A 71,091-nucleotide genomic window follows, 5' to 3' on the forward strand; every position below is an offset into this window, starting at 1 on the left:
ACTCAAGAATACAACTTATTTTGCAATCATTTGTGTTCTTTTCTTTTCTTTATTTCAAGCAACTCAAGAACATAGTGATACAGTTTTGCCTTCTCGGTTTTGTTTGGTAAAAAATCCCAGCTAGACCGTCATATTGTGAGAGCCCAATTGATAATGGGTAATTTCGTTTGGGCTTCTTCTTCTTTAAAATTAAATTTAACGGGTTTATTATGTCGTCACCAATGTTATGATGTCATCCATACTTTCTAATTAAGGAGGTTTTTATATATGAGCTAGTCATAATACTCGTGCGCAATACAATGTCGCCTCATAACTGTTTATATTTATATTTCATATCTATAATAATTATATATATTAATTGATCCATAAAGTTAGAAACATTCATAAACGATAAATGGATTACATGAAAAAAGACTTACTTTCAATAACTCCATGTGGTCTATTTCCAAACAAAGAAGGTCTTTCGGAAGACATATTTGTAGAACTTGTTGATTGATTAAATTGAGATATCGTTGTTTCTAATGTTTTTCTTTTTTTAGGGGCATGTTTTCAGAATCTATGTTTATTAACGAGTATGGTATCTGTGCAATGCGGGAGCCGTGACGGGGAAGACGTTTAGTGGTGTCGGTAATGATACTATTGGTGGTGGTGGTGTCAAATGTTGTAGGTTGATAAAATTTTTTAGAAGATAAGAGCTTAAAGTGTTAATTATTAAAATAAAAGTTTAAAGTGTAATTAATTCATTAAGGGCAAATTTGGTTTTTTAAAAAAACTATTTCTATAGTGGGTGTTTATTAAGGGTATATTAGTAATTACATATGTAGCTATTATGTAACTATTTTTAAAAATGAGGCGTGTGATAATTTTTATAAAGAAAGATAGATACTTGGGTTTGAGTTTATATTGACGATCATAGAAGTATATTAATTCCCTATCTCTACTCCCTTTTAAAGCAAAAGGCCTTTTTTATTTTTAGTAATTTCTGTCTTTAAATTACTAGAATTGCCCCTGATATTTATTTTAATAATTAACACTTTAAGCCCTTATCTTTTTAAAGATTCCACTATCACATTTATATCAACCTACACCATTTGAGACTCGACACCGCCATCACCAGAAATAATACCGTCACCGACAATACTAAACCGCCGTGCCCACTACCGACGCCACATTGTGCGGTTACCATGCTCTTTTATATATATGTAAACATAAACATATTGGATTGCAATAAGGATAAGAAAGTAGTTGTATACTTGTTGTATTAGTAAACTCTCATAAAAAACTAATGAAGAATAATAATGTAATTATGTAAAGGTTTTTTAGTTTTGAACAAAAACATCGGGTTGACTTTTATAATGCATGCTGATATAAACTTTGACTTCATCATCCAATTCTATGAGAAATTTAATATAATTAGTTATGTTGTCAAATACTAACAACGTCGGATTAATTAGTTTTTTTCTAATTATTTTGACTAAAACAATACTTGTCGTCTCAAGACGATATCACGTGTCGTTAAATAGGGGTTATAATCCTGTTTTAGTTTATTGGTAAATATATATGTAGTTTTTTAAAGGTGGTGAAAGAAGTCCATAGCTTTGAGCCTTTGATATACATACACCACTGAGAAAAATTGGATGTGTTTGACTAAAGCTTCACACATATGTATAGAAAGAGAGCGGGATTAAGCTTCATACTAAACACTACAAGTTTAGGGGCTTTACGAGAGCCTTAAAAAGGCTTGTAATATAACCCGGTCCGTAGTCAATGAAATCATGACCCGACCCGTACGTAGAGGTGGCTCAACAGTACTATGAAACTAGACGGTCGCTTTAGGCCCCTAAATTTTTGAGGCCTCAATATTTTGTATATTCGACTTAATGTTTGGATTTTGAACTAACTACGATATATAATTTGCATTATAGTAATGCCCTTATTGGTTTTGGTATCAAAATCCATATCGTTTTTATTACTAGTAGTTTATAATAAAAATCGAGTTATTTTTTTTTTTTTTGCTTTTCTCTTTTACTCTAATTTATATGGTAATGAACTAGGCCTCAAAAATTGATATTGTTTGAGGCCTCAAAAAACCTTAAGCCGCCACTGCCCCGTATGTAGTTGTTGAGCTTTGAAAGACAATTTTTGTCCCACTTTTCTGTCCATATATATGAAGAACATTAATGATTTGTATTTTTTAAACACAATGCCTGCAACATATTATAGTTGCAATTATTTTGTTGCCATTCTAGCCAATTGAGCTTATTTTTATACAAGAAGAGGTTATGTTTCTTTCAGTTAGATTAAGCACAATCAGGGAGTATGAATGTCCCACCGGTTATATCCAAAGGTAACACGAATGGTGGTGGTAGAGGACATCGGACATGCCAGCTAGCAGTCCGCGTCCTCCAAGGGCGTTGGTTCTCCCTTTTCGCCTCATTTATAGTCATGGCTGGTGCCGGTGCAACTTATCTCTTTGGGATATACTCCAAAGACATCAAAACCACCCTTCACTATGACCAAACCACCCTCAACCTTATTGGCTTTTTCAAAGACTTAGGTGCCAATATTGGTGTCATTTCAGGCCTCATTGCAGAAATAGCCCCAACATGGTGTCTCCTTCTCATCGGTGCAACGGTAAACTTCACGGGTTACTTCATGATATGGCTTGCTATCACCCATCGTATCCATGAACCACGAGTATGGCACATCTGTATGTATATGTGTATCGCGGCCAATGCTCAAAACTTTGAAAACACAGGTGTTCTTGTGACAACCATTAGAAATTTCCCGAAAAATAGAGGGGCTTTATTGGGCTTGTTGAAAGGGTTCACTGGGTTAAGTGGTGCCATTATGGCCCAAATATATTTTGCCGTGTATGGTGATGATTCAAAGGCTCTTATTCTTCTTATAGCTTGGCTTCCAGCGGCTATTTCGGTTGTTTTTGTATATACTATCAGGGAGATAGATGGTGTGAAAGAAAAGGAAACTAATGAGCTAAAGGTTTTTTATCATTTCTTGTTTGTGTCCATTGTTCTAGCTTTGTTCATCATGGCTATGACCATAGCTCAAAAGATGGTACCTTTTTCACGGGCTGGTTACGCGGCTAGCTCTTCGGTCGTGTGTGTTCTCCTCCTTGCACCTCTCTTTATATCAATCAAACAAGAACTAACCATTTTGAAGAAAACTAACCAAGAAGAGATTGAAGTTTGTGAAGTCAAAGTAGAGAACTTGGAACTTGCTCAAGAACCATCAATGAATACTTTCACAGCACAACCAAAACAAAAACCAAAATCTTCTTGTTTTAGAAACATTTTCTTGAATAAACCCGAAAGAGGTGAAAACTATTCAATTCTACAAGCGTTGTTAAGTACGGATATGTTGATTCTCTACATAACAACATTTTGTGGGCTTGGAACGAGCTTCACAGCGGTCGACAACCTAGGACAAATCGGGGAATCGCTAGGGTACCCTAGAAAATCAGTAAGTACATTCGTGTCACTTCTAAGTATTTGGAACTTTTTCGGAAGGATCTCTTCAGGGTTTGTCTCGGAACATCTATTAGCTAAATTTAAATTCCCTAGACCTCTTATGATGACACTAGTACTATTTCTTTCATGCATCGGTCACATGTTGATTGCATTTCCATTTCCGGGGTCTATTTATATCGCGTCTATAATCATTGGGTTCTCATTTGGTGCACAATTGCCGTTACTCTTTGCTATAGTTTCTGAGCTATTCGGGCTCAAGCATTTTACCACATTGTTCAATTGTGCACAATTGGGAATCCCACTTGGCTCGTACATTTTAAATGTGAAAATTACTGGCCCGATGTACGATAAGGAAGCCTTAAAAGTATTGAAACGTAGTGGTTTGGATCGATTGGTCGCAACGGAGTTGGTGTGTATCGGTAAACAATGTTATAGGCGATCATTTATGGTGTTGGCTGGTGTTTGTTGCTTTGGAGCTTTGGCTACACTTGTGTTGGTGGCTAGAACAAGAGAGTTTTACAAAGGTGATATTTATAGCAAGTTCAAAGAGCAAAGAGAGTTGGAAAAGTCTTAAGATTCGAACCTCGGTTAAAACTGTAATTCTATATTTAGTTTTTGGTGAAAACAGTGAAATAACATCCTCACTGTATAGATACTTTTCTTTGTGAATTCATATTCGAAAATACTGAAACAGAACAAAAGTAGATTATTTGTTCCAATTAGCCCACATTAATTTAGTCATAAGCCCATTATCAAAATTAAATGGACCTAAAAAGGAAGGTGACATATTACTTTTAACTTTTGCGTTTTGCTCATATCGCGAAATAATAAGCTATTCCGTTTAAGATGTTCTTTATATAGTTACTTTTTAAAAAATCAACTAAAACTATTCACATAATTTCTTCAATTTTCACATACATACGATATGAAATGTCATCAACGAGACTAGAACCTACAAACTATAGTTTGATAGGTTACCATTCATATTTAAGTATTCTTTATTAACAAAAAAAAAAACACCAACAAGAAAATGGCTTTAAACTTTTAATCAACAAGGTTTCTTCCTGTCATTGGGCATTTGCTCAATGGTTGAAAGATTATCTCCATACATGAGGTCTTGTGTTCAAACTTTGGGGAGGATATAAGGAAGTCCCTTTATGAGGGTTTGGCTTGTGTTTTCCTAGATTTACGTCTGAAGGGACAGGGTATACTCCTATTAATCGCCGTGCCTTCGGGAGGATTAAAACGTATGCTAGACATCTCGCAGTCGAATTGCAACACGAAATTTAAAAAAAAAAAAAGTTTTCTTCCTATCTATCTTAATGGGTATCTAAATAATTAGTTCTTAAAAGACTAAATATTAAATGATTTAGAGTTGCTCTATACATGTCTGTAAAGTATAGTTTTATGTTCTACTCTAAGACATGTAAAGTATTGTTTTATGTTCTACTCTAAGACTTTAACAAGTAATTTAATTATAACAAAAAAACATATATCATATTATATCTTTGTAGTAGTTGTGTATTTCAATATGTTGAATAAGGGGGAAAAAGTTACATATCCTTAAGAACGAATTGCATTTTTTGTCCCTGTGTTATCACACATTTTACAAGTTTGATACAAAAGTGTGAAAAATCGCGAAACTCATCCCTGTCATATCACACCTGTTGCAATTTTGGTCCAAAACTAACGTGCCGTTAGAATTCAGCCGTTAATACCCCTATGTGGTTTGTCACATGGGGGTAGTTTCGTCCATTTACACTTCAATCGGGAATTCTTCCAAGAATTTCCAACATCATCATCATTATCATCCAGAAAAAATCAAAAAAAATCCTTCCTCCTCTTCTTTCTTGTTTCTTTTTTCAGCCACCACCATTGCTATTCATTCTTCCTTCCAGATCCAACAACAAACCACCTGTAATTTCATACACATATACATATATTTCCTACACACAAAAATACAACACAAAGTTTCACCATTGACGAAAAAACACATAATGTAAATCGGGTCAAAAAAACCTATCACTAATATATCATATATGTATAGTATAATAACTAGTATAATAAAAATGCCAAGTGTTTAGTCCCATCAGACAAAAACATGAAATTTCCCATAAAGCAATTCATCACAAATGAATACTCATTTTGAATATCCCATCGGACAAAAACCCTTTACAACCACCACATCCTCTCCACTTCCGAAACTCGTCTTCTTCATCATTATCATCACCAATTTCATATTTAGAATCAACAGTACATCGGGTAAAAAGATCAACATTTTGGGGTTTCGGGTTTTTGGATCTAAGTGCTTAAAATCGACGACCAAGATCTGTGTCAATATTTGATGATGATGAAGATGATGATAAATCGGGTATGAAATTGGAACTGGGTTTTTATTTCCGTCGCCATACTTGAAATCATCTCTCTTCGATGCAATGATGACCACCATCAACCAATAAACACTGGTGAACCCTCCCCTCCACCCTTCTTGCTCTGGCGACCCTCTCACCTCTCTTTCTCTTCGCTTCGCCATCCACCGCCACCATCCATCCATCTACTTCTTCAGGCCTCAGCGGCCGCCGCAACAGCCATGGACACCGTAGCCGCATTCCATCTATTGATTTATTTCATAATTTTTTGATGATCGAATATCCACCACGTAGTGGCCAGAGAAATAGGTAATTTTTTTTTAACATACTTGTAGATCTATTTTCTTTCTTTATTTCCTAATGTATATTGATAAAATGTTGTTGTGTTTGTGTATGAACATATTTTTGATTCAAACTAATGGTGTTGGCTAATTTTGATTCAAAGGTAATATATGTATGTGTATTTATATGTGAAAATAGATCTGGAAATGAATTAAAATAAGGATTTGAGGAATTACAAATAATTTTGTGTGTTTAGTTGTTAAACTAGATTTTAAACCCGTGTCCAATACTGGACACGAGGTTTACGATATTATCAATATTAGATCTTCTTATATTTAGTTCATAAAAGCTTATAATTTTGAACGTATACACTTCTAAGTGTTATACTTTGCAAGTTGTAGTACAATAATCATATGTTCGTCATTGTCATTGTTAGCTGAGACATATTGATGAAATTTTTTGTCGTAGTCATTCCACAAGGCACATGCTACAATAATTTTTCTATTATAGAATTTTTTAAACCAGTTGTACTCATAATTTGATATTATTATTAAAGATAATTAGGAATTAAAATATAAACATATTTGTAATCTTGTACTTGACATTCAAATATATGTATTTGATCATGATGCAGAGTTATAACACGAATAGGTTTACTTTCAATCACATGTCCTATGATAATTAAATAACAATTAGGATTGTTTTCATACTCTTTGATAACAATTAGGATTCATGATTTGAGTGACAATTGAAACTTAAAAAAAATAAATATTACAAATAATTTTGTGTGTTTAGTTGTTAAATTTAATTAGATACGGATATATAAAAAATTAGTTTTTTTTATCGCATAAATGGTCCTATGAGCAATAAATAGACGAAACTACCCTCGTGTGACAAGCACATGGGGGCATTAACGGCTGAATTATAACGGCACGTTAGTTTTGGACCAAAATTGCAACATGTGTGATATGACAGGGATGAGTTTCGCAACTTTTCATACTTTTGTATCAAAATTGCAAAACGTGTGATAACACAATGAACAAAAATGCAATTCGTTCTATCGCTAACCTGATGTTCAACTGTAGAACATTTTAAAGGTTAAAAAAAAGATATATATGGTGAATCTTGTTTAAAATTTAAATCTCATCTTGAATGAGTTTCGTTGAACAGGTCCAGAAACGGTCAAAATGCAAACCAATATTATTTCTCATCAGAGACTTGTCAGTTTGTCCCTTTCCAAAATAGACGAGTCCGAAAGTTCGGCCCAAACCTTTTTTTTCCTTTTCAGATTGAAAAAGTGATACTCCAATACTACATATTCACATAGATGAAATAAAAAAAATATTTTTATATATATAAATGGACATGGTATTATTAGACTATTATAGGCGGTACATATTGTAAATGTCTATTTGATCATGACCTCAAGTAGCAGCCCATTGGTTAGAAGGTGGGGGTTGGGGAGTGGCCATCTCCGGTGGAGACATAAATTTAGAAATTTAACTTCTAGTACTTCATTTGGTCAAAAAGAGGTTGTTTTGAGAACATGATTATGTTTTTTAAGTCGGGATTTTTTAAATGGGGAGCGATATTCGTATCATAAATTCTAATAAACCTATTACACATGTACTTTGATAACTTGTACATAGTTATACTATATGGTAGATTTATTAACATTGGTAGTACGAATATCATTTCCCTTTTTAAATGGGAGAGGATTTTTAATTTATCTTTTTATATATTTTTTTTACATATATAATAGAGTAAATTACACGGATGATTATTAAAGTATACTCAAAGTTACTATTTTGATACAAATTTTTGAATTTTCACTCGGATCATACCTAAACTTGCACTCTTCCAATCTGATCATACCCAAAGTTTCACTTTTCCACTCGGACCATACATATCACTAACGTTCGTCTATTTGGCCGTTAAGTCAAGTCACGTGTCGTGCAGGTGAGGTATCAAACACATAATTTCATGTATACTTCATGTATCATCCATGTAATTTACCATAAAAATAATTATTTAGAATTTGAGAGTTTTCTTTATATTAAGTTTTATTTTATTTTTGTTTATTAACTTAGGTAGATATATTTATTATGAAGAAATATATTTTTTTTCGTTTTTTAGTGAAAGTTTTTTTTGTCTTGATTAGAACGACATTCTATCATATGTGTACTCTTAAATTCCACGCATGTTTGAGATGAAACTTAATACTCTCGAAAAAATCACTACAGTTTTCATTTTTATTTTTATTGTTGTTATTATTATTATTATTATTATACGTCTACTCTTAAATTACATGCATGTTTGAGATGAAACTTAATACTTTCAGAAAAACCCATACACTTTTCATTATTATTATTATTATTATTATTATTATTATTATTATTATTATTTTGATAAAAGCATGCGTCTAAAGTTTATTATTATTATTACTATTATTATTTATATTGATGAAACAAGGGTGACAACAATGAGGATGTATTAGTTTTTTTTATATCTTTTTTATTTTTACAACTTATTTGTATTATTTTTTACAATAATAAAAAACTACCTTTGTAATGATAACAATATATAGGTTGTGCTTAATATATTTGGATGTCACTGTTAAGATTTAAATCACTAATTAATTAATACGTCGTTTAAAAGGAAAAATACATGTCGTTTAAAAGGAAAAATACATGTGAGTTATTTGGTAAATCGTAAGTAAGTTTTACAAATTTAGAATTGACAATTAGTTAACATTAAAAAAGTAAAATAAAGAAATTGAGTCAGCAAATCTGTTCATGACTATCAACTAGTACACGTATTAGTTTTGTAATATGTGATATGTAACGACAATTTATTTTGACCTATATATTATTACTAATGGAATTATATATTTTTTTCTTCAAGTATCAAACAAGAAAAGACTATTAACCTACTTCTACTCCTAGTCTCTTTAATGGACCCCATTACCCTCTTATTTGGCCTTTCTCACTAGTCACTACCTTTCCCTCTCTAGTATTTTCAAACGATTTACAAAAGCTTATTCCTCTATAAAAATTCACATTCATCTTTCTAGTTAGAAATTTCCTAAAAATATTATTTACTCAAAAGTTTTATAATAAAAATACATTTAACTATTTAATATCAAGTATTATAATATATAATACACTATAATGATTACATTTTAGACTAAGTAACTACTTATTAATTAAAAACAATAATTTTACAGCACAATATGTACAAGCTTTAGCTTAATGGATAACTAAGTGTATGCAAAGCGCGATACATATATAATGTCATATTACCTTACTCGAATTGTTTTTTAGTTATTAGAATGAGTAGCTAGAATGTGAACTATTTGTTTTTATAAATTTGTTTAACAAAGTAGAAGATTATAAATATGAAATGACATAAAGAAACAAACAAATGAAATTATTAATGTTAAATATAAATAATAAAACAATTTATAGAATATAAGTATTTTTTCAAAAGGTTCGGTTATAGTTTCTCATAAAATCGATAAGATCAAAAACTAGTATGCCAATTGCCAAACATACCATAGAATCATGAGCACCACATGAAAAGTATATCACAAACTCAAGTGCACACAAAACATGTAGATATGGTATATCATATGGACAAATGATCGGAACAGAAAAATATCGTAGTACTCCTCTTACATTTCTTATTTATTTTTCTTTATGTGATCAATTATTAAAAATCCTCCCTAAATTTAATGGATTCAGTATATATTATATCCCCATATCATATTATGTAAAATATTTATTGATCACATTCTTGAAGTCAAGCAAATAACACTCACACTTTAATATTTTAAACATAAAAAAAAATCAAATAAAAAGTTTTATAAAGAAATGTCATTATCTTTTCCATTGGAAAAACAACTTCAACCGAAAATATAATATAAAAGTATACGTACAAACTGTAGATACACAGTAGACACAAAAAGGACTACCGCCAAAAATCAGTCTTTATAACCCCTAGTCCACCCACTTCTCTTTTCTTTACTTATCTCTCTATCTACCTTTACTATTTGCATTACAGAGGCAGCCATGGAAGATCAAACAACTTGTCTTCTTGATTGGTCATATATCTGCTATGGGAAGGTAATACATATATATATATGTATGCACATTTCATGTTTCATTACTCAAAATTCTGCAGCATTTTTTCATTGTTACCTTTTAAATCATGCTTATTGCATTTACTCGTACTATGTTTTGATACAACATTTTGAGTGTCAGAGTATAAAAAAACTTTCTTATGATTCTCATTTAAGGTCTTAAGGGTGCTTAATCCAAACTTGTAATTTGATTTTACTATTTTGCCTTTTTAAAAGTAGAAAATGGTATGAAGAATTTTGTTGCATCAAAAAGGTGTTCACATCAAAATTCTCTACAAAAGGACTTTACTCTTTAACCTTCAACGTAACTATAATTGTCAAACACTCAAATAATTCCCTATCTAATTTGTTACATTGTCACAAATTCAAACACTACATGCATGTTTGCATCCAATTTTTGAGGTTGTTTTTTCAACTAAAAAGAAAAGGCTATATTTTGAGGATCCTCTAAAGTTATAAGCAACTTTATTAGTAAAGTTGTAAAGATTATTGGATTAAAATCAATGATCAAGATCAAAATTTCATATTTGGATCTTGATATTTGATTTTAATCCAAATGTCAAAATCACTCTAACTTTCCTACTAAAGTTGATTTTAACTTGAGAGGATCATCCTCCTATATTTGATCAAAGATAAGCATACATCAAAAGAGTACAATCCATATTTCAATTCATTATCAATGTGGCTTAGTTGTAAACCTTTTAGAAATTTCATGTTGGTAGGGCGAGCACCGGATATGCGGTTAGTCGTATACATCTGAGTCTAGTCAAAGACTGGATTACATTTACCAATTGATTTTTCCTTTAGTTACTATCATATAATATAATCTTTATATATATATATATATATCATTTGTTGTTGATATTGAATGTTGATTGCATTGGATATATACTACAGAGCAGAGAAGAATTGACAGAATCACTTTTACTCACAACAATGGAACTTGAAGCAACAAGAATTAAAGCACAAGAAGAACTAAAACAAAAAGATGACCAATTAACACAACTCAAACACCTTCTAAATACCATAATAACCAAAAAAACCGAAACTCGAACCTGTTATCAAGCACTCCTACTTGACCACCACCGTCCAACAACCGTACCTCCGCCACACTCCGCCGTCTCAAGCATAGAAGATGATCCTATTACCAACAATGCATTTTCATCCTCAGATTGCGAAGAAAGTATTGTTTCATCTCCGGTGCCGGAAAACCCAGGTGGGTTTATACCTCCGGCACCGGCTGTTTTGCCAGAACTGGATTTTCCGGTGAAGGCATTGCCGGAAAAAGGGAAGCTTTTGGAAGCAGTTATGAAAGCAGGGCCTTTGTTACAGAACCTTCTTTTGGCGGGACCTTTGCCACATTGGCGACACCCTCCCCCGCTGATGGATGGTTACCAGATTCCGCCGTCACCGGTGATGCTGCCGTCGCTGCCGCCGGTGCTATTTTTGTCTGGGTCGTTTAACAAGAAAAGGGCTTTTTCTGAAGGGTCTGATTCTTCAACAGAGACCAAGTATCAAAGAATAGTATAAATTCTAAAATTTATAAACTGGATCAAATAAAAAGATTGCTTAACTTAGAAAGTGTAATGCACGATTTTTTAAAATCGATAAGTGAAAAATTCTAATTTGACGAACAAAGCAAAAATAAAGATACGAGTCTTTATAATCTTGTGCGCTTTGTTCATCAGTTTGAATTTTTTTGTTTATTGGGTTTAAAAGAATGTGTTTTTACATTTAATACGTTAAGGATGTATTTTATTTGATCATGATCGTTTTATGTTGTTACCACTAGCTATGATTATAGTTAAGTTAGCTTAATTAGATTAGTTAATTTAAAGTATTAGGTTATTGGGATTATGAAGTGGAGGGGTGATCTACCCAATCTGTATAGCAAAAATCTCCCTAATTTTCGGTAATCTTAATTTGAAATATTGTTACAGATTTATTATTATGTAACGTGAACTATATGACACAACTTTGAACTTATTTGGTCGATTTTAAAAGTGTTCTATGTATGATAAATGAACTGTAAAGTGACAATAGAAAAGTTAGCGAAGAGCTTAAAGTTTAAACAGGTTCAAAAAGATGCAAGATATTGCAAGATTTTGATTTAATTTATTTTTTAGGAATTGTAATTTGATATGATGCATTATTTTGGTTAATAATACAGGTTTATAATCAAGCTATTAGTCAGTTTATATTAATAATCATGTAGAACAAATAAGCTTGCTTCATTTAGATTAACTAAAAGATTAACTAAATTGGATCCCGCACAATGCAACGGTGGTAATGGCGAAGGTGATAATGTGGTTTTTAACGTAAAAGTAATTTCATTGCGGTTGGAAATGTGATTAATTGTTGTGTGAGATATGAAAAGAGGGAGGAGGGAGACGAATTTTGAGTTAGAGTTTTTAGAATGTGTATCTACGTGAGGAAGAAATAGAGGTTGGATTTTTTTAAGGGCATTTTAGTCACAGTCTATAATATAGAAATAAGGATGTATTAAAATGGAGGGTAAATGTGTCATTTTAAGTTTTTAAAATTAAGGGGAGAGAGAGGGGGGAGTTTATTTTATAAATTAGTATAGATATAGATAGATATAGATATATAACCATTCTCTTTGTATAGCTTCAATCGAAAAACGTTTTCAAAATGAAAGTTAGAAAAAATTTATGAATGATCTATACTCCGCAAAATATTCAACAGATTGAAAACGGTATCATTTGAAAATGAATTATTATTTCAAACTGATTAAGAAATTTTTATCAAGAACTATGCATATAACAAAACTAGACTATTAAACTTCATATATATTATTGGTAGATTTACTAACATGTTAGAGTTTATGTGTCTACTAAACACCTAAATTTGGGTGTAGAATTTCTCACATTTTAATTTTTTAATCCATAAAAAATATAAGGGTCAAACATATATATATATATATATATATATATATTAATAAATTAATACGTGAAGGTTTCTACACCAAATTATGTTTTCTCATTTACCAATCAAAACCCTATTAGAGCACTCACAATGCCCTCGTACTTGACGCATCCTTCACTTGTCCTTCTGCTGTACACCACTAAGTGTGACTCGTCCTTGAATTTGTTATTATTATTATTTTTTGTTTTATTCGGTTAGATAGAAGTGTAAAGTGAAATAAATGGTGAGTTGTAAACTAGTCTTGACATTATAGGTGTTTTGAAAAATGAGTCCTTCGTTAGTCTTTGGGCTGATATGAAGTTCACATGGACTAATTCTTAGAGGATAAGTCTAAGGATAGTGCTCTTATAAGCTTTCATGTTAGGCTTCTAAATGACTTGAGCTACCATTCTATATAATACTCATAAAATATAAGTTTGACTAGATAGCTTTATTTAACCAAAAAAAGCAAGAAATATTTCTTACACGACTTAGATTTAATTGCCAACAAACAACCCAACACGTATAAAGTCTTTCTATTTGGAAAAGACATCATCACTAAAGTCTAAAGCATATATGTTATATATATGTAGACCTATGTCCCTAACAACCGCAATGGTTTTTTTTTTTTTTTTAAGTTTGTTTTATTTATTGCGGACGTAAATCATAGATCAACTGGTACTGTCATTTTATGATCATATGGATTCGCAAGCTGAAAACTGCAAGGTCACATGTTTAAACATTGCTAAAGGCAAATGAAGAAATATATATCTTGTGCTTCATGTGCAAGGATGGTGTTTCATCGGACATGAGTTCTATGCGGTGTGCAGATTGAATACCAAGATGGTACATTGGACCAAGGGGTTTCCACCTATTTACCTTTTTTTACCAACATAATCACAAATTGATGTTTTCGATATATGATAATTACTGCTAGCTCAACCGGCCCGTCTTGTTTGAAGCGTATAAAACTTATTACGCTTGAAATGACGAGTAGTGTAACAATCAAGCATTTCGACTTGTTACACTGTAGTGTGGCATGACAATTTTACAGCCTCTAATCGAAATGTATCCATCAATAACTATGTATGATGCACGCGACGTCTAATGAAAATAATAGTTAATTTTTTTAATTAAGCTTTGGATGCTAATGGTTGAATTGACAACATGTTTAATATGGGCCAACCACCGGAAGGTAAGAGATGTTTGGACCCACGAATCAGAATCAAAATCTAATATAAAGTCATTTGCTTGCTTCCATTAAGTTATAGTAGTATTTTACTTCTTACAAGCAATAGCATTGTGCATTATCTTTCCTTTTAAAAATATCAACGGTTTTGCTAACCATTTTTTAATGTTTCAACTATAGATGAAAAATCTATAGTTGAACTACTTTTCATATAACTACTCGTTAACCATGACATCTTAATAAGAAACAAACAAAAGGTGGTATAAGAAACCAAGTCAACCAAAAAAATGGCTAGTGAGCATCACGATTCACTAACATGTCTTATGATTATAAGATAGTTTTGATGTTAGTGGGTGAAAAAGAATTAAAATGCAAATTAAGGAAAAAGTTGAATTTTCCGGAGAATGAGAACAAATTGGTGAAAGACTTTGTCACAAGGCCACTATTAGTAAAAACTGAAGCAGTGAAGCTTAAATCAAATTCTTTATCAGAAAATGATGAAAACCTTTGATCTTGTTGATCTAAACACGAAAGGTACAAAGCTATTCCGAAAATTGCTATAAAAGTTGAATAGCTTTGGGTGAAAAAACATCTTACTAAAGTATAGGTGGATTCACAACCTTTTGGTGCTTTTTAGGTATTCTTGGTATGTCGGCGTTTTGGCATTGACTTTAATTGAGTTAAGACAGTCATTAGAAAGTGGTGTTTATAAACTTTTAGTATCTGAGCTCGCGAGTTTAGTATAACCACAATTGCTGGTGTAATCTAGGAGACACTCTATCCTCAAGTAGATAATTATCCTCGAATAGTGGTATAAGTATTTACATCCCATCGTTGTATGCAACTACTATCTATAAATATGGGCTTCTGTTGAGGGGGATTTAACTAATATTGTTGCATAATTGTTGGTATAAAAAAGGGTATATGGCATAAAGTCATAAACCAAGTCATTACTAAATCTGCTAGTATTCAATAGTAGAAAAAGATGTAGATAGATAATAATAATTTGGTATGCGAACTAAAGTTTAAAGTGATGGTGGTAGTTTTCATTATAAAGGTCTAATCAGTAATGGTGGTAAAGCACCAACCTACCTACATACCTACCAACTAAAAAGTTGTGATTGCATATTTCAAACCAGTGGTTATGTTCCCTGTTTAGGGAAACCTAGATTCTAAAACTTGATTAGTTTGACAAACTTCTAGTAAAAAAAAACAGCTCCTATAGAACAAACACACGTTAGTGTTTATGACACATTTTATATATTTATTTAAAACAAGAGTCAAAACTACTTCTACTACTACTGCTAAGCTCATACATTACACAACAAATCTTCACCTTCATGATGAGACTTGAGCCCACGACAAACAGGTCTTGGGGAACGATGCTAGTGGGTCAAAAGCCACTTGGCGCAGATGGTAATCCGTCAACCACCCAGTAACTGCATACACAAAAGGAATGGCTAGACATTTCATGCAACAATTTATGAACCAACAATGCACACAAGGTGAGATGAAAATATACAGGTGGTAGTTTTTCCTTCGAGAATGATTTTCTTGGACAGGATCATGAAATCAGAGACAACACACTTAGTTACATAACCTAGAATTTAAGGATATGTATTAATCAAAATCCTCAGTTTCATCCGAGGAGTATAACCCAGGACGCATACAAGATTGCTTTTTTTCCCAAGTATTTACACAAACTACATGAAACAAGAAGTAAAGAGTCACAGTCACCAACCTATAAATTTGCATAACACATGCTTGAATGTATTCTCATTCATCATCATTATTTTTATTGCTACTTTGAGTATGTTTCTGAGCATTATACATGTCAGCAACCTGAAACAATGGCACCAACCAAGCATAAATTAACCATCAATTAAATTCAACCCATTATTGCAAATGCAATTCGCTTCTAATTTCAAAATTTTAATAATATTGATGTAGAATTTGAGAACGCTAAATAATGAAGATGGATGGTTCCTCACCATCTCCGCAGATGTAGCTTCGTCTGGGCCTTTGTCATCTCGAACACGAAGTAATCGTGGAAATCGTAGTGATATACCCTGTTTTGAACGAAAGAAAGAAGTATCTAAGTTGGTGTCTGAATGAGTGAAGTCATATAATAAATCTTAAACATACAAATTAGAATTTAATAGGTAACCTTATTGGGATCAACCGCACCAATTGCAGCACAATAAACAGGGCTGATGGTCAAGTCTGCAGCTTTAACCTCCCAAACCTAAACCGATAACCACCAATCCATGAATGTTTTGTGAGAAATCTTTAATACTTCTAATGTTTTGAACAGAAAGACATATGTGAGATAACTTATAAAAAGCTGATGATTACCTCAGATGCCTCAAACCACACATCGGGATTTATGCTACCGCATCGGTAGTATGACTGCCACACATGACCATTTAAATCAACACATGTAAATTAGTTCCAGAAATGCCAAATTCAAAAAGAAGCAACAAACCTTTGGACTCGGGATCACTTTAGCACGAAGACTATCAGACCTCTCCTCGAGCACTTGGTCAGAAAATCCAGTGCCTATAAAAGGCAGATACTACATTAACTTCACCAAAAATGTACTCTAAACAAAATAAATAAACAAAATCTCATACACTATTTAGGAGATCTTTAGATTTTATATTTAACCCTACTTATGTAACTATTGCAGCTTAAATTTATTTATTTGTGCTTGGGTGATTACTAGTTGCAACAAAGATAAACGTAACAATTAACATTACCCGATTACCCATTATTTATCCTTATAAGGGATACTTGTTTTCTCCAAGTCACGTCTCCTTACCTCACAAGATGGCTAATTTAAAAATTTTACTTATTATTTTCATAGATAGTCAAAAATTGCTTAACACTCAAGGAAGTTATTCATCTAATTATACAACTTCAAGAAACAGAATCATTTCCAAACATCATCTCAAGCAGCCCATTTTATTACATATAAGTATCTGATCACAATTTAAAAAGGTAAAAGACACATTCACACCCCACCAAAAAAGAGAATAACCTACCTGTCTTGCAAATGGTTTGATATTCATCCTTATCATAGTCATAACAAGCAAGCAGGAAGGCACCATATCCACCTACACGTTTTCCTTTTCCGTGGAAGGCACCAATTGGTACTAAATCTAACGAGTCACCAATACTGCAAAATATAATGGCCAGCATTTTAAGTCAGGTCAGAGATTATTAAAGAGAATCAATACTGCATACCTGTCCATATAGTCTTTCTTTAGCTTGAGCCAGTTATTTGATCGCTTTGCAGGCTCATATGTAGCATCCCGGGTTAAAGTTTTGATAATTAGTCCCTCACAACTACAAAATCAATGAGGATTTTATTAGCCATATTTACAATAGTTAGACGTGGATCTCCTTTATATGAAGCAAATTATCCGTCAACAGATAAAAAAAAGAAAGATGATTGGTATTTAGCTTAATTATCAGATCAACCCAGTTTTAGAGAGCGTTTTAATTCTCATTTTGGGACCAACTATTGCGAAACTTGAAGCTGCATCAGTTTATCAGATTTGGATAAACAGATCCACTTCTGATAATCTAATTATTTAATAATCAGTTTCTGCTAGCTGCAACCAAACTACAAATCTAAGGATGAAATATAAATACTTATTTATCAGTGACTAATTGAAAGATTTGTGTTTCCATTTCACGAAATGCTTTTCTTTTCACCAAAATTTAAACTTTGGTCATTTTGCGTATGTATTTATTTAATAATCAAACTTTCGTAAAATTAAACATCTAAAAATTTGATTATTAGTTATTAAAACTTCAAACAACAATTTACCAAAGTAAATAATCAGAAACTGGGTACTCAGTATCACATAATCACTTTCAAAGTTGATTTCAGAGTCTGGATAATCATTATCACATAATCACTTTCAATACGCAAATACAAACACAATTTGTGTATGTATTATTTAATAATCAGACTTTCGTAAAATTAAACATCTAAAAATTTGATAATTAGTCATTGAAACTTCAAACAACAATTTACCAAAGTATATAATCAGAATCTGGGTACTCATTATCGCATAATCACTTTCAAAGTTGATTTTCAGAATCTGGATACTCATTATCACATAATCAATTTCAGTATGCAGATACAAACACAATTTACAATAAAATTGTGAGGTTTATTACCTGGCATCGACTGCGGCGTCTAAAAATGTTTGAATTTCCTCAAGATCATTTGACGTCACGGCTGTTGCATGCTGGAAAAATCCAGGCTCTTCAACAAAAGATTCATACAGCCGCTGAAAAAAATAAGAATAATACAACATGGTGAACAAAACTTCATTTGCCACTAAAAGTTGTAATGCTGAAAGTTTTACAGTTTTACTTTAATAACTCAAAGATGCATAATATTTAATATTCCATCATTTTGATCCCTCACCTCTCTACGGACATTGAGCTGTTCCTGCAAAAGCTGCTGTCCATTTAGATACAACAAATCAAAGGCATAGATGCATACATCAACCTTGATTTCACTCATGACAACGTTTTTGCGAGCACGCGTAGTCAAAATCTGGTGATAATCATTAGCAAACATCCATGTCACATGAACTAAAATTTAACTACTATAAACAGTCCATCAATGACAAAATCATAACAAATAACATGATAACAGGTAACCTGAAATGGAAGAATTTTTTGCTTCTCACGGTCATATGCAACCAGTTCACAATCCAAAACAAACGATGTTACGCTAGGTTTTTTAACTCTGAATACAATGTAAGAGAAAATATATAACTACACCTGCATTGTTTAGTGTGGAGAACATTTTTATTAGCAAAAAGAATAAAAGCAAGCCCGAAAAGTACCTTGCAACAGCAACAACAACATCAGGGAACTTTTCAGTGTTTCTTTCAGCATTTCTACTATATATCTGAACCGTCCCATCCTCCATATAATGTATCTATTGTAAAATGAAACAGCTTAGCCACTCGTAAGTATGGTCTTTTTTTATCACTTCACACGTATGATAAAGTTACCTGGGCCCGTTCACCATCATATTTGTATTCACAAGTGAATTCTATATTCTGAAACTTATCTAAGATCTCAGATACTCCTTTAGTAGGCTTAGCAAGCATAGGTCCAACTGGAACACCCAATGAGAAGAAACAGGTTTTGGGCAAATTCCATACACCACCAGAAAGAAGAGCAGGGACTATTTTATCATATACAGGAAGTACAGAATACACTTGTTTCACAATTTTGGCAGCCTGAAAACATTTCAACAAATTAAAAGAAATAACCAATGAGTCAAAATTTGAAGACACGCACTTTATGCTGCATCTCAACTGACCTCCTCTGTCGATGAACCTGCGTTTGCTGGCGGCAATGAATGTTTGTTAGTATAGTATATGGCATGTCCCAGGGCAGTCAAGAGAGTTTCCTCTCCTAATCCAATACGCAATTTGGTCTGCATAAAAGAAAAGACGAAGTCCACACCAGTTAGACCAATAATAAAGTAAATAATTCAATACAAAGATTTCAAGTATAATTCATTATAACTACCTGAAGTAAACGGATCAAATATAGAGGTTCACAATCAGTAGCTGCAACAAGAAGACCCTTAATGTGATTCTTCTTTTTATCTTGACTGTCTTTGCCGGATTCCTACCATGAATTAAACAGAGAAAAGTGATAAAGTCAAAAAATTGTCTTCTGTTGCAAATGGAAGCATCTTTCATCTTTTCGTAGAGTAATTGATGCCAATAGCTAAAACCGGGGTGTTTCAAATTGCGCTTTATAAATGATTATTGTGGGTGTTTGAATCTTTAAATAGATACCGCTTGACTGCTTCTAACTCTATATATTTTCGGGTCAAATAATCTGCTCTTGATAACCGTCTTATGTCAGCAGCTGCAACAAAGCTGATTACCTAAGGGCATGGCCCAAATACCTATTTTGATTAATAGAATTTGAGTCAATTTGACATACAGTCAATTCCTTGATCACAACAATGCCCACCTCGTGATTTAGTTTTTCTTTTAACTTGCCTATCTGATGTCCAGATACTATTTCCAAGTGATTATCTAACCAATATTGTATAAATGAGGCAAACTACATGGAAATGTATGTAACAAACTTTCAAAAGTGTCGATATGATTTGTTCACACCAGATGATAACACACACACACACACACGTACGCATATATATCTGTTGCGAGCTGATTAGATTGATATGCGATAAGTGGAAGTTTAATTACATTAAAAGGGTAATTTCAATATTATAATAGACACAATAACATGTATATTTGGATACATTATACTCATATACATTTCAATTAGTTTGCACAATTGAATATTATATATTCACTCTAAACACACACAAGAAAAGGCAGTTATATTCACACCTTGGCAATAACCCGAAACGTTTCAAAAACTTTAGCCACCGTCAATGGCTGCGGTTTCCACATCAAAGGTTGCGACGAACGACTCGCTTTAGCAACAAGACCCAAGTCCCCCAATTCCTAGTATCAAAAATAAAACAACAAATGTCAATTCCCCATTAACATCACAAACAACCAAACTAACATATACATTACACAATATCCATATATATATATATACAACCTTATATTGCTTCTTGATATGTGTTTCTTTAGCACCACAAGCTTCGGCAAGTGCCTTAATAATACTAGCATCACCAATACCAAGCTCTAACCCTTCATGAGCTGGGGCTATTCTATTTGCTAAAAGATACACAATTTGAACTAAATCATCAGGTGTAGCATCAATAACAGTCCTCAACATATTACAAACAGTATCGATATTCGCATTTCGACCCGATTCATTCGCAACTACATCAAAAACCCTAGCAAGAAACAAAAAAGGAACCCTTTTTCCTACACCCCAATACCCCGCCTTTTTCGGGTTAAATTTTTCAGGGCTTGTTTTCAATTGAACTATACTTTCATCTACACTAATACCCTTTTCTTCTTCTTTAGGCCCATTTTCAATTTCAAGATTAGGGTTTTTTAGGGAATCTTGAATTAGCCCATTCTGGGTGATGGGTATTTGGGGGTTTTTGTGGGTTTTGTTTGAATTTGAAATTGGGTCGGGTTGGTTGGTAATTTGGGTTGAATTGATTTGGGGCTTTGAAGTTGAATCTAGGGTTTTGAGTTTTTTAGGGGAAGATGAAGGAGACGACGTCGTTTTGGTGTTTTTTTGTGTATTAGGGTTAGGTCGTTTTGCCATCATGACAGCAAATGCGTTTTTCTTTTTAGGAGATTGTGACATTTTGAAGATTGTTGAATATGAATGATTAGGAGGTTTGAGAAAGATTGAAGAGAATAGAGATAGATTTGATGATGATGATGAGGGTTTAAGAAGAGAGTGTTTGATAAACGGCCTGAGTGATAACATCAATTGGGTGGTTTATGGTGGTTTGCGGTGGTAGTTATGGTGGTCATGTGTTGATTTTGGTGGGTTTTAAGAGGGAAATTAGAGAGCTTGTGGTGAAAGTTTCTGACTTGGCGGGAAAGAAAGTTACATAGGACCCAAGTTCATGACTAATGAGGGCCTGTCTGTGTCCACTAGGACCCTAGGCTTCCCATGCTCTTTATGAAGTTTGGGTTCGAAATACGTTTTGGTTTGGTCTGGTTCGACGAATATAATGTGTGACGAGATAATAGATGAAAATGATCATTCTTTTGATATATCCTTCTAAACTTATAATCTTATAACACATGTAATTCACTAATTATATCTCATTATATTCTTTTAAGTAATCACTTATCATGATGTAAGGTTATTTAAAATCTATGATGTTACTTATGTGTTGTATTATCTTATTATACAAATTACAAAGCATATATATAACCCATTTTAGCATTTTCTTAAACTTAAATGATCAAATTTTCTTTTCGTTTTTCATTGTTCCTTTGCAATCATATGTTCATTTTTGTGATCTAGCCCAATTCTTTATACCACTAAGTAGTAATCACACATTGTGCGGATGGGTCATGTTTGTTGTTACAATTGATGGGTTAGATGTGGGTTGAAAAAGTGCATCCCAGCGGCCCAGCCTGTCACTAGGGCCAGGTGTCGGGCTTGGTCTAGGCCTCCAGGGATAACATTGGATTTTTTTTTTAATTTATTAATCCTATTTTTTTTAACGGTATACTTTTAAGAAAAAAGCTAAAAGAAGCCCTTAGGGCTTTTTTTAACGTGCTTCTCTTAACGTGCATAAAAAGGTGGTACATTTCCATATTAAATGTCGGTCCCTGAATTTTATGGTAAGTGTACAATTAATTAATGTACCTTAACGAAAACCCTTAGGGCTTTGTTTAGCAAAACCATACTTTTAATTCATAGGTTAACCGTATTTAGAACTTATTTTTTCATATATTTGTAGGTTAACCATAATTCGTTGACACCTTTTTATAATATCAACGGCAATATACAACCTAACCTTGGTGTCGTATCAAATAAGGTTTTGTTTGTCATAAACCACTAAAGAAGTTGATTTTACTATGCTATATTTAGTGTATTAAACATCCTTTTTTCTTTATAGTACTCGTAAAAGATTAAAAGGTCAAACTAAATCATTCTGATGATCATATATAAGTAAAAGTTGGTGGTGCAATCACTACCATTATCAAATACCATGATACTCCGTATATATTATGGAAGTATACCCATTAGTTTACTAATGATGTTATAAATTTCTCTCTAGACTTTTCACCTAATGTCCAAAATAGTCAAAACAATCCATAAAAGACATTGGTTTTATTTTTTGAATGGCCATAAAAAGAATTGGTTGATAGTAAAATCCCTCAGTGAGTCAGTGGTAGTTTTAAACTTTTTGAATAAAATGCCGTCCCACCATAAATCCAGTCAACTTAAACATATTGTATCAATTCATTCATAGGTTTCCACATGACTATTAATGGAGTTATTAGATTCATTCAACTCCCTCGCTCACACATACATACACACATGTATATTGTTTTGTCATTATTTCTACATTTGAGTAGTTGCTTGAAATTCACTCATGATTCATCACAGTATCATTCCTTCTATTTTCTTGTACACTTCAACTTGATATGATATATATATATTGACTAGTCAAATCCATCAAAACCTTTCATGTATGCATAATAAACTTTAGATATGATTGGCTCACTTTATTCATTCTTGTATACTGTTGCTTCAATCCTAGCAATTTCAACCTAAAGATTCGCTCACCAAATATCCCAAACCTAACTCTCCAAAAACTTAAATCACTACAAAAAGTACATTTTTTGAATTATAAAGCTATGGTTTAAATATAGACACCCATATGTACATTTGACAAAGTTAAAATGCAACAGCCCAAAATGGAGCCTAACAGGCAACCCGAGACTCGAAAAGTGCCCGTGGTTTATTATCTTTGTCGAAATCGACAGCTCGAACATCCTCATTATCTCGAAGTCTCGCTCGTTTCACCGCATGGTTTATACTTAAGAGGTATGCATGTTTTTTCCTTAGCATTGTGTGTTAGTAAAAACTAGACTAAGTATATATACTAGTTTATGGACCCGTGCAATACACATGAATCTGCATATATTAGTATAACAACTAGGTATAATAAGTATATATACTAGTTTACCGGCTCGTGTAGTTAAGCAATTTGTGAAATAATATTGTAGATGTGATTGAAAGATTTGATGCTCTAAGAGGAAGAGGCTTGGCTTCAATGTATTCATGGTCTTGCAAGAGGTTTGCTTTGTTCATGTTACTTGGGTTCTTTGGTTTTGGATTTTGGATTTTAATTAGGTAGTGACTTTGTATATATATTTAGTATGTTATATATTATATTGTTGATGCAGAAACTACAAGAATGCTTTTGTTTGGAATGACTTGTGTGAAGATGACTTAATTGTTCCTGCTAATGGAAATGAGTATGTTCTCAAAGGATCTGAACTTGTCGAAGAACACGATTCAGGTGACATAGCGTTTGCCAACGCTTATTTAAACGTTGTTACGATTTGGATGGTAATTTCATTTATGCTTAATTTAGAGTAAACTGTCATTTTAAAATTACATAGTTTTTTTCAAAGAAGCTAGGCACCTTAAATGTATGTTACCATGGGGCCAAAAGTCTAGCAGAGGTGACCCAACAACAAAAATGTTAAATGTTGCAGAGTTATAGACTAATCTTGGGAAAAATATGAAACATGTAAATAATTGCTTCTAGACAAGAAAAAGAAAGTTAGCATGTTAATTGATCATTAATTCTAAGAACACTAAAACTTTTTTCAGGTCATTTGGCTTCTGCTAGATATATGAAATCACAGAATCTAAAACAATTACCTGAACAACACCCATCGATAACTCGAGCTGAGTGTTCATTTTCTGCGAATATGAACTGTAAAGAGACTAAAGTTTATGATGATGATGATGATGATGGTTGTGATCGTTTGACAAGATACAAGATCTACAAGACTAATGGCCTTGTTGATTCTTCCACTCAAACTGAGGAATATGTTAAAGTTAAAAAACCTAAAGAACGAACAACAAGACTTTCCGTTGACAATGGAGTTCTAGAATCATTATATGAAGATTCGCCTCCATCTTCACCCGGTGCAAGTTCGTTTTCTGGCAAGATGGACACGTTGGAATCTTTGATGAAAGCCGATGGTAGTAAGCTGAACAGCTCTGAAAGGCTTGTTGACAGAGAATACAAAAATCCAACCAACACAAAGCTCAGGGCTTCTAATAAGTTATTACAACTGATCTCCTGTGGGTCTGTTTCGGGTCAAGACCATGACTTTGGTCGAAGTTTGTCTTGCAGATCGAGTTCCTTAAATTCTAAAGTTATGTCGCGTTTACGCTCATCTTCTGTGATATTGAAAGAGCTTGATTGCTTGTCAGAAAATGATAGATTTGTGGATGTGAAATTGGAAGATAAGCAGTACTTTAGTGGGAGTTTGATGGAGACGAAATCGCTCAAGAAAGAAGATTTTGGTAGTCTAAAACGTTCTTCTTCCTACACCGCGAACAGGTTTGTATTGTTTTTGGTACTTATTTTTGGCAGGACTAAGGAAAAAACTTTGGTACATAAATTCGACCTAAAGTTGGTTCCATAATGCAGGGTCAGTAAGTGTGATTCAAGATTAACCCGTAAAAACTGTATACCGAGATCGATCAAGGGCTCACTAATCAAACATCCAAGAAGTCAATCAATGAGACTACCAGAAGGTCCTAATTCATGCACTCTATCACCTTGTCTATCCAATAACAGTAGCAAGAGAATAACAACAGCCAAGAAACAAACTAAGAGAACAGAATCCTTCAATGATGATAAGGAGAATGTAATGAAAATCGAAGAAAGTTAAGTTCTAACCTTGTTGATTTCTATGCTAAGTATAGTTATAATGTTCATGTTGGTTAAATTTCTACTTTGTTTCCTTCCAACAGGCTTGCTTCAGGTGCCCGGGTTATCATCCACTTAAAAGCTAACGATTCACTATTGACATCATAACGTAATCGTTCAACTAGTTAACTTTTGGCAATAGCGAAGGATGGGAAGTGTTGTACACCTATGGAATTAATGTAGTCTGATGATTTTATTCCATTGTTACAATGGTTCGATTGGTTGATCATACACGTATAAGTGTATACAAACATTGCAGTTGGACTTCCTATTCAGATAGAACTTGTTGGATTTTAATCTTCAACTTTTACAATTGTTTCCAATCTACTATGAGTATTTGACAATAAAAGTCAAACTTCTAAAAGTTTGCTTTTTGCCTTTTGAATATCAGCACACGCTAATGTCCCATTCCCATGAATTTTATTACTTTGTTTACATTATGACCACTGAAAACAAGGTTACCTAATATAGATAATAATATGTGAAATGACTGTCATGTTACAAACTCATATTTTATGCAATTTGTACATTTGGACATAGGACTAGTGTACTGTGTACTATTGGGGAGACAAGCCTTGTTTGTTTAATTGTTTGGTTCACCACAATCAGAGCCTTCTCTTCGTCTTGCAGGTAATTTTTTTTATTTAATACTATTTTGAACTTATTGAGAGATTTAATAAATGTGAGGGTAAAGGGGTATAGAAAGAAAGTTTCTTCCTATATGGGCACCCTAGGTTCGAGGATGACAAACTTTTCTGACTTAAAGGTGCACAACCCAACCGGAATATCCCAATGACCGTTTCTGACCATTAACCTAACCACCCTAGGCCACCTTTGTGGTGGTTTAATTACTTAAGGCTAGCAGTTTAGAGTTCTCTTCACTCATAACTCAAGCTTTAGTAAAAAAATATACAAGAATGGAAAGGTTAACTAAGAAGGAAACAATATGTATCATCCAAACTAACCTGAAAAATACTACAGCAAAACATATTAACTAGGGGTGTTCATGGATGGTTAACCACGAATTCGGTTAACTGATAATTTTGGTTTGACATTTTATTGAACCTAAACCTTCATTAAAAACCCGGTTAGCCTAAAATCTGTTAGCAGCATATTAGTTATCATAAATAATCATACTGTATAGAAGAACAGGACCGTATCATGGTACTTCAACTAGTTCATTTCATATGAAGAACTCGAATATCTTAGTTGTATACTCTACCTTCAACATGTTTTTGACATCATATGATAAACAACGGTTTCTGTTTGCCCACAATATTGAAATAAACTTTTTCTTACTATTTACTATTTGGTATCTCTAATAGAGCTACTTAATGAGGTTACTCCAAACGACATTCTCATGTCATTAACTAATATGCTTCCAGCTAACAAACATGACCATGAAGGACAACAACACATATGGTTTCATGCCATATAAGACTAGAAACAATTGATCAGGTCATAAAGATATTTCACCTTTCGTCTTTGCTAAATGGTATGATTTCCTTGTGCCCGTATATACTTCGAGTTTTTCAATATTAGCCGCCATCGCAGCAGCAAGATGTGTGTCTAATGAACAACATCCTCAGTAAAAGGGCCTTCTCTTATTTGTCTTGTGTTATACGAGTTGCATTCTAGACATTTTTGCCCCACTATGTGAAACTGGACATTTGATATCTTCTCACAATCATTGCATAAAATCCACACCTGATCGGCAAACAAACACAAAGCGACATTTGAATTCCAGATGGTTCTAGTATTATGCAAAAAAGAGTATTTGGAAACATACTTTTGAATCTATATGAAAATTTACCATTTTGTTATGATAGTTTTCAGGCATAGGAGTTGCTCCAACCTTAGATAAATTACATTAACAAACATTAAATTTATGAAACCGAAAAATTACAATTTATATGAGAGTCTTTGAGGCATGGAATTTTAAGACATACCTCAAGATCAAGCTTTTCCCACATATCCGACAAATCACGTATCGATTTCGAGCAAACAGGGCAAGAAAACCTGTGACAGCATTGAGATATTCGGATTCTTTTTCATTTATGCCATTTATCTTTTTTATTGGAACCCATTACCACATTATACTCTGATAAGGTGTTAATGTTCAGTTTTACCTATTATGTTTTTCCATCTCTGCCCGGCAATCCAAATGCATTGCATGGCCACATGGTAAGATAGTGAGATCCTTCAACGTATCAAACAAAAACTGCAAATAACAATGCAAACAATTCATGCTCGAAATCAAAGAAAGCATTCTTAATTTTGAATACAATACACGCGCCGTCATGTTACCTCGTAGCAAATGGGACAATCATGGTGCATTGCCCTTTCCATACAGAAGTGTGAATCTTTAATCTCTTTTGAATAGCAACATCCTACAAATTTTATATGAGCTTATCTCAAGGTCAAGTTTTTCAACATATTTCATGTTCATTTTGGTTAGGGGGGATTTATACAAAAACAAAGTAAGGATTGTTCACATTAGTTACCACATTTCTCACAATGAAAGAAATTCTCTTTGCCTCCCGTTCTGCATATGCCACATTGATCACAATGATATTGTTTCTTTGATACCTGAAGTATGATCAGTAAATTGTGAACACGTTTAACATAACAAACCAAAAGCTCTACCAATTAATAATTGACATGAAACGGGTAATCATGAACTTACGTCATCATCGTAGAATTTGCATTTTTGACAGAAGTAATTTCCCATACATATGCCACAATTGATACAATGTTGTTGAACCTAATAAGGTAAGCAATGTTAAATATAGAGTAAGAGATATCCTTTGTCATAAGGAACTAAGTTTAGCTAAAAAGAGACTCACATCTTGTTCCGTGTTACAAAGAGAACAAATGACCTGTGACGTAAAACGGAACCAACAACAGTTAGGGTAAGAAACCAAACTAGGAACATGGATTATAATTAGTACATGATCACATAAAGTGAAAACACAAAACACATTAACCACCTTTTTAACTTCATGCCGAGGAACATCATGCCGCAGAAGAGGGTTAACTATGTCAATAGAATTCTGATTGTATCAAATGACGTCAAAAGTTAGCAACGGATAAATTAACAAACCTTCATTCTTATGTTTGGGTATCCAAACTAGCATATGGTACAAATCATCAAAATTATACCTTTGCTTCATTATGGCAATGACGACAACCGAAAACTTCATTACAACACGGCGCCTTGATCAAACATCTCCTTTTATAATGTGCGCAACTAACACACAAACCAAATCAAAAACATAAAAAAGATATAAGACACTAATGGTTTTTCATTCTCTTTTTCTATTCCATTCGATTTGCTATTTGATCAAGTATTAGTATGTGCATATAAGGTGCTTAACAACCTTAAAGGCAATCGACAAAAATTGATTATGACATATCAGTAATACAAATGTTATATGTATTAAAATGTTTATTTGCCTAAAAGATATTCAGACATCAACTAGCTATTTGAAAGTGCAAATTCCTTATAAAATACTGTAAACAAAAAGCATTTCTGCCATAAAAGGTAAGCAATTCCAATCTTCTCTAAAATAATTCAAACTTTTAAATACTAACAAAAATCAATTCAAACATCAAACACCCCTGAATTAATAAATGCATTAAAAACATACCCATAATCAACAGATTCCTGGAGCTTCACTTCAGGGTCCATTTATTTTCCCTTTCAATTCTATCTGCATATATATACATAATACATATACATACACATTTATATATATGCATCAAACATCAATAACCCATTAATACTTTATTATTAAAGATATTATTTACCAATAGAAATAACCAAAAAGTAAGTCTTTCAATACACCCACATGCTATGAATTTATATATATAAACATTATATGTATATGTATATATTATATTCAGAACATTGATCAAACATCAAAACAACTAAACAGTCAAAGTGATACGGTTAAGACTATAGTGTTTAAAGACGACTAATTTGTCGGGTTTTTTTATTAAAAAAAATAATTAAAAAAAAACTGGAAAAAAAATATTGATTTGATATAATAGTAATGTACGTGGTTAAATACCTGAAATGAAGATTTTTAAGCAATTATTGAAAAAAATTATGGCGATCTAAAATTTTAGAACGAGAAATTTGTATTGTGTTTTTATATAGGGAAAAGTGAAATACAACGGTGTGAACGCGTACTAATTTTTAATATTTGTTGGATTTTAAAATGATTTTTATGGATTAAAAAAATAATATGTGAATGTTCTAACATAAGTTTAGATACCTAACAATCTTATATTCCGATCCCCTTTTTATATATTATTATATATAAGAGGGAAAATGAATATGGGGTTATGAGCATCTAAGCTTAGGTCACGTTTGTTTCACATAATTTGATGGAATCTGATGGAATTGGAATTGAATTTCATTGGTTTGGTTATTCAAAGAATGAGAAATCTTATTCCGTATGAATGTAAACATTCCATCATTTGATAGAATCTCCATTCCTTGGGGATGGAAAAAGAAATTTCAATTCCTCTCGTCAATTGAGTTCTCAAAAAATCAAAAACATTCCGTCAAATTACATTCTTTCAGATTCCAATTCATTCGAAAGATTTCATTCCTTCCAAAAACATTTTGTGAACCAAATGCGCTCTTAGACTCCTCACAATTTGTTTTTTTAATCCATAAATATCATGGGAACCTATTATTTGTTTAAAATACAAATATTATTAAAATATTTGTGTGTAAAGAGTTCTTCATCTAATCTTAGATAGGGAACAACCACATATTCATTTTTTCCTATATAAAAATGTAATTAAAAAGGAGGTTGACCAGATAACACGGATCGGTCGAAAAGAATGTTTATATATCTTTTATTTTTATTTTTTTTATATTTATATATAAATTAATAAAATAAGTATATTAAATGCAATTATTGCTTTTTCTGTAGAAAAAAAAATTGTATCTATATATTACATAACAAAAAGAATAACCCTCATGTTGAAAGTTACATAGGGGGAAATGTTTAAATTACCCTTCATAAGAAAACCCCCCCTTTCCATTTGTAGTCATTTATACATACGCAATTCTATCTCAATATTTCTTTCTTTCTTTCATTTGCATTGTTAATGGTATCCCCGCTGCAATGCGCGTATACCATACTAGTTACATAATAATAATTAAAAATAGTCCACCATGTTGAAAGTTACATGGGGGAAACGTCTAAACTACCATCTACAAGAAAACTCTCCTCTTTCATTTGTAGCCATTCACACACACGCAACTCTATCTCTCAATATCTCTCTCTTTCTTTCATTTGCACCCTGTTAATGGTATCCCCGCTGCAATGCGCGGGTACTATGCTAGTTATAATATAATAATCTTTTGTATAAAAAAATGAAAATAAAGAATATTTTTTCTAAAATTTATTTATATGACATTGGCTAATTTCTTTTAAGAATTTATATGAGTTGAAGATTTATAAACGAATTGTGAAGAAAACAATTGGGTTGTTAGACTAAAAGGAGTGGGAAGAAGGGAAGAGGAGGGCGACTTGTGTCATATGACATGTAGAGTAAAAAGAGTCGCCTCTCAAAAAAGGTGGAAATGGGTGAGATTTTAAAAGAAGGGGCGATTTGTGTCATGTGACACATGTAATGATTGGTTTTAATGATTGATGTGAGGAAGAATGTGAGACATTTATTGGAGTATGGACCGGTCAAAGGGGGGAGGGGCGACCTGTACAAGTCGGGCAACTCAAAAGTCGGCCAAGGGGGGTGGAGCGGGGGGCGACTCTTGGTGACAAAGGGCGAGAGTCGGGCAAAGTTGGTGCCACTCCCTTCAGTCTTACTTGTCTTGGTGAGTTTAGTGTGGTTAAAATTTAATATTTAAATGTTGACTATTGGATTTAATTCAAATTCAATTGTTAAAATTAATCTAACTTTTTAAATCGGATCAAATTTAAGAATTTCAATCCATTTTACATATGGATGAACATTTTTTAAGAAATTTGTATCTTTCAAGTAAAATGTATGCATGAATTTAATGATTGGGTGCAAAAAGTAAACTTTACAAAAACGAACTTACTTTAGTCGAGAACTATTGGATGATGGTTGTGAATCAAATTCTAATTTTTATTATGGACAACTATATATAGTATTGAATTTAATAACTACTTTCTCACCGATAAAAGAAAGCAAAAGTTAGCTTTATTTGACAATCTAATTCCATCAAAACCTCAAAAAGTACTAAAAAAAACTGTTGTATGAGTTTATTGAGAGAAAAAGATTTAATATAAAGTTAATATATAAAACTTTATCAAGTTGAGAGAATATACTTTATAAATCTGGTAAGACAGGTAAGTATCTAAATACTTATTATTTATCAAGCACATTATGAAACTTAGATTTTAAGTGATACATTGTAAACTCAATACGACATAATTTATTAGTAAATTCTTCCCTCACTTCCCCTCGTAAACTAGACTTCATGTCGAATCACTTATCTTATTGTTTTTTTATTTATTAAAAAATAGTTATATACTAAACGGTACTTGCGCTTTGCAGGGCGATGAAGATAACGACGATGGTGGCGGCGGTGGTGACCAGGGGCGGATGCACTTGGTAATGATCGGGGGTATTGCCCCCAACAAACTAATGTTTAATGTTTGAAATGTTTATAGTTTTCTGTGTAAATATTGGCCCAATTGAATGATGCCCTCAGCCAAATTTTGTGGTGTCCTCTTTACTCGGAGAAAAAAACTAGTAAAAGACTAAAGGAGATAAATGTTTCATTATATGGTAGTCTTTTTTATAGCTCTATAATCCTGTTAAAGTTTTTACATTATAAGATGCGGGACACATAAAAGATTCATTTGTGATTCTCCTTTATGTAGAGTGTAGACCTCGGTTTAAAGGGCAAGGGTGTAGTCGGCTTGTTTCATCGGCAAAAACCATCGGCAAGAATCGGTTATACTATAGCACATGGCTCGGCAAGTTTAATCGGCAAGTTTGACAAGTTTTATCGGCTAGTTTTGGCCGATGCAAATGAACGTTGGGAGCGTGTGTGTTTTTTTGTTTTTTTGGTCAAAGTTTCATCGGCTAGTTTTGGCAACTTTTGGCACTATACCCACAAATTTGGCAAGTTTTTGGCTAGTATTAGCAAGTTCTTGGCTATCACACTTGACATCTCCTTATTGGTTTAAATGTAGCCAATTTAGCTAATTTGCCAAGTTATTGGCACTACACCCTTGCCCCTAAGAAACAAACTATATATTAGGTTTTTCCTAATTACCAAGACATAGTTATTTCATCAATATTTACGAGCATGGTACCCAGAGGCGGTACCAGGAAAAAATTCCAAAGGGGTCAAACTTAGAAAATTTATGAAAAATAAATCTAAAAGGGGGCAAAATGTTAAAAACCTATAGAAAATTTTTAAAATTTTATGAAAAATTTAAAAATACATGACAAAATTTAAATTTGGAGGGGGCATTGGACCCCTTTGCCCCCCCCCCCCTTAGTACCGCCCATGATGGTACCCGCGCAATGCGGCGGTGATGACATTAGTTGCGATATGGTGGCGTCGACGGATGGTGATGGCGTCGGCGTCAAGTGGTGTAGGTAATTGATTCAAAGATATTTGATTTTTAGGGATGATGAATATCTTTTAAAAGATTATGGAATGATTAAGTAAGTTAATTAATTAAGGGTAAAATGGTAATTTCGCATGTCCTAAAATTGTAAACTTTTCAACATAGGGGGATAATTTTTATATAGTAGTATAAAAAATGGTAATTTCACATGTCCCAAAATTATAAACTTTTCAACATAGGGGTATAATTTTTATATAGTGGCATAGAAATATAGATATATGTTTGTGAGTTATTGGTAAATTTGGAGATACGGAGTATTAATAAAGAATGATATGAAATAATCAAAACTTTTTTGAGGATTAAAATTATGAAAAACAAAATTGTGTGTAAACATGTCCATTAAAAACTTAATAATTAAATTGTTGTAATACAAGTACTATTTCAAGTATTGCTAGAAATTAGATGTAATCGAATATTTTGACTTTCTTTCAAATTGAAATTTCGTTTTTATTTTCCCAGCTATCGTAACATTAACTTAATATTTTAAGGGAAAATGATCCGTACTGCAGACTTTACCTAAACTTAAGTACTGCTACTTTAAAAATTGTTACAATTTAAACCTTTGAATTTGATAAACATACATAGCCCCCCCTGAATTTTACATAACCTCTCCCTGAATTTTACATAATCCTTCCTGTTTTACCTAAGATATGTAGTTTATATTTTACCTAACTTTTCCCCTATATTTAATGGGAAATGACTAATCTCCTACCTAGATAACCTAAAGATCCTATTAATAACGAGATGATGACATATGGAAAAATCAGTGGTTAAGATTAGAAAAGAAAATTAATAGATAACACATGTCACTTTCTTATAGTTTTAGGAGGATTTTTAGGCTATTCTTTAAAAGGATTTATTATTTTTCTATATTTAATAACTCAAACTTATTGTAATTAGGTAACAGCTATGTACATTATGAGGTTTTGAATTTGTGATAATATTGTTATGGACTTTTTTGTTATATTAACCCTTTATTATTATAATTTGATGATTTGTTGTCTTAATACTATTCGATGTGTTTTCTATTGATAAAATCAAAATATAAGCTATTTTTTACTACTTTTGCTGTATTTTTTTTACCTGCCTCATTGCTCTTTTTTACCATTTTTAATAATATGTCTACTGGATATTCGGTATATTAAAATTTTATTTTTGCCCCCACTAAAGCAAATTCCTAGATCCGCCACTGGTGATGACGGATGGTGGCGGCGAGCGTCGGCGGCGATGTCAAGTAGTGTTGACGCCAGTTACATCACAGTTTAGTGATAAGTAAATAAAAACAGATTTCAAAATTAAGAAAAACAAAAAGAAAAAACCAAGCAAGAAGTGTGGCAAGTTGCATTGTCGCAAGCTACATCACAGTTTAGTGAAAAGTATATCAACACAAAATGTCGATAAATATGAAGTTCTCAATTGTCAAAATAGTTTATTGTTATATTAGATAATTAGAGTTGCATCAAAACACACCTAGAATAACTCTCGTTCAGGCCAGAAATTTTTGTTCAAGATTTACTAACTAATACATTAAACCTAAACAAGTAACAAAAACTATCATGGGTGGGTTAAAACTTACTTTATAAAAGTTTAAGGTTTCAATACACTACTAATAATTTTTTAAAACAAGAGTTATGATCAATCCTATTCTATACTTTATTTTGAACGATAAATTTATGTTCAAAAATATGTCTTTTCATATATCCAACTCCAATTATAACGAAAATTCATCTTTGAAAAAAAATTTATATTTGAAAAAATTCCTATATTTATTTTTGAGAACATTTTTACTCATATCACGATTTGAACTCAAGACTTTAAGGAGTCAAGGTCTTAAATTTTTTCATATACCAATCCATCTATTTGATTGGTCATATCCTACACTTACATTCGATTTATGCAAACATTGTTGTGTACTTATCTTCCATGAAATGGAAAGTGATGTTTACCTTTTGACCTTTTGTAAATGAGTGTTTGAGTGATAGCAAAAAGGCAAAAAAGGGTGGAATTGTGGAAATAATTGTGGTTCATTGTATGTGGGCCTATTGGCCGTGGGCTTTGGCGAAAGAGTTGGACCATGGATTTATCTGCCGCACACGGAGTAGATTATGCTTTATGACACATAGATGTGCCAACTGCCAAGTGCACTGCCAACGTTTTCATGGGCCCTCTTGAAAGTAATATTTAACTAGTTATCGTCATAGTTGTCTACTCGAAACTTTTGACTCCACTGGAAAACTTGATTTTTGACTCGTGACTTGGAACATGACTCGACTCGTAAGAGTCCGGACATTTGTATATACCACATAATATTGTATAATTATATATATGACGTATTTATAAACAAAATATAAGTTGATTATTTAACATATTACCAAAATATTACATATTAAATACTTTTAATTCATAAACTTAAATTTTATCTCCAAATTCATACTAAAAGAATAAAAAAATACATATATCACATACAAAATAATGTAACCATAAATATGAAATATAATATATAGCCATATTATCAAGCTAAAACAATCATAAATTTGTGACTTGTAATGACTCGTTTCAAATTCACACAACGACTCGTAAGATTCGGGAGAAAAAAGAGTCACACAACGAGTCGCCTCATTTTTGGTCTAAATCGACTCAACTCGTAAGAGTCGACTCGTGACTCGGAAGAGTTTAACAACTATGGTTATCGTACCTGCGCGTTGCCGCGGGGTACGCTTTCTACACGATAAAATTTTAGACTCAAATATGTCAAATATTTGAACTAAAAAATAAAAAGGACAATTAAACGTGTAACAATAACAATAACAATAAATTTTTTTTTAAAAGTGTTATAAGATGTATAAAAACATAAACAATAACTATATTGAGTAATATTTTAAATATAATATAAACTTTTAAACAGTAAAATTTTAACCATGTGAAAGTTATTTGATAAAAACATGAGAACCCAAAAATTAGTCAAGAAAATAAAAAAAACGAAAACTTTGATGTGGGGCAAATTTAAAAACGCTATATATTTAAGGAAAATGATAATGACAGCCCAAAGGGTTGTCATTAAGGGCTTATTACATGCATAAAAAGTAGTACTTTATATATCAATAACCGCCCTCCTGAATTTTCATAAGACAAAGTACAAACTTTAATGCATCAAATTAATAAATATCGACATCCATAAGGACTTTCATTAACAAAACTCTTTATTTAAAAAGTAAAATCGTAATCATGTGAAAGTTATTTGATGAAAACGTCAGAACCCAGAAATTCAATGTCAAGAAAATATAAACGAAAACTTTGATGTTGGGGCAAATTTAAAAACGTTATATATATAAAAGACGAATAAAAATAGTCAAACCAAAGGTTTAAAAGCAAAATCTTGACCAGGTGAAAGTTATTTGATGAAAACATTAGATCCCAGAAATTCAGTGTCAAGAAAATAAAAACGAAAACTTTGATGTGGGACAAATTAAAAAACGTTATGTATATAAAAAGACGAATAAAAATAGTCAAACCAAATGTTTAAAAGTAAAATCGTGACCAGACGAAAGTTATTTGATTAAAACATGAGAACCCGATAATTTAGTGTCAAGAAAATAAAAACGAAAACTTTAATGTGGGGCAAAAGTTAAAAGATAGAAAGTTTAGGAGGTTAAAATGAAATATGGTAAAAGTTTATTATGTGCTATACAAAATTGTACATTCCGCGCATAATTTACTTGTATATTCCTATAAGTTTTTAGTATAGTATAAATATCTACGGATCTACCTGAAAAAATTACTCAAAACATGAGGCTTAGACATAGGACGTAGTGGATGACTGTACAAGGTCTAATTGTTTAGGGGCCCAAGTTTTAAATATATATATATACTATGTAAAAATTATACAGTATTTGATATAGCTTCTATAATATATACAATTAATTATTATCTTCGTGATTATGTGGTTAAAACGTTAGGTATAAACATATTTTGGCTTTAAGGTCCACAGGTCGAATTCGTCCTAGGCCCGAAATCTCTTAGAGTCGGCCCTGACTCAAAAATATCTTTATTTTTCTTATGACGCACGGGAAAAAAAATAAAATTTCATGATTTAGATGTTTCTCAAGATTATGAAACGATAGGGATAACTAATTGCTCGTAGTTAAAAGAATAAAGTCGATACTCATATTAAACCAATAACAATTACGCTTTTATCTATTGACTATTGTCAACGTGAGGTTCTTTTAAGGTAAAAATCAAGAGTCAATATTGGCAATAAGGTAATTTACTTTCATTTGGAGTAATCTTAATATATATATATATACTACAAGAAAGTTGAACTGATGATTTATTAACCAATTAAATAGTTTAATTTCATTAAATTAAATCCTGCTTATGTCATTATTTAGATTAGTTATAAATTAAAAACTCTAATAATCATTATCCAAATATATTACGAGTATTATATTAAGTATTTATATTAATGTGTAGAAAAAATCTCACTAATTTACACTTTTTTGTTTTTCATCAATAATTTATACTTTTTAACCCTCAATACATAATTTATATTTGTTTTTAGCATCAACTCAAGGAGATTTTTTAAAAAAGTTACAAAAGGTATTTATATTTTTTTTTTAAAGTTTCAATTGTTAATTAAATCAAGAATCCTAATTGTTATCAAAGAATATGAAAACAATCCTAATTATTATTTAATTATCATAGGATATGTGATTGAAAGTAAACCTATTCATATTATGAGTTCGCATCATGATCAAATACATATACTTGAATGTCAAATACATGATCACAAGTATGTTTATATTTTAATTCCTAATTATTTTCAATAATAATACCAGATTATGAGTACAACTGGTTTCAAAAATTCCATAATACAAGATCACAAGTATGTTTATATTTTAATTCCTAATTATCTTTAATAATAATATCAGATTATTAGTACAACTGGTTTTAAAAATTCTATAATAGAGAATTTATCGTAGCATGTGCCTTGTGAAATGACTACCATAAACAATTCCATCAATATGTCTCAGCTAATAATGACAGTGACGAACATGTGATTATTATACTACAACTTGCAAAATATAACACTTAGAACTACATACGTTCAATATTATAAGCTTTTATGAATTAAATATATGAACATCTAATATTTATAATATCGTAAACCGCGTGTCCAGTGTTGGACACGGGTCTAAAATCTAGTCTATCAAGTAATACTTATATTTCCAGTAAAGAAAAACGTTTTATGATCTATTTACTAGGTAATCTATTATAATATATAAACTAGATTTTAGACCCGTGTCGGACTTACGATATTATCAATATTAGATTTTTATACATTGAAGTCATAAGAGCTTATAATGTTGAAGATATACGGTTTCAAGTGTTAAACTTTGCAAGTTGTAGTACAATAATCACATGTTCTTCATTGCCATTATTAGCTGAAACATAATGACGAAATTGTTTGTCGTAGTCATTCCAGAAGGCATATGCTATAATAATTCTTCTATTATAGAACTTTTTGAAACCAGATATACTCATAATGTGATATTATTATGAAAGATAATTAAGAATTAAAATATAAACATACTTGTGATCTTGTGACATTCAAGTATATGTTTTTAATCATAATGCGGCTCCATAACACGAATAAGATAAAAGTTTTAGAAAAATTGTCTTAAGTTGATGGCTAAAAATAAATATAAATTAAATATTCAGGGCTAAAAAGCATAAATTGTTGATGAAAAACAAGTAAGTGTATATTAACGAGACTTTTTCTACAAATACTAACATAATAATATATTTGGATAATGGTTATTATAATTAATTTATAATTAAATTAAATGATGACATAAGCAAAAGTCAATTTGATAAAACGGAGCGATTTGATTGTTTAATAAATTATTAGTTCAATTTTAAGATTAAGATAAAATATTAAATATAAGAAATTAGATTATAATATATAACTAATGGAATAGTTATCTTCGGTTAGATAGATGGTCGACACTTTATAGTGTTTATAATATTAAATATATTAAGTTAGATATCTATATTTATAATATATGATTATTGGAATAGTTATCTTCAATTGAATAGATGGTCGGTTTTTTATATAATTAAAAGTCAAGAAAAGTCAAAATTGAAAATTGTAAAAATCCGAGAGATGTGATTGGTTAATAAGTTATTATAGCAACTGTGTTTTAGCATAATAAAAGATTAGCAATGCAAAATTGAAACGACACAACTCGATTTAATAGAAAAATAAGGATTTTTTTTTACTTGATATACCCACTGCGCCACAGTGGAAGTAACATGCTCCCTGGATCCGAGAATCACCACTGCTTTGCAGTGGGTAAGATTATTGCAGTGGGCACCAGTTCAGCAACACCAAAAATCATTAGATGCTTAATCCAACTTACAGACTACCAAAATCAAAACCAAATTTCATAATACAACATTTCTAAGTTTAAATAAGTTTTCGACTCAGAAATAAGCAAGGTAAAAGTATATGTTGACCAAACATTCATTTTACCACCAAATGGGTCAATTACCCGAGTTGACATCTTACAAATGACGACGTACAAAATTAGAAATTTCGGCATGACCCATTCGTAAAATCATCAACCAAACCTGTTACGGATTATGAGTTTCTCCAAAACACATTTAAACAAAATCAATACATTACAACTACAAAACGACCCATTTAAAATACCCAAAAACTTGAGTCTAACTCTAGACATCATAATAATTCTCCAAAAAGACATAACAAGAGTACAAAGAGCCAATAGTTCAAAGGGGTCACTATGGGTCCTATTACCAATACCATTATCCGCATTTAACCAAAGCAACCCATATCCATTAAGCATCTTTAACTCCAATCTTTACAATACTTACTTTCTTCCTCATCCGGGACAACCTATAAAAGGGTAAACAACTAAAAAGTAAGCAAAGCTTAGTAAATAATCTTGCATACGTTTATACATACGAAGGAGGGCAATGCTCAAGGGACTGTTGCATATGGACTATGACACCGTTGTGTCATATCCATAATACTCACCCTTGGGCTAGGCATTACATGGATCCATATAAGCAAATGATTACCATCACAATCAAATATATCAATAAGAAATGCTCCACATGAGCCTATGGCCACCGATTAGGCCTGTAATCAAACTCAACCATAAACATGGGACTTAACGCCAAATCAAATACCACCATGGACTCACTCAACATGAATGGTAACTGACCCAAGGCATATATAAAAGTATGCAAGAAAACTCACTTCCTCCGCGAAAACCAAAATTATAAATCAAGAAGACCGCATGAACACAAAACATGTATGCTTCAACCTAGCAACAAATCACAACGCATATAGGATCATCAATCACATACTAGGCCATCTAGCCATAATCACTAACATTTCAACACCCAACCCATCATTTACAATCTTATATTAATCTTGGGTTGGTTCACATAACATGTATCTCTTACATCATTTTCAATTGGCCAAGAGTTACTTTCGTATCAAAATTGTCATTAACATATTTGACCTAGCAGACTTCAAACAAGCATAACTCAAGTTCTACTTACTCTTTTTACTTGATTCCAGTGGCCAAATTTAGGTGACACATATACCTACCTTTTATCTTTAGTGACCAACATGTGAATTGCCTTTCAAAGGTGACTTCTGGTCGTTTTAAAAACCAACACAGTTGCTGAAAACAGCTTTGACCTTACTGAATTCAAAAGACCATAACTTGAGTTCTACACCATAATTTGACCTCATTCCAGTGGCCACCTCTTTGTAACACATTTAGGTACATTTCATCTTCAGTGATCAAGACATTATTTGACTCACATACGTGTGTTTTACTCGTTTTAACAACAAACATCAGACTCATTTTTGCTGAAAGATCAGGATTGCGCCACTGGATTCAAAAATTCATAACTAGAGTTCTACTTCGAATTTTGAACTCATTCCAGTGGGAAAATTTTGCTAACACAATAACCTACATTTTCTTTTTAGGACTCAACAAGTGAAAATGCTGTCATGAGGGCGTTTAACTCGTTACAACATCAGGGGAAGAATCTGTCCAGATTTCTTCTTACTTCCATTCATCAAAATTTACCATCCAACCCAATTAAAACCCTAAATTTGATTAACTTACAAGAACCCTAATTCATATTATATCAATTTACTCAACATAAATAAAACCCCCAAATTTTCCAATTCAAGAACCCTAATTTCTAAAATATAATTTAGCAAGAATCAAAATTAGGTTAAAGCATCAATACCTCAAATAATGGAAGACATAAGTAAGGGTTTCAATTTCATACTTTCTTCTCCTTTCTTCCTTGTAATTTCAGCCACCACCACCATAATTAAACCTCCACTTTTCAATTTTATGAGATAAAAGAAGATTATTATTATTGTTCTTGATGAAAGTTCCTTAGATTGAATGAGAAATTAGGATTAATGTTTGTTAGTATAAGAGTTAGGAAGAATGTAGAAGAAAAGTTGGTGGAGAAGTGATGAGTAAGGAAGAAGGATTTGGCTGGCACTTCCTAAGAGTGCCACGCCCCATTCTCTAATTTAGTGGGTAAATACCCGTTATCCGCTAAAGTTTCAACTAAAACAATCCTATTATTCAAAAATAAAATACTAGGAAACTATTTTAATGTCAAAACTATAATAGAGGTTAATTTTCATTGGCTTAATAATTTAGGGTGTTACAAAAATAACCCCTAACTATGAATGATAGTATGGTTAAAAGATGAAGCTTATAAATGATTTGTTTTTGTAGTTTGGTTATAGATGAGGTCTTTTTTGGATTTGTGTTTTTCCTTTCTCTCACTTAGTCTATTCAACTATATTCAAGTCATTGTTAGAAGTGCATAGCTTGATGAATGTTATTTTTCTTGTGTTTGGTAATTGCTTGCTAGTATGTCGAGGCAATTACCTATAACCGAAAGAATGTATAACCCATGGTCACAAAAGAAGCAATTTTGGTGAAACCTCAATACCTAATATCTATATGTCTATTCAATACGATTGTATGATTCATGCTCTCCCCTATTTTAGAATTTTTAAAATAAAAAACTCTCGAACTCACACAAGTATTTGAACTTTCTATAACAAGAAAGCAATCATTGTTATATAAAAAACACATCATATTGTTTAACTTATCCTAGAAACATAATTTTACGGAGTTCTGGCATAAACATGGATGTAACCTTTATTTAATCTAACTATAACTATTCGTCATTAGTTGACTAATCGCAGCACTATTAAAATTACTTCCACTGTTTATTTGTGTTTAAAATAATAAAAAAAACTTCTATGATCTGATCTAAGTATAATATAATAAGCATATAGTTATGTGCTGTATTTAAAAATTTTATATTGTATATAAACTAGATTGTTACCCACGTAATACGCATGAAACATATATAATCAATGACATGTTAAATTTATATAATATCATAAGCTGACAAATATTTAAGCCGGTAGTAATTGAAACACTAAATAACATGAAGTTAGATTGGTTGTCGTTAAAATTTTGGTTTAAAGTGATCAGACTATTGAAAAATGGATACGTCTTCGTTAAAGATCTCGTTAAGTAAGATTTCTGTTTTGGATGTATGTCATGCATGCGAATAGCCGAATATGTCTGCGTTGTCATTGTGTTTGTGCTTTAACGTTTTCCTTGAATAATTTAGTTATTCGCTAAGTTACTAAGGAATTTAATTATTAATCTATATAACGTATATTGTGCTAATCTATTCATAATATCTTTGTGATTACAATATTCTTTTGATATATAAATCTGATAGCTTACTATAAATTTCGTATATGTTTTTTGGTTATTTATTAACATAAAGTTCGTTGAATAATTATTGAAAAGTATATCAATCTATGCATTGCACTGGCGTAATCTAGTGTGTGTGTACATATTATATTATATTATCCGGTTTTTAATCCGACTTGACTTATGAGACCGTTCTGAATAGTGAAATGGTAAGAAGGTCGGTTTGACATCCAGTTTAGTTTTCAAAACGTTGAATTAAATATAATAAGATACTAATTATGTAAAACTAAATGTTTATAACCAACATTTATTTATTACGTTATATGATAAAAATTCTACAGTTATAATTTGATAAAAACGTATTATATTAAAACATGAAATTTTATTTGAGTAAAAAACAAAATTGATTTTAAATATGAAAAATGATGTAAAAGGTAAGAAATATTAGTTTCCATAATTAAATAACAATAATTATTTTGTCTATAATTTTAAATAAGGAAATAATGATTATTTAAATTTATTAAGTTAAAATTAAATCTTAAAAGTTAAAAAAGTATATGACATCAGCATTTGATCTAATGGTTCTAATTAAAAGCTAAACTTCATACAAAGGTCCAAATTTCTTTATTTTTGATTTAAGGTTTCTCTTCTGTATATATTTAGAGATATATATATTTACTTGATAACAATTATTTTTTAAAATAAAAGTGATAAATCAACTTAAAAAAAGTCTTAAAAATAAGACAAGCAATATGATGATGATATTTGATGTAATGAATGGATTGGTAGAGATTATGAGAGAGAGATAATGAATTATATTTGTCGAAATTTATATTGATTTTTAGATTTTAGATAAGATTTATCACTAGTTGAGGTGAATATAACCTATAATAATTCAATTGGATTTAATTGGATTGGACATTTGTTTTGGGTATCCGGATTATTGGATGAGACGATTCCTGAAAACTAATATAGTTATTTTTGGTTTTGGTTTCCAAGATCGGAAACGGATAGTCCAAAATAATGTACCGAAAGTAGTTTTATCATTGTCATGGATTTTCGAAGTTATAAGTAGATTCTAGTTTATTGATCAATGAGTATCAAAATATTAACGTTTGGCACACACATCATGATCTTGGATTCTTGGGTGCCTTTTGCTGATACTAACGATTATATATCTTCATTGAAACAAACTAACCGGGATGCCCAAGAGCACACGATATCACAAACCTGAAAAAGTTTTGTGTAATTACCTGTGGCAAGTGTCGGAAGTAGAATTTGGACTCTGAAATCGTCAAAAAGTTTTCATGAGTACCAACCAGCATAAATTAACTATAAAATTAAATTAGATGATCAATAATTCAGCATGGATCGAGTTGTCAATCACTCTTAAAACTAAAATAAATACATAAAAATAGTATTAAAAGTATAGAGTTTTATAGACATCTTAAGGCCGTCATACCCATTTTTGGCCATCACATCGCTACGTACTGAGGTGCTTTAATTGGTTAGTCATTATTCAAAACTCAGAAACAGTTTGATTGAAGTGGTATACTACTGAACCATTTGTTAATTCGACTTATCTTTTTTTTCCAGTACGTAATTAATCATGAATAATTAGTACTCGTATATTTTAATCAAACTTGCGGCTTAGATTCCCCGAGCATTTGCATCCCGTTTGAGATTGATGTCAACGCGACATTTCTAAAATTTCTTAATAAACATCACGCCAGCAAGATGCTTGTTTCGCGATTCCATTTACACAATAATCACAACTACTAATTACTATATATGTTGCATATATACTCACACATTTTTATTTAATTATATGTATACAAATTAATTCATCATTTTTATCATATATATCAAAGGTCACAAAAATGGATGAGAGAGCAGACTCCTCCGAGTACTCAATCAACCAATTCAACGGTAACATTTTCAACATGGTCCAACCAGATTTAATCCCGGAAAGTGATTTCGCAAACTTCATTTCCATCATTAAGGAAGATCATCCTATAGAAAAATTCTGTTTGGACTTCGAATGCAATCACTTTACCAATACTTGTACGGAAGTATTGCAATTTCCACCAATGATGTCGTATGGCCACAACACTGAATATGTGGCCGTAGATAGAGCTGTGACTGATTCTAATGACGGTTGTTATGATCAAGTGATGGATCCTTGTTTGGACATGTCCACGTGGAACCGAAAAGAGGAGGATGTGAAGGTTTCTGAGGAATTTGATGACGATGATTCTTCCGAGACCGTGACAAATGGTAACTCGGATACACGAGGAAGGAAGAAAGGCGGCGGTGCCAAGGGAGATCGAACAAGGACCTTGATTTCCGAGCGGAAAAGAAGAAGTGGAATGAAGGAGAAGCTTTACGCGTTGCGTTCATTGGTACCCAACATCACTAAGGTTTAGCTTCTCTCTTTGTCATTAGGACGTACACATACATTTTAATTAAGTTTATTTTGAAGAGATCAATACATGTCTTATATGTTTAATTTGTTATTAGAAGACCATAATGATAATTACCACACTATTAAGGGTCCAATTGCTCCATTTCAATTCTTTTATCTTATAACACAACATATATGTTTTTAGTTTATATATATACTTAGGAGCCACATTTAAGAAAGTTTCTTCTTCGGGTATGAATTTTCTTCATAAATAGATGGACAAAGCTTCCATAGTTGGAGACGCGGCACGATACATCCAAGATCTTCAAGCGCAGGCAAGGAATTTAAGAGTAGAGATTGCGACAATCGAAGAAGCATCTAAAAATAACAAAGTAATTTCATCTCAAAATTCAAAAAAATATCGTGTTTCAAACTCGATTGCAATAGTAAAGAAGATATCAAAGGTTAGACGAAAAAAAAAAATCAAAACTTGTGATTTTTACGTGTATATATGTAACTAGGTTTTTGGCCTGTGCATTTACACCAGCTAGCAATAACGTTTTTTTAATCAATCTCTTAGTTCGACATGTTTGAAGTAGAGGAAAAAGGATACTATGTGCGATTGGTTTGTAACAAGGGACGAGGTGTCGCGGTGTCGCTCCATAAAGCACTCGAGTCAATTACGAGTTTTAAGGTCCAAAGCTCCAATTTGTCGACTGTTGGTGATAACTTTGTCTTGACATTCAATTTAAATGTAAGTTTTATCTTAATTTATACATTGTTAAAATCCACTTTGTTAACACTTTCAATTAGTTTAGTGATTAGTTTGTGCATGTGTAATGATCTTTAGGTGACAGTGTGTGAATTTGATATCAACCTGCCAAATTTGAAGCTATGGCTTTCGGGGGCTTTCCTTAATCAAGGTTTCGAATTCAATATGTTTCCATGAGCCAAAAGTATTTGATTGACGAATGATGATAATATGGTTCAGAAGTTTAGTTCTAGTTGTGTATGAGCATTTTTAAACGCTCAAACACTCCTATGCGTCACAAGCTATTTTTAGTTTTTTGTTATAAATAAAGATGCGTGTAGTTTTGTTTTTTTCTCGTAATGCCAATATAATAAATTAAAGGTTATGTTAAAAGCAACAATGTATACTTACAATATCGAAAAAGTATAATTATAAGACAGGAACGAGTGGAATTGGGTAAGACATCAGATATATTGAACCCGATCGGCTACACCACTCCCTGCGTTCGGGTAGAGTTTGGCTAAGGCCCGATCGGGTAGTTATTTGGGTTAGTAAGCCGATCGGCTAAAAGCTTTGGACATCAAATTTGAACGTTGGCAATGAGTGGGTCCCCCCTCCCCCCCAAACGGCTAGATCTGATAGTTTAAAAAAAAAAAAATTTTTTTTACCCATTTTTCTACCTTTTCACCCATAAAAACCCCATTCTTCTTTCAAAAATTACACCACAACTTTCATTTTCACCCAATTTCCATTTCATCCACAATTTCCTTTCAACCAAACTCACTACAATGGACCTTCGTGATTGTAAAATGGCTATCCAAACTCACCTAAATCACGACTCCAACACACCTCTCAGATGTCAATAACGTCATTTCTGAGAACAAAGCGGCTTACGAAGCCACAATCAACCGACTTACTGCCCCGGGTTATGCACGTAACATTGCGGAGAATGAGCATCTTGTATATCTTAGACGGAAGATCGACTGGCTGAATCAAGTTATTTTTCAGTTAAACACCGCCTCTTCAACATTGACCCGGACGCTAGACCACAGGGTATTCTCGCAAGCCAATGTGGGTGGTGGTCAGGATGTACCTTACTACTCTGACCCGAGGGAGGAGTATGTTTCTCCTCTACCAGGCGCGGCCACCGAATCTCCTGAGCGCTACCCCTACATTCACCGCAATGACGGTGACATCACTGTGGACTCAGATTATTCCGAGGCTTAGTTTAAGTTTTATTTAAGTATTTTAGTTTTACTTAAGTGTTTTAGTTTTATTTAAGTGTTTTTTAGTCGTATTTAAGTATGTTTTATTTAAGTATGTTTTATTATGTATTGTGGTTTTTAGTTTAATGAAATTATGTTTTATATTTATATGGTTTTAATTATATGTATTAAAATTAAATGAAAAAGAAAATGAAATTGGGTAAGAATTGGGTATGTATTACCAGTGATTTTAGTAAGAATTGGGTAAAATTGGGTAGTTGTGAGTTGTAGAGTTTTGATTGGAGGATGAACTGGGTAAAAATTAGATATGTATAAAGTACTCCTTCCTACCTAAGGAAAATGATATTTGTAGAGCATGGGCTAAGGATAGTATATTATTACGAGTAATTATTTGAAAAAAAAATAGTAAAAATAAATATTTTATTATCTTAAACACTTTACCAGTCAAATTTCTTTTCTCACCTTCCATATTATATGGAAATATAAAATTAACCAGATCTCTTTAAATCTATACCTTTAAAACCAAATGTCCCATAACCACATACTGACAAACTACCATTCTATACCGTAACAAAAGTAGTACTCATAAATCTGCCATTTCTGATATGAGTATAACTCTTAGTATAACAATACTACATTGAACACAAAACATAAATTAATATCACTTCCAAGCTAATTAAAAAACTCAATCTACATGATAACATATATATCTAGCGATAGCAGTCTTCATGTAAACTGTCACAATTTTCAAAAATAGCCGCCTTCATATCACAATTTACCATACATGCTTAATAGGTACAATGTTTAGAAAATTCATCAAATGAAATTTATTAACGAAATGTTCGCAAATCCATTAGAATTAAAAGAGATAAAAGGTGATAATTAACCTAGAATTTAAACTAAACACAGGATTCACTCCTAAATTGTGGCAAATCTTTCTTCTTTGGCATGTTGGAGGAAACATTTTCTTTATCAAAACTAGTTTCTTGTTTACCACACGTAGGCTTTGTATGCCCAACTTGTTTGCATATAGAGCAAAGTTAAAGATTACTACAAAGTTACATATCTTCTTTTTCAGAAATGATGATACGAAATTGAAATAATCTTTATTGTTTTGGATTACCGTAACTATATTTTCACAAAGGGAGAGAGATGAATATGGTGATTAGTTTTATTTTCTCATATAATGTGGAAGATGAGAGAAGAAATTTGACCAAGTGTAAAAAATGTGTTTCGGATAAATAAAATTAATTTTACTAATGTATTATCCTTAGCCTCTGGGGCTACAAACCTGATACTCGAAAAGAAGTAAAAAGTTGTTGCCATTACAGAAACCTGATACTCTAAAAAACCTCTACCAACAAACCCGGAACAACGGTTTTTCTAGTAGTGTATTTTATTCATTGCCAGACAATCCCGGAGTAACACTATGAATAAAAAAGAATCGGATCTTTTAACCAATTCTCCCCCCACAAATGATCCTTCCTACACCTATTAGAATACCGGTATGAATAAGATACAAATCTACAATATATACAATTAAAAAGTAGATTGTAACGGTGCTTACCGGATGAGAAAACTTCATCATTATGAAATGAGTAAAAGTAACACATTAGTAATTTAATGTAAAGGCCAAAACCGTCTAGGTGAGCTCTAACCTTACCATAAGTCCATAACACCCATGCTATTTTTCAGCTTTTGTAATATTATTATTAAATAAGCTAGTTTTGTGTAAAAAGTTTTTTAGAAAAAGGTTTGACTATTTTCCTTAGTTTAAAATGTCGTAAGGGTAAGTTTTGAGCTCGCCTACACTATGTTGGTCTTTACAATAAATTACTCATTACTCATGTTAAACATACACAAGCATATCTTTATTAAAAAAAAATAATAATAAATAAGTAAGTAACTCCCAATGCCGTCTTCTACGGGTTTTGGGTCCTAATACCGTCTTAGACGGTGTATGGGGGAGGTTGAGATGTAGACAGCCTTACCCCTACCAAAGGTAGAGAGGTTGCTTCCATGTTCTGCCATAGGTAGAAAAGGCCCTCCAGCCTTGCTGGGCATGAGAATCGAACCCTTGAGCTCTATCTCCAGAGGCAAGGACTCCAACCACTGATCCAACCCAGCTGGTTATGAGAGTTATGAGAGTACTCACAACGCCTTCGTCTAGGCTCGTTCCCCTGCTCGTTCTTGCATCGAGGACGACTCCCCACTTGTCCATGGCAGCCCGTTCCCCCAAAGACGAGAAGCAAATGTTTTTTTTTTAATGTAACGGTCACATAAGTCAAACTTTAAAAAAAAGTGACACAAATAGTCCATGCCGAGATTGGAATTTCTTACACATTTTCACTTTTGGCCCTTTTTTATAATTTATATATATAACATCTTTACATCTTTAGTTTTATACACAAAAAACACACTTTTATAAACATAAAACACACATTTATATATCTAAAATCATCATGTCTTTTCCATTTCCGCCGAATACTAACACGTACACTCGACCGGAGTTGTTTACAAACGACTCCGACGATGAAGAACTTATCACTATAATGGGCGATTTTATCGATTTGGTAAAAAATGAGGAATCTTATACCCCTCTCACTCGTGTTCATATTCCAAGAGATCGGCTTGGTGCAGGACAACAGTTACTGAATGATTACTTTGTAGAAAACGCAAAGTACCCGCCATACTCCCTTAGGTGGCGATTTCGAATGGTAAAAGAGTTATTCATGCGTATAGCTAATGATATAACTTCTTTCTCCCCAGTTGGTGATGAGCCTGTTCCTCGTCATTTTATTGAGTTGTGAAACCAGCGTGTAGATGGAAGAGGTAAACTCGGTTTTTCTACAATTCAAAAGTGTACATCCGCGATATGTCAGCTGGCGTATGGCAACTTGGCCGATTCACTTGATGAGTATCTACAAATGGGTGAACAAACTTCTAGAGACGCGATTTATGCTTTTGTAAGTGTGACTTTGACCTTTACAGAGAAGAGTACTTACGAAGACCAACAACAGATAATATACAACGATTCTACCAGAAACACGCACACCTTCGTGGTTTTCCAGGGATGCTTGGGAGCATCGACTGTATGCATTGGCCCTGGAAAAGGTGTCCAAAAGCATGGCAAGGCCAGTTCACTCGAGGTGATAAAGGGGTACCAACCATCATGCTTGAAGTTGTTGCATCGTACAATTTATGGATTTGGCATGCATTTTTTGGAATGGCAGGTTTGAACAATGACATAAACATCCTTAATCAATCACATTTGTTTAGGGAAATCATTGAGGATACGACTCCGGATACTTCATTTATGGTTAACGGAACCGATTACCAGAAGCGGTACTATCTAGCCGACGGTATTTATCTTGAGTGGGCGACATTTGTCAAGGCTTTTTATGCCCACAAGACCCAAAAAAATAAAATTCAAGAAGTATCAAGAAGTGCGCGAAAAGATGTGGAATGAGCATTTGGAGTTCTCCAAGGTCGTTGGGCAATCCTTACACACCCCTCAAGGTTGTTTAGTGTCAACAAGATTCATCGAACCATGTATGCTTGTGTCATATTGCATAACATGATCGTCGAGGATTCGGGTCATGCAATAACCTCCTATGATCTAGAAATCCTAGTTGAGCCACCCCGTGTACATGTTCGTACCTTCCGAGAGAGGATGGCGGTCCAGACACGGACCAATAGGGAGCTTTGAGACCGAGGGTTTCACCATGGTCTTCGTCACGATGTTGTTGAGCGTATATGGCTTCGCCTGTGATCCATTGTTGTTTGTCTTAGTAAAAATAAATTGTGAAACTATGTTGTTGTTTTTAATTAATGATGTGTTTTTTTTTAAGTATTGTATTGTATGTTTATTTATTTAATGGAATTTTTAAATGTCTTTTATTAAAAATTTGAAGTTGTATAAGTTAGAGGGTTAAAAGTGTATAATTAAATAGATGATAGAATATTGGGTTGAAAAGGTAAACTTAAATAAATAGTGGGTCTTATACTAGTCCTGACATTGTGGATGTTTTAATTTGGAGGATTAGTCCTTAATTAATCATTAAGCTGATGTAGAGCTGATAAGTGCTGATAGTGATTAGTTCTTGGAAAATGATTGAAGGGCACTTTGAGTGTTGTGAGTGTATGAGCGTAATGCTCATACACAAGTAGAAGTGAAATTAATATGAAGCTACCATAAGTAGGCATTGATTTGATAGTCATAGTTGTTTTCATGGACAACAAAAGTTGTTTTGAAACACCACATTGACGAATTTTGTAGTTTACTATAAATAGAGATTGCTATTAAAGGGAAAAAAACAGAGGAATATACCAAAGTATGCGGAAAAGAAAAAAAATTGTATAATCAAAGTAGCCAAACGTTATATGAGCATTTTAGTACTTGCTGATAGACTTCTTTGTGAGTCAACGTACGTCAATGAAACCAAAAGTGGTCATTGTGTGAGCCTCATCGAAACTCAAAGTATATGTATATTTGTGTTCGATGTAGAGTCTTGTCAATTTTGAATATGAAAGCATTTGCAAACTTACTAACAAACCCAATATTAAAAGCTAATTTATTAGCTACAGATAAGGTTCATTTCATAATTTGTAGAATTGGATTACTTTTTCGGACCACCCTAATCAGTATTTTCGATTTGGATTGATTTTTTTTTTTTTAAATTGAAATTCTTCGTGTTCATTATAAATAAAAGAGATTTGAACATGAAAAATATATCACCATCAAGTAATACTATAGGTAGGGCTGACAATTTCCGACACAGACATGTTAGCATGACACGACACGACCTGGTTTTTTCATGTTTCGTGTTTAGCCTTAACGTGTTTCGTGTCTTAACAGGTCCGGACCTGTTAAGACACAAAAAGTTATCGTGTCTTAACAGGTCCGGACCTACTTTTTGTGTCCGAACAGGTTCGGACCTGTTAAAACACAATAAGACAAGTAGTATATATATGGAGATGTTTAGACACGTTAAGGACCCGTTAAAGACACGTTAAGGACACATTAAGACACGATAAGACACGTTAAGACACGATAAGACACGTTAAAACACGATAAGATACGTTATCAGGTCCATTAACATGTCCCTTATCGTGTAACTTTTAACAAGTCCCTTAACAGGTCTCTTAACAAGTCCCTTATCGTGTAACCTATTAAAAATCGTGTCGTGTTCGTGTTTGGAAAAACTGACACGATTAGCTATCGTGTCGTGTTTAACCCTATCATGTTCGTGTCTTATCGTGTCATGTCGGACACGATATGTCAGCTCTAACTATAGGCTATTTTTTTTTTCATCTCACAACTTGTTAATTTGACACAACTTGAGAAGAAAAAAATTAGAAGAATCTCAATCCGTTTGATTTATGTAAGTATATTTTATAAAACATTTTGCCTTTTTTTCAAATCTCAAAAGATGATTTGAACTACTTAAATTACACTATTTTTTATTCATTAATTTAAACATCAATATACCTATAATACTCTTAAAATACAACAATTCATGTTTTTCTCTCTCCTCAAATCTCAACCACTTATTTTTTTCCCCCTCCTTCATAAATTATTTTATTCTTCTAATTTATTCAAAATCTTGTATCTCAAAATCCGTATATTGATAAATTATAAAAATTGTATGAGTGTTCTTAAAATTTCATGCTCTTTTATTAGAGATGTCATTTGATATACTTTCGATGAATTTTTAAATCCGAGTACGGAGCCCTTACAGCTAAGACATTTGGCTATCTTATCACCTCCAATGACCTATCACCCCCACCATCTAACCGTCGCATTGCGCGGGTACTATTGCTCGTAACTAAAAGTTTATTATTAAGAATTAGAAGAATCTCAAACATCGTACATAACTATAAAAGTATCACCATTGCATTAACTCATTAAGTAATACTATATGCCCACTAATTTTTTTTTGTTTACACTTAAAATTTGACACAATTTGAGAGGAAAAATCAAGAGAATCCAGACCGGTATAATTTATGCACCTCTCATGTGGTATGAGACAACCTGTTATGGTGCCAAAATTTTGGAAATCAACCCCTTTTCGGAAAAATATCAACATTATTGGTTAATTTAAGTTCATCAAATGAGTATAAATTCTCTCTAAGTTAAAGTTAAAAAAATATTAACCATTTAAATCAAAATTAAATGGATGAGATTCAATGATAAACATTGAATCTTGACCATTGATTTTAAACTAAAGGTCAAGATTTTCGTAACTCTATCTTCAAGTTGAAATTAATTTGAGAAAATTCACACCCTCATCAAATTCTATATCTAGGTGTTGTTTTGTTACGTATATTTCATTCGTTGCTATGAATACAATTACTCTCAAAGCAAAATTATTTGATTTATTTTTAAATTTAATAGGTTGTGATGCTTGAAGATAAAAAGAAGTTTGAAAGACAAAGAGTGATAGAGACTTAATTTAGTGAATTGTTAACTTGGTGGGTTCTCAAGGTATTAAGCATTTACCTAATGCGAATAACACCTCCCTTAAATAATAAAAATTTAAGACTTCATTGAATAAACTATTTGATGGACTCTACAATTAAGGCATATATAGTTATAAATTAAAATCTCACACCAGCTTTCACTTGAGAATCTCCACCATTAGTTTTGATAATTATTTGTAATGTTATATACACTTAAAACTGGTTATCAACTTATCAGTTATCATAAATCATTATTTAATATGTAAATATTTTAAGATAACATACAAAAACAGATATAAGTGATGCTTCTTCTTATATATTATTCTTAAATTGTTTGCATCTTATAAGATGACTATGTCAACGCATATCATCTCAATTTCTTAATAACCCTCACGGCATCAAGATGCCTTACCCATGATTCCGTTTGCATTAACTTTAAAGTCATAAAGACCATTTTACAATTCTACAATTTTCCAATCTAGTTTAATTCGCGAAGGAAACCAAACTCGAAAACATCGTTTTAATTCTTCAAGGCAGTCGTAGATCCTACTGAAAATTCTATTAATTTTGACCTCCTTATGGCGTTTTTGGCCGATTTTATTCATGCCAAGTGTTATGAACTTGAAATCACGATTACGATATGTCGATATTAAGTATCTAAAGTTTAACTATATACAATTCAAGCATAAAAGGTCTAAATATTATGTAAAACATATGTATAAAATGTGTCATATCGTTACTCAACATGTGAATAATATATCATCTGTGACAAGCAAAAAAAACCCGGTTTAAAATAGGTTTACCTTTGACTGAAAACCAGGTTCAAATTGGGTCAAACTCGGTTTTGATCGTGTTGACCAAAAAACAATTCGGGTCGGTCGGTTCAGGCCTAACCTTTGCCCACCGCTAGTACTGTCATAAGCCTTTCGCATATCAATATCTCTCCTCTTGGTTTGCAATAGTTCTTTTGTTTGCAGTAGTTATTAAGAATTCTTGTGTAAGCTGGATATTATCACTCACCCGCCTAGCAAGAAATTGGTCTAAACTAAGAAACATGCATAACATAAACTCACATAAGTGAATGGTAGTCGAAAGATAAATAAAAAGTAAGTAACACACAATGCCGTCTTCTACGGGTTTTGGGTCCTAATACCTCGACGGTGTATGGGGGAGATTAAGATGTAGACAACCTTACTCCTACCACGATGGTGTAGAGAGACTGCTTCCAGGTTCTATCTAAAGATAGAAAAAGACCTCCGGCCTTGCAAGAGATGAGAATAGAACTTATGACCTCTGTCTCCAGAGACAAGAGCTTAGACGAAAGATAAATATGAAACCAAAATATATGGATGTTGATGAAATCAGGATCTATACTCATGTAGTCATATATAAAGCATTTGATCAACTACTATATCTTCCTAGAAATTTTAAGACTCACATAGTTTTAAGTTAAAACAAAATCTTAATCATCCATTTTTGTGAATGGTAGACGAAAGAAGAATATGAAACCAAAATATATGGATATTGATAAAATCAGGATATATACTCATATAGTCATATATAAAGCATTTCAACTACTATATCTTCCTAGAGATTTTAAGACTCGCATAGTTTTAAGTTAAAACAAAATCTTAATCATCCATTTTTATTACTCATAAATCAATACCATCCAAGACATATGATCATAACAAAAATGTACATCATAGAAGACTAAAAGACAACATCAAAAGGATATTGTCTCCAAATCTAAAAAGATCATCAACATTTATCTCTCTCCTTTATTTTTTTCACTGTTTACTTCTCTCTCTCATCTTGCTGATTTATTCGACGACGAAGCCACGACAAACGACCAAAGAACCAAAAACTATTCATATTCGGCGTATTGCGCGGGCATCATGCTAGTCTTCGAGAATACTCAACGTCCACATTTAAATTTTCGGATATATAACAGAACTGAAGTATGAGCAAATGAATAGCATTGACGAATGAATTGGAATACCATTACTATGCCACAATGCCACATTACCACGTGAGTATGTGACTAATGTTAGTATGAATGGGCCAAACTTTTTTATGGGCCTATTTTGAATTTGGTCATTTCGAGAACGATTATGGTATTTATGGTTTTTTTTTTTTTTTTTTTTTTGTATCGGTCCGTATAGTGAAGTTTTAAATGGTTTTTGTATAAGATTTTGGATTTATTATTAATAACATAATGGAACAACGTTACCTTCTTTAATAAAGAAAATGGATGTGAATAATAGTTATTTTGTCTCTATCTGTATTTTCAGTATCTTAATCATAATCATAATCTTAATCTTAATATATACTATAAGACAGTTAAACAAATGACTTATTAACCAATCAAATCGTTCGATTTCATCAAATTGACTATCGCTTATGTCATCATGTAGATAAACTATAAAATAAAAATCCTAAAAATCATTATCAAAATATATTATTATATTAATACTTATATTAATTTGTAGAAAAAGTCTCATTAACTTATATTTTTTTGTTTTCTATCAATAATTTACACTTTTTAACCCTGAATACTTATATTATATTTATTTTTGAAATAATTTTTTAAAATTTACAATCATTTAATTAATTAAAATTTTTTTAACATAATTTCTCAATAAAAAAGGTACATAACTTTATCCTTTTTTATATATTAGCTTTGTATATTAATGTTTAAAGTTACAATTGTCACTCAAATCAAGAGTCCTAATTGTTATCAAAGAATATGAAAACTATCATAATTGTCATCTAATTATAATAGAACAGATGATCGAAAATAAACCTATGCGTGTTATAAACTCGCATCATAATCAAATACATATACTTGAATGTCAACTACATGTTTATATTATAAATTTTAATTATCTTTCATAATAATATCACATTATGAGTAAAACTGGTTTCAAAAAATTCTATGATAGAGAAATTATTATAGCATGTGTCTTGTGGAATGACTACGGTAAACAATTCTATCAATATGTCTTAACTAATAATGACAGTGACAAACCTGTAATTATGGTACTACAACTTGCAAAGTATAACACTTGGAGCCATATTTTTTTCAAAATTATAACCTTTATGAGTTAATTGTGTGAAAATCTGATATTGATAATATCTTAAACCCCGTGTCCAGTATTGGCCACGGGTCTAAAATCTCGTAAATTAAATATATGTCAAAATTTGTTAATAATAAACGCAACATATAAACGACAATTGATCCACGCATTTAAACCCTCTTAGTTTTGACCGTTATACGTTAAACCAAATACATTGGGCCTATTGGGCTTATGCTCTTCGGTGTATCTAAAATCCCATTTAGAATTTAAGTAACAATTATTGTCAGGACTAAAGTGTGGTAATTCTACAAATTCACTATTAATCCCAGTAATTGAAGTAAAGGATTCAATGTCGAAGTTTGGAATATCATTAAGTAATTTTACACTAAACTTAATGTAAGTTGAGTTAACCAATGTTTTATTGGTTTGAGGCTAGGGGTGTAAACGAGCCGAGTCGAGCCCGAGCTCGATAGTGCTCGAGCTCGAGATCGTTTAAGGAGCTCGGGCTCGAGCTCGTTTGAGCCTTAGTTTATAAACTCGAGCTTGGCTCGTTTGTCAAAAAAACTAAATAAGTTTGAGTTTGGCTCGAAATCGAGCTCGGTAAGTGATCAAAACTAAGCTCGATTGTCAGAGGTTCGTGAAAAAAGCTCGTTTATGCTCGGCTCGATTAGTATGTGAAAGCTCGTCTAGGCTCGCGAGCTTAATCGAGTTATGGATTCAAAGCTCGAGCTCGTTTAGTAAACGAGTCAACAGTTAAGCTCGAATTCGGCTCGAGCTCATTTAAGCTAGGCTCGAAACGAACTTTTTACGAATCGAATTCGAGTATTTCACGAGCAGGCTTGACTCGTTTACACCCCTATTTGAGGCATATATGGTCTTGTTGATTATTTAAATTGAAGCACATTTGAAAAGTTTTGAGGTTTATTTTCCACCATAGCCCCAAAAACTTAATTTAGTGAGAAAAAGTTATTGGTAAAGTCGGATCACTTTGCCGGAATGTCTCTGAATGAACCGATAATTGTTTGAATTACGTTTTGCAAGATTGTTGAAAAGTAGTTTGACCACCAGATATAATTATATACACAAAATTCTCTAAAAAAGTTTTTTTTTTTTTTTTTTTCTTCAAATGTTTATTTGATTGTGTTAACCGGACCCATAAAGGTTTCTCCTCAAGCTAAATAAAACTCACTTAAAGTTTTCTGATCAAGAATGACTGATCTTATATTTTTATTAGTTTTAATTAATCCATTATTTAATAAAGCAAATGACTTTTTTCTTTTAAACTTTTAGCCTTTGAAAAACTAAAAATATTGCTCTCCTTTATTAACTAATTTACGCATCTCCACATAATATACTTATAATACTTTTAATTAAATTATTTACAATATAGATCTCTTGACCATTAAAATAAATACACTATCACCTTTAATATCAGTTACTTTTATATTCACCACCATCATCGCCCCCACCGCTGCCGCCACTACTGCTGCCATCACTACTCCAAGTCCCCAACTGCCATCGCATTGTGCATGCATAAATCTAGTTCGTTATTATAACGTAAGCCTTTTTGTTTACCGTGAAAACGTGATTATTATATGTATTTTCCATTTTGATCTGTTGTGAATATAAAGATAAAAGTACCATGGTAGAAAAGATTAATTAGGACATAAATTGGTGAAAAGTTAATGTGGTGGGTTAAGTATCGTTCTTCAGACGAAACCTTCCTTAGAATAACGAAAATTAGTACTCGCGTATTGCGGCGGTAAGATGATAGGGTTATAGGTCATGAGTTGTGATATGTCATAAAGTGTGATAGCCAAATTCCTTAGTCGTACGGTCTCCATCCTCAGATTTAAAAATTCGTCAAAAGTATATCGAATGACATCTCTAATGAAAGAGCATGAAATTTTGAGAACACCAATATAATTTTTATAATTTATCGATTTACGATTTTTGAGATAAAAGATTTCGAATGAATTAGAGAAATTTATGTAGGAGAGAGAAAAATGAGTGGTTGGGATTTGAGTAGAGAGAAAAAAATGAGTGATTGAGATTATTCTAAGAATATTATGAATAAGTGATACGGGCATTTTAGGGTTTTCATTTGTGTAAAGTTGAAAAAATGGAGAGAACAAATGTTTTTTAATGTAGTAGTGATAACAGTAGTACTCCTAGAGTAAATTATCCATCGGACTATATATAGAAGTTACAAATCCATTATTCAAATCAAATGCTAGCTATTACTTTGATAATTTAACCAATAGTCTTGCTAATTAATCTGTTATTATATATACTTAAAACTAGTCATCAGCTCATCATAAATGAGTATTATAGTGTGTATACTTCACTAATTTTATACAAAAACAGATATATGTATCATATATGTGATGCTGCTTATATATATATTCCAAGATTGTTGGCATCTAATAAGATGTCGATATGCTGTCAACCCATCAACTCTCAATTTCTTAATAGCTTTCACGAAATCAAGATGCCTTGGCCATGATTCTGTTCACACAACACTTTCTCTATTATATATGTATATTTTTTCGTATATATGTTAATACATGTCTTGTAGCATGCATTTTGTATTTATCCGTTATTTATCACTAGCTAATCAATCCTCATTTCAATAACCAAAAAAAAAAATGGACGAGAGAATGAACCATTTCACAATGTATCAATCAGCTGGTTTCATGCAAGAAACAGAACTACTCAAAAACTTCATTTCTGCTATTCAAAGTGAAAATACTACTACTAATATTGATCCTATTGAAAAGTTCTGTCTAAATTATGAGTGCAATCACTTTACCGATTCTTGCAACGAATTGCAACTGCCCCACATTTCTTATGGTCACAATGGTGCTGGCATTGGTGATTATGATGCGTTGGATCCGAATTTGGGTATGATTTGGAACCAAGAAGAGGAAGTTGTGAATGGTTCTCGTGTTTTAGGAGATAACGATTCGTCTGAGGCAGATATTCCAGACACGCCTAAAAGGAGGAAGGGCGGAGATGCAAAGGGTGATCGGACAAGGAGCTTGGTATCCGAGCGGAAGAGGAGAAGTGGAATGAAGGAGAATCTTTATGCGTTGCGCGCATTGGTACCTAACATCACTAAGGTCGCATTTAGTTATAGAAAGTTTTTCTAATTTTCCATTTTAATTAATTCTCAACAAGATGAAAATCTATAGTTTTTCATCTCTTATAAAATCTTTGGAAATTGTGAAAACATGTTTAATTTTCAATTGAAAACACAAAGGGTTTTTCATTACTAAAACGAGAGAAAGTAGTTGCGCATTGCGTCGAGATAGTGGGGTGATATGTCATAAAGTGTGATAGTTAAATGCCTTAGCCGTACGGGTTCTGCCCTTAGATTTAAAAACTCATCAAAAGTATATCGAATGACCTCTTTAATGAAAAAGCATGAAATTTTAAGAACACCCATATAATTTTTATAATTTATCAATGTACGGTTTTTGAGATAAAAGATTTTGAATTAATTAGAAGAATAAAATAATTTATTAATGAGAGAAAAAAAAATTGAATTTTTAAGATTTGAGAAGCAAAGGGATGAAAATGAGTGGCTGAGATTTCTTCTAAGAGTATTATAGTTATTTTAGGTAAATATATTTAAATTAGTGAACAACTAATATGGGCATTCTAGTGTTTTCAAAAACTTTATTGAAAATTTTGACAAAAATAAATATTTTATAATTTAATAGAGATAAATATGAAACTAGTTAGAAAACAACAAACATGAATTTTCCGTAGTATAGTTATTATAAATTAGAAAAAAAAACAAAACTAGTTTGTTTTCATGAAAAAGTATAGTTATTTTACATGTTCCCTATGAAACAAAATTCGAATAAAAAAGTTTTAGGTCAATAAGCTTAATCCAAATTCATTATTACAACTAGATTACACGAATAGATGTTCCTCTCGACACACATTTAAATATCCTTACGACTCACTCTCAACAGAATATACACATACGATAATGGAGTTACGTACGTACATGTAGTGTTCACCAAGTTAAAACTTAAACAAACTATTCTAGAAATTGATAAAAATCAAATATCATAGTTAATTTGTAGTTCATGAAGTTTCTTCATAATTAAACAGATGGATAAAGCTTCGATAGTTGGAGATGCTGCAAGATACATTCAAGATCTTCAACGGCAAGCAAGGACCTTAAAGGCTGAAATTGCAACAATTGAAGCTGCTCAAAACCCGTATTTTCTATCCCCAACTCCTCCGGTTCACGTACTAAAGAAGATATCCAAGGTTAGCCAATAATAATCAATAAAGGAAAAACGACTCGTCATTAATTTAACATATATATATAATCATGTACGAATTAATTAATATTTGATGTGAGGTTTAATTTAGATGGACGTGTTTCAAGTGGAGGAAAAAGAGTACTACGTGAGACTGATTTGCAACAAAGGAAGAGGTGTTGCGGCATCACTCCATAGAGCCCTTGAGGAGTCATCGATTACTAGTTTTCAAGTTCTGAGCTCCAATTTGGCAACCGTTGGAGATAATTTTGTACTCACATTCACCTTACTAAATGTAAGTCTAACTAACTACAAATTAGTTAAGTAGTCTCGCTTCAAAACATTCACTAACTAATTAGTATCTCTACGTACATGTAAAATTTATCTATAGGTTGCAGTCTCTGGATTTGAGATTAACTTACTCAATTTAAAGCTATGGCTTTCGGGGGCATTCCTTAACCAGGGTTTTGAATTCGAAACAATCCCAGACGGCTTAGATTAATTCGAGCAAGGAATAGTAAAGTTGATGGTTCAGATTGCATTTCTATATGTATGAGCATTTTTAAACGCTCACACACATATATAATAATAATCAATAGTGTGTATCTTCTTTAATTAAAAGACTACACATTATTGATCGACGCATCTATCAATTACTGTGGAGCTTTTGTTGTCAATAAAGATGTGCCTAGTTATGTTTCATTAAGGGCATGGAGGTTTTGTTAAGTACGTATTAGAGATGGTTTAATTACTCGATGTTTTAAGGGTTCCGTGCCTTTGTCTTGTGATAATACAATGTTTATTGATTATGCATCTAGCTTTTTCATGTTTGTTTGAACGTTTATATCGGTACATAATTTTAAGGGAAAATGACATACGAATGTAATCACCTATGACAAAATGGTTATGTAATGTAGTGATCTATTCAGGTGGTTACGTAATGTATGTACCTATGTTTTTTTGGCTATACTATGTAACATGTGTAAGGACCTTACATAATATAGCAAAAAAAAATACATAGGTCCTTACATTAATTGACCTAAATAAAAAAGTTCTTACATAGTATAGTCAAAAAAACATAGATGCATACTTTACATAGCCACCTAAGTAAGTTACTACATTATATAACCATTTTGCCATAGATGGGTTACATTCGTATGCCATTATCCTTAATTTTAACAGATTTATTATAAATCTAACAAGATTGCAAGATAAATATGATTGACCTTAGTTACTGAGGCTAGACTGCCAGAGCCCAAAGGTGTCAGCCCACTTTGTAATGCCATCAATTGTTTACTTAAATAATAGTGTCTAGCTCAATCTTACCAATTTTCTTTTTTTTTTTCAATGACAAATTGTATTCTACTTTTATACTATCCCAAGTAATATTACATTACTTCATTTTAAGGATGAACATTGGTGTTTATCGATCTAACCTCATATTGACAGTTTTTTCAATACTAGTTTAGAAATTTATTTATGTGACATTTTTACGTGCTCATAATACACAACAAACTTTTTACGTGCCTGTAAAATGATCTACTTAGAAAGTTCGTTTTGTATGAATATAAGTTGTTACAAAACAATATAGATCCTAGAAACCACATTTACCTCTTATACTTGATTGATGACGACTAGGTCATAAAGAAGCTTATCTAACTTCAATATTGACGAAATCAAATTAAACAATTTGGAATCAGATATTTGATTCTATGGAAAATAATTAAACAATAGTGACTAAAATAATTGGGGTTGGTTAACAGCTGGATTAGATAAACAATATCAACGACAATGCTAAATAAACAAATTAAGATCAAGTTAATGTGATTGATACCCTAGCTTTACGGCTCTATAGTACTCTTTAATGGAAATATTAAATCAGAAAGGTTATCTATAATCGATCTATCTATATATCTATATACTAGCTAGTACGAGTATTAAATTTTAAGTGCATGTTTTTTACTATTTTACTACGTACGTTTTGCATTATCCTTCTTTTAAAGAATAGTTTATTAAAATTTCGCAAACTGGTTAGAAAAGATTTCAACCCACATCGAATAAAAGTGTTATCGTTACATAGTTAGGAGAAAGTTTTTAATCAAGTGGTCTCACGAAACACAACATTTCGTGTATTATTTTCTAATATTTACAAAATCGTACATCGTGACGTACTGACGTAGTTTTTGATAAACAAGTTGATTCAGTCATTAAAACTACGCGCAAAACAAGCTTGAATTTTATTTGAAAGGCTTAAAATGCACGAGATCTCGAATTCCCCAATATGCGAGTCCACGGCCGTAGATTTGAAGGTTAGTAGATAGGACTTAGTAATATATTTTGGTGGTTCTGTATGTTAGACCAAAACAAAAGCCCATAATAATATCAAATGGGTCCGGCCAAGATAAGTCCAAAACACGGGCCATGTGAAACCCAAATTCGAACACATGTACATTGTTTTCAACTTTTAATGCGTTTATTCTTTCATATGTTTTGTTTTAAGTTTTTTAGTAGATGTCGAGTTTTTGGTATGTGAGTATGCCCTTCAATTTTCATATCTAATAAATATTGTAGGGTTGTACCACTTAGAGATGTTGGTTTTTGCAGCCCTTGAATCGATGATCCTTAAAAAACATTTTTATAAGATGACTAATTTTTAAAGCTGAAATGTCGAGACTATAAGGGCGCGTTTGGTTCGCGGAATGTTTTTGGAAGGAATTGAATCTTTCAAAGGAATTGGAATCTGAAGGAATGGAATTTGACGGAATGTTTTTGATTTTTTGAAGATTCAAGTGAGAGACGGAATGAGATTCCTTCCCTCATTCCCAAGGAATGGAGATTCCATCAAATGAGGGAATGTTAACATTCCAATGGTATGTGATTCCTCCATCTTTAACCAACCAAACACACTAAAGAATGAAATTCAATTCCAATTCCATCAGATTCCATCAAATTCTGTTAACCAAACGCGACCTAACAGTAATATTTTCCAATAAATAAAAAATAAAGCTCACTGAGAAATGAGGATATTTGGTAAGTAGAAAACCAGACATACAACATTAACAATACATTTACATTAACATTACAATTACAAATTTACAATTAACATGAAAAGGGAATTACAGGATTAGCACAACACATACATTTCACGCGAACATAAGAAACTCGACCCATATATGCGCTGGAGCTAAAATTCAGATGTGGGCAATGGTTCGTGAGAACGTCCAACAAATAGAAGCTCATAAATGAGCCCAGCAAGACCACCACCAACAATGGGTCCAGCCCAATAGACCCAATGATCGGCCCAGTCCCAGCTTACAACGGCTGGTCCAAACGCAACTGCTGGGTTCATTGATGCACCCGTGAATGCACCACCAGCTAGAATGTTGGCACCAACAATGAACCCAATTGCAATAGGGCCTATTGTGCCAATAGCCTCCTTCTTTGGGTCAAGTGCCGTGGCGTACACTGTGTAAACTAGTCCAAAAGTCATCACAATCTCAAACACAAATGCATTCCATACCGATACTTCAGCACCTAACGCGAAGCCAATGGTAGTCTGTATTTTTCAACAATGAATAATATATTATTAACACTAGAGTTTTTTGTTTGATGTCATTTTCACAAAGTAAGCTAGGCAAAAACATTATTGTTTTATATTTTTGGGTCAGGTTGGGCCCAAAAGTATGTTAAATATTTTGTTACAAGTTTATATATAACGGTCTAATAGTTAATCTGTCTTGATTATACAGAAATAATTGATCATCTTAGAAAAAATAATCAAAATCAAAATATAAACTAAATGCTCTTTGATTTGACATAGGTTTTACCAAAATGGGTTACCCTGGAATTGGATATTTGAAAGAAAAAAAATGTCGTTGGGTCCAAGTTTACCGTTTAACAGAAAAACAAAAAAAAATCTAAATAAAGTTTGTGTCCTTACCAAACCACCAGTGGAGAAAGATAGTAGCAAGCAAGCCACGACTGAGCCAAGAAGCTGTGCTATAATATAGAACAACCCACGTAGTAAAGTTATATTACCACCAACAAACGCACCAAAAGTAACAGCAGGATTCACATGACCACCCGAAATATTAGCTCCAACCGACACGGCCACAAACAAACCAAAACCATGAGCTAATGCCGCGGCCACTAGACCAGCCGGAGTGGCAGCACCACCATCAGTAAGTGTTGTGTAAGCCATTCCAGACCCTTGGCCCGCGAACACGAAAATGAGTGTGCTTATGAACTCCGCGAAAAATGCCTTGATGGCCTCGGGATGATGCACTTCATCTTGGTACAGGCCCACGGCTACACGGTGTATTGGCATTGTGTGAAATTGATTAAGGATGAAAATTTGGGTTGAAATGATCAGTCATAAAACGTGCATGGTGGGCTCGTGGCCAGGTTGTTTATATTTGAGAGTGGTCAGCTTTGTGTAACAGGAGTAGCCGGTTGCCGGTTAGAAGAGGTTTAACCAGTCGACATATATACACATTTATTTTGCAATTATTTTTACTTGGAATACCTCAGAGTTAAGTAGTTTCGGTCCCTTGATACATAATTTCGGTGTAAAGTTTGATTGCTACTAGTAAAATCTTAGTACATGCCTACGTGGCACGACTGCCCAAAGATTAAGAAGAAAATTGAGAAATGCTAAATACATCCCTAAGGTATTTTTGATATTTTCATGGTAAATGTACAAACAATTTATGCACCTTAAAAACAACCCTTAGGGCTGTATTTAACAAACCCCAAGAAAATTTGGTTTCAAATCTTATCTAGTTATTACTAAACATTCTAGGATAGATAGGAAAAAAAAGTTTAAAAGTGACCACAGAACGATATCAGTTAGGTCACACACATCAATATCAAATATTCTACTTTTTACTTGTAGCTTGTACAGTGATCCATTTTTGATTTCTTACTAGAACTCTTCAATCTTTTTTTTTTTTTTTTTTTCTTTTCTATAAAATGCAAACATTTAAATCACACATATCTAGAATGGTTTAGCATAATTCCCTAAAATAGATAATCTTTTTACGAGTATTAAAAAATGATGGGTGCATACACCGTACTAATCGTGCTTCCAAAGGTAAATAAAAATATTACATAGGTGCGTTTAAAATAACCGGAGGGCCGGAAATACCATGGCTCCTGTCCACAATTTGGTTTATCGATTTATGTTTGATAGTATGTGTCAGTCTTCAATTCAATGACACTAGGGCAAAATACCAGTCTCAACTGACCCAACCAGATATGACCCCGTTGAAACGAACATCCAAAGACAACTAAAAATATACTTTTTAGAGCAGCCTCAAGCCTTTGGGCTTTGTTAAGGCTTTTAACACTAACAGAAAGATACATAACAGTTGCAATGGGGGAGATTCAGGACACACATGTTTAGGACTGAGCCAGTTGCTGATTGTTCTGGCTTTGGTCCATGACAAGACTGAACCAAATACTGTTACACTGACTATCTCTGCCTCTGCCCTCAAACAAGTAGAAAAATAAGGCTAAAACTCACAATTGCTTAATCATACCAAACAAGTCACAAACACAAACAGCTCCTTCTGGACATAAAAGGTTGAAATACATTCTCATTATTTTGAATTTAAGGTTTTAGTAACAATAAGTTCCGAGTTCACCTGTCGATATACACTCCTAGAGGATTAAGGCACATATACAAGGTACAAGCATTCAGGCAAAACTAACCAGGATCACTTGATAAAGTTGAAGAATAAAGCGTCATAGGTCTCATAGCCATAGTCTGAACAACCAGCATTTCAACACCCAATAACCATCCCTGCTGCCCGTGGTTCCTTGTATGGTTCTGCACAATCATTGAGGACATGCAAGATCCTTCTGTAGTTGTTTCCTCCATTTAAGCTTTAAACACAAGCGATTGATTATAGCAGATGACGGAGCAAGTACGCAATGCTGCCAATGCATCCATAGGCAATATGTACCTCTTATGCTGGTTTTGTACACACTGCTGTTTCAAAGAGACAGAAAGAAACAAATATCACATAAATCCATTATCGGCAATATGGCTGAACACCAAATACATGCAAACAAACAAGAGGTGGCAATATGAGAATCGGACAGATTATGTAGCGGCCAGCAGGTCAAAGAGAGGTTTACCGTTGAAGCATGTCATTTATGGGTCAAATTAGGCCGCTTTATATTGGCTTGACCCGGATATAGTTATGTCCAATTCTTTATATATATATATATATATATATATATAACCAAGCTGTTGGCTATAATTACATAAATCCTTATATAAAAAGATTTAGAAGGTCTTAACTCTCAAGTATTAAAACGGACTTTGGGCAACTTTCACCATGCTTTGCCTTTCGACACATTCCCCACTTTAGCCAATTTTAAATTGACATATTTACCCGTTTATGTAAAAACACCATCCAAACCAGCCCACTCATTAGTATATAGATTGGATTTTCCACCTCTAAAATAAAATATCCTTGGTAAATTTCGAGTCCCATTTTTCACTTCTTGATGGGACCCACAAACTGGATCGGCAAACATAGAACGGTTAACAGAATTAAACCAACATATGTCTCTTGTAATTGCAGAGTTAAGGGCAATATGGAACTTACACAATTAAGCATGATCATGTCCAAGAATACCACAAAACACCAGCCTTCCTTGGAGGCCACCTGCAGTAATAGAACAATGAACACAATCAAATATTAATATAACTATGTATTTTTTTAAGGAGATCAAATTTGAAGTTCCATAAGTCCACGTGCACTGCCTAGTAACAAGTTAGCTTTTCCACCCTGTCCTCGTGCATAGGCAGAATCACCGGACACCAAGTTAACAAATGTACTACCACATCTTGATGGCAAGATGTTTAGCATTCATCTTGATGGCAAGAGTAGAGCAACGGTTGTAACCTTATTTATAAATGGGTCAATTTGTTATATGTTCTTTTACTTCCTTTTATTTTATTCGAAAAGCGGCTGATGTTCTTTTTCTCACAAGTCAAACATGTAGGAATTTGCCCAGAATGTATTCTTAATGCATAGAACCCCCTAAAATCATTAGTCTCTTGATAATATTATTATTGGAAGTATACAGCTTTTCTAATCAAAGTTGAACCCTAATTATTCATCAAGGACTTTGGACAATAGGTATTTCAGGTAAACCCTACGCGACCAACTAAGTATTACAGCGTAAACCCAGACCCTTTCTTGACCCAGCCACTTGACACACTCATTTTGCTACCTCTAAGCAGCAAGGTTATCTCCACATGGTAGTTGGCCGCCATTAATAAGCATTATGTTTAGTATAGTTCACTTGCATATTAAAGAAAATCGCACCAAAAAAATTATAGAATCAATATTACAGATCTAAATACATTACCTGGAATCCTGGAACCAGGCAAAACTGCACACAGAAATCTTACTATTGCAGCAAGTAATGCAAGATGTTTTCCTTTGGTTCCAGAAGTTACATCACTTCAAGCTTGCTTCCCTTCGACAAGACCTGCAAACTAGTGCCTTTGGTGATCCACGCAGTTAACTCTGGTTGACTTTCAAAAGGCTTTAAGGGATACACGCTTCCATCCTCCAGTTCCACCCCATATACAAATGGCAGTCTAAGTGAGACAAAACTCTCGGGTGGTAGAACTACAGGACTACCAATGCTGAATTGCAATTTCTGTTCCCTGTCGGGGACAGATGGAAGTGGACATGACACCTACACATTCAGTCATGGCAATCTTAGTAGCAGCAGACTTCGCACTTGATTTTGGCTTTTAAACCCTCAATGATAATACACACAAGCACATGAAGAGAGAAGAGAGAAGAGGTACCTCAAATTGAATAACAGGACATGTAGCCAAGACAACAGGGAAAGACGGTGTGACCTGCACATAAACAATGGTACTGAAAGTGTTAATTATAACATAAAATCATATCCAATCAACCCAAATCAGTAAAACTGAAAATGGCCAGTTTGACCCATATACTTTTGAATGGGTCAATACAGATTACTTTATATTCCATGCAATAAAAAGTATAAAACTCGCTAAATCACTTTACTCAATATATTAAATTTATGTTAAATTGTTAAGATGATATATATCTTTATAAAAATTGACATACTACCAATTTATAAAAGTGTGCAGGGCCAACATAACTTACCCTAGATAAGTTACACATTAAGCAGCCGCCCAATTTTTAATCAAAAACAAGTGGCAATCAAAGTTCTTACCAGGAAAATTCTTTGGAGCTGTGATGTCGTGCCAGCAAATTGAACATTTGGCTGATCATTCTTATTCTTATGAACCTGGCAATGTGGACAATTCAAGTACAGCGGTATATTTCTATTAATTAGAGCAAAAAAGCAATTTCCATCGTCATCAAGAGTCGTTGACTGAAGACTTCCTTCAATGTTATTCACATGATCACTCTTAACAACACCATTTTGTTCTTTTCGTGATCGAGAAAGATGTAAGATTCCATCCGGTCCTTGACTACCATTAGCTGATACCTCTTTTGACCTTCCCTGATTTCTGACCATCCGATTTGAATGGCGGTTGACTTTCCCATGTCCACCATGCTTCCCCATCTTTGATAAATCTACCCCTTTATAGTCAAGAATTTCAACAGATGAATTATGAGATTCTTCATCCAATGCATAGATTGGACCGAGTCCCTTGAGATGTTCAGGTGTCAATATGAATCGGTGTCCACGTGGACATTCATGCTCAAATCCGGTATACACCACCACCTGGTTTGAAGAATGTTCCCTACCGTTCTTGGATATTACATTACCAGTATTAGCCATTTGCAGAAAAGGGTTACCATTCCCATTACCAATTCCATCCATAGTATCATGAGCAGAAGATATATTTTCAACTTCTTTAGATCCCTGACTAGCATTGGTGTCAAATGTTTTGACCACAGTAGCATTAACTGAACCCAATGAAGGCTTTAGCTTCGATTGAAGAGGCGGGAACCCTGATCGAGTAGCTGCTGATCCAGCAACAACCTCCGAGAACTGTTTTTTCATAGTAAAACTGGGAAGAACTCTAGTAGAATTACTATTACTTTCATCAACATTATTAGCTTTACTTTGAGTTTCCACCCCATTTCCAGCTTTATTTAGTTTTACATCTGAAACAGCTTCGACCTGTGAATCGTTACTCGACCCGTTCATAGAATAACCATGCGCAAGACTTGGTGGTAAACAAGAAGGTTCCTTCTGTTTTTCAAGATAAAATTTCCATTTAAGAAGAAACTTTTCAGCAGATGAAAACCCACTTTGAAGTAGACCTTTAGAAGGCTGATAGTATCTTGACCCTCCGAGTCGAACCAGACTCCAAGATGATGATTGAATCGGCCCGGTTGTATTACTTTTTAGTAAATTGAGGGTGGGAAGGAGTTTGTCACACTCTGGGTAACAGTTAAAAGTCACATTAGCAGCTTCAAAATCGAAAGGGTCTTCCCGTAATTTCCTAGATCGACCACAAGCACATGCATGAAGGAATACAAAACCACTAGAATGCTGTTTAATATCAGTTTCCGATTCATGCCTTTGATGGATGCATGGCCTTCCAGTCAAACTGACAGCATCACAAAGTTGCCTACCGG

The 71,091-nt window shown here is 32.7% G+C and overlaps 10 protein-coding genes across 13 annotated transcripts in view; 6 read left to right on the top strand and 4 right to left on the bottom strand.

Annotated features, from left to right (window-relative positions):
- Positions 1–2,319: 2,319 nt before the first annotated feature.
- On the top strand, positions 2,320–4,062 carry LOC122583565 (protein NUCLEAR FUSION DEFECTIVE 4-like). The gene has a single exon (XM_043755957.1). The coding sequence runs from the start codon at positions 2,320–2,322 to the stop codon at positions 4,060–4,062; it is 1,743 nt and encodes a 580-aa protein (XP_043611892.1).
- Positions 4,063–10,110: 6,048 nt separating this feature from the next.
- LOC122583840 (uncharacterized protein TP_0369-like) lies at positions 10,111–11,905 on the top strand. The gene is made up of 2 exons (XM_043756219.1): positions 10,111–10,263; positions 11,178–11,905. Exons 1-2 carry the CDS (start codon positions 10,210–10,212, stop codon positions 11,808–11,810), a joined length of 687 nt encoding a protein of 228 aa, XP_043612154.1. The 5' UTR covers positions 10,111–10,209; the 3' UTR covers positions 11,811–11,905.
- A 3,692-nt stretch (positions 11,906–15,597) lies between these two features.
- LOC122582561 (DNA ligase 1-like) lies at positions 15,598–21,968 on the bottom strand. The gene is made up of 17 exons (XM_043754968.1): positions 21,025–21,968; positions 20,805–20,921; positions 19,963–20,064; positions 19,751–19,867; positions 19,437–19,667; positions 19,266–19,360; positions 19,078–19,165; positions 18,839–18,970; positions 18,586–18,698; positions 17,641–17,742; positions 17,439–17,572; positions 16,880–16,953; positions 16,750–16,803; positions 16,562–16,639; positions 16,386–16,463; positions 16,136–16,236; positions 15,598–15,833 (listed from the first exon to the last, which is right to left on the bottom strand). Exons 1-16 carry the CDS (start codon positions 21,814–21,816, stop codon positions 16,171–16,173), a joined length of 2,373 nt encoding a protein of 790 aa, XP_043610903.1. The 5' UTR covers positions 21,817–21,968; the 3' UTR covers positions 15,598–15,833; positions 16,136–16,170.
- A 1,774-nt stretch (positions 21,969–23,742) lies between these two features.
- Positions 23,743–25,918, top strand: LOC122583566 (protein SOSEKI 3-like). The gene is made up of 6 exons (XM_043755958.1): positions 23,743–23,901; positions 24,084–24,153; positions 24,264–24,379; positions 24,697–25,438; positions 25,529–25,766; positions 25,853–25,918. The coding sequence occupies exons 1-6, from the start codon at positions 23,757–23,759 to the stop codon at positions 25,916–25,918; spliced, it is 1,377 nt and encodes a 458-aa protein (XP_043611893.1). The 5' UTR covers positions 23,743–23,756.
- Positions 25,919–26,969: 1,051 nt separating this feature from the next.
- On the bottom strand, positions 26,970–29,920 carry LOC122582397 (E3 ubiquitin-protein ligase RZFP34). 3 transcript variants are annotated; one of them, XM_043754782.1, is made up of 11 exons: positions 29,884–29,920; positions 29,461–29,523; positions 28,973–29,060; positions 28,657–28,863; positions 28,497–28,574; positions 28,315–28,399; positions 28,118–28,200; positions 27,940–28,031; positions 27,760–27,829; positions 27,624–27,665; positions 26,970–27,517 (listed from the first exon to the last, which is right to left on the bottom strand). In XM_043754782.1, the coding sequence occupies exons 2-11, from the start codon at positions 29,499–29,501 to the stop codon at positions 27,380–27,382; spliced, it is 924 nt and encodes a 307-aa protein (XP_043610717.1). In that variant the 5' UTR covers positions 29,502–29,523; positions 29,884–29,920; the 3' UTR covers positions 26,970–27,379. The 3 variants fall into 3 exon arrangements, with proteins under 3 accessions (XP_043610717.1, XP_043610718.1, XP_043610719.1); XM_043754783.1 differs by lacking the exon at positions 29,884–29,920 and adding an exon at positions 29,621–29,718; XM_043754784.1 differs by lacking the exon at positions 29,884–29,920 and having other exon boundaries at positions 28,657–28,689; positions 28,801–28,863; positions 29,461–29,590.
- A 15,231-nt stretch (positions 29,921–45,151) lies between these two features.
- LOC122583567 (transcription factor FER-LIKE IRON DEFICIENCY-INDUCED TRANSCRIPTION FACTOR-like) lies at positions 45,152–46,624 on the top strand. The gene is made up of 4 exons (XM_043755959.1): positions 45,152–45,691; positions 45,951–46,139; positions 46,256–46,429; positions 46,526–46,624. The coding sequence occupies exons 1-4, from the start codon at positions 45,152–45,154 to the stop codon at positions 46,622–46,624; spliced, it is 1,002 nt and encodes a 333-aa protein (XP_043611894.1).
- Positions 46,625–50,204: 3,580 nt separating this feature from the next.
- LOC122583568 lies at positions 50,205–51,121 on the top strand. The gene is made up of 2 exons (XM_043755960.1): positions 50,205–50,458; positions 50,644–51,121. The coding sequence occupies exons 1-2, from the start codon at positions 50,205–50,207 to the stop codon at positions 51,119–51,121; spliced, it is 732 nt and encodes a 243-aa protein (XP_043611895.1).
- Positions 51,122–59,839: 8,718 nt separating this feature from the next.
- Positions 59,840–61,973, top strand: LOC122583569 (transcription factor FER-LIKE IRON DEFICIENCY-INDUCED TRANSCRIPTION FACTOR-like). The gene is made up of 4 exons (XM_043755961.1): positions 59,840–60,313; positions 61,317–61,478; positions 61,584–61,766; positions 61,863–61,973. The coding sequence occupies exons 1-4, from the start codon at positions 59,840–59,842 to the stop codon at positions 61,971–61,973; spliced, it is 930 nt and encodes a 309-aa protein (XP_043611896.1).
- A 2,524-nt stretch (positions 61,974–64,497) lies between these two features.
- LOC122581520 (aquaporin TIP1-1-like) lies at positions 64,498–65,837 on the bottom strand. Its single transcript, XM_043753750.1, has 2 exons — positions 65,412–65,837; positions 64,498–65,027 (listed from the first exon to the last, which is right to left on the bottom strand). The coding sequence occupies exons 1-2, from the start codon at positions 65,796–65,798 to the stop codon at positions 64,656–64,658; spliced, it is 759 nt and encodes a 252-aa protein (XP_043609685.1). The 5' UTR covers positions 65,799–65,837; the 3' UTR covers positions 64,498–64,655.
- Positions 65,838–67,042: 1,205 nt separating this feature from the next.
- LOC122582494 overlaps positions 67,043–71,091 on the bottom strand; it is a 9,997-nt gene continuing 5,948 nt past the window's right edge. Inside the window, exons 2-6 of one of the 2 annotated variants that reach the window (XM_043754897.1) lie at positions 69,710–71,091; positions 69,309–69,362; positions 68,858–69,193; positions 68,089–68,148; positions 67,043–67,460 (exon numbers count right to left, since the gene is read on the bottom strand). The exon at positions 69,710–71,091 is cut by the window's right edge and continues 1,336 nt beyond it. In XM_043754897.1, the coding sequence (XP_043610832.1) occupies positions 68,945–69,193; positions 69,309–69,362; positions 69,710–71,091 (1,685 nt within the window). In that variant the 3' untranslated portion in view covers positions 67,043–67,460; positions 68,089–68,148; positions 68,858–68,944. Of the gene's footprint in view, positions 67,464–68,088; positions 68,149–68,857; positions 69,194–69,308; positions 69,363–69,709 lie in introns of both variants that reach the window. The other variant, XM_043754896.1, reaches the window with a different exon arrangement.

The sequence above is a fragment of the Erigeron canadensis genome, chromosome 9, assembly GCF_010389155.1.
Source record: "Erigeron canadensis isolate Cc75 chromosome 9, C_canadensis_v1, whole genome shotgun sequence".
NCBI classification, from domain to species: domain Eukaryota; kingdom Viridiplantae; phylum Streptophyta; class Magnoliopsida; order Asterales; family Asteraceae; genus Erigeron; species Erigeron canadensis.

Excerpts from the sequence above, each read along its gene's own strand:
- LOC122582397 (XM_043754782.1), bottom strand. The coding sequence starts at position 29,501 with ATGGACCCTGAAGTGAAGCTCCAGGAATCTGTTGATTATGG. Across the intron at positions 29,061-29,460 it reads CAGGAATCTGTTGATTATGG|TTGCGCACATTATAAAAGGA; the intron begins GTATGTTTTTAA and ends TTTGTGTGTTAG. Across the intron at positions 28,032-28,117 it reads ATTGTCCCATTTGCTACGAG|TTTTTGTTTGATACGTTGAA; the intron begins GTAACATGACGG and ends TGTTATTTGCAG.
- LOC122583840 (XM_043756219.1), top strand. The coding sequence starts at position 10,210 with ATGGAAGATCAAACAACTTGTCTTCTTGATTGGTCATATATCTGCTAT. Across the intron at positions 10,264-11,177 it reads CATATATCTGCTATGGGAAG|AGCAGAGAAGAATTGACAGA; the intron begins GTAATACATATA and ends TATATACTACAG.
- LOC122583565 (XM_043755957.1), top strand. The coding sequence starts at position 2,320 with ATGAATGTCCCACCGGTTATATCCAAAGGTAACACGAATGGTGGTGGT.
- LOC122583566 (XM_043755958.1), top strand. The coding sequence starts at position 23,757 with ATGCAACAGCCCAAAATGGAGCCTAACAGGCAACCCGAGACTCGAAAA. Across the intron at positions 24,154-24,263 it reads TATTCATGGTCTTGCAAGAG|AAACTACAAGAATGCTTTTG; the intron begins GTTTGCTTTGTT and ends TTGTTGATGCAG. Across the intron at positions 25,767-25,852 it reads ATGTAATGAAAATCGAAGAA|AGGCTTGCTTCAGGTGCCCG; the intron begins AGTTAAGTTCTA and ends TTTCCTTCCAAC.
- LOC122581520 (XM_043753750.1), bottom strand. The coding sequence starts at position 65,798 with ATGCCAATACACCGTGTAGCCGTGGGCCTGTACCAAGATGAAGTGCAT. Across the intron at positions 65,028-65,411 it reads CTTTCTCCACTGGTGGTTTG|ACTACCATTGGCTTCGCGTT; the intron begins GTAAGGACACAA and ends TGAAAAATACAG.
- LOC122583569 (XM_043755961.1), top strand. The coding sequence starts at position 59,840 with ATGGACGAGAGAATGAACCATTTCACAATGTATCAATCAGCTGGTTTC. Across the intron at positions 60,314-61,316 it reads TGGTACCTAACATCACTAAG|ATGGATAAAGCTTCGATAGT; the intron begins GTCGCATTTAGT and ends ATAATTAAACAG. Across the intron at positions 61,479-61,583 it reads TACTAAAGAAGATATCCAAG|ATGGACGTGTTTCAAGTGGA; the intron begins GTTAGCCAATAA and ends GGTTTAATTTAG.
- LOC122583568 (XM_043755960.1), top strand. The coding sequence starts at position 50,205 with ATGGGCGATTTTATCGATTTGGTAAAAAATGAGGAATCTTATACCCCT. Across the intron at positions 50,459-50,643 it reads CCTCGTCATTTTATTGAGTT|AGAAGAGTACTTACGAAGAC; the intron begins GTGAAACCAGCG and ends TGACCTTTACAG.
- LOC122583567 (XM_043755959.1), top strand. The coding sequence starts at position 45,152 with ATGGATGAGAGAGCAGACTCCTCCGAGTACTCAATCAACCAATTCAAC. Across the intron at positions 46,140-46,255 it reads TAGTAAAGAAGATATCAAAG|TTCGACATGTTTGAAGTAGA; the intron begins GTTAGACGAAAA and ends TCAATCTCTTAG. Across the intron at positions 46,430-46,525 it reads TCTTGACATTCAATTTAAAT|GTGACAGTGTGTGAATTTGA; the intron begins GTAAGTTTTATC and ends AATGATCTTTAG.
- LOC122582561 (XM_043754968.1), bottom strand. The coding sequence starts at position 21,816 with ATGTTATCACTCAGGCCGTTTATCAAACACTCTCTTCTTAAACCCTCA. Across the intron at positions 17,743-18,585 it reads GACGCCGCAGTCGATGCCAG|TTGTGAGGGACTAATTATCA; the intron begins GTAATAAACCTC and ends TTGATTTTGTAG. Across the intron at positions 16,237-16,385 it reads AAGCTACATCTGCGGAGATG|GTTGCTGACATGTATAATGC; the intron begins GTGAGGAACCAT and ends CCATTGTTTCAG.